Consider the following 69557-nt stretch of genomic DNA (forward strand, 5'->3'; position numbering starts at 1 on the left):
CCTCTCCTCTCCTCTCCTCTCCTCTCCTCTCCTCTCCTCTCCTCTCCTCTCCTCTCCTCTCCTCTCCTCTCCTCTCCTCTCCTCTCCTCTCCTCTCCTCTCCTCTCCTCTCCTCTCCTCTCCTTCTTCAATCTCTTCCTCTCATTCTATTCTATTCTATTCTATTCTATTCTATTCTATTCTATTCTATTCTATTCTATTCTATTCTATTCTATTCTATTCTATTCTATTCTATTCTATTCTATCCTATCCTATCCTATCCTATCCTATCCTATCCTATCCTATCCTATCCTATCCTATCCTATTCTATTCTTCCTTTATTCTTCTTCAGCCAGAAAATGTCAATGCACTTCTCCAAAGGCAGCTCTACCCTGTTATTAACTGCTCTGCAGAAGCAATCGCTGCAGTTGCTACAGTGATGCTCCGTGTGCATGGAGGTAGGAGTGGGCTGCCATGCACAGCTTTCCCATTCACATACGATGTCCACCACAAAGACATTCAAAAGCATATTTCAAAGAGGGAAACACATCCCCCATCCAAACTGGATTCCTTTCTACAGACCAGTTTTGTGATTTCCTTCCTCTTTAATAAACTTTGGTTGACCCTCACTCAGCAGTTAATTTTACTTAATGAAGGCAAACTCCTGCTTGATGGAGTAAAACATTCACGAGGAACACAGTTAACAAACTGCCAAGTTCTTAAACTCTATGGAATTGAGCATTGGTCCTCTCTATGCTCCTGATGGTCTTCATAAAGCAGGAGAGCAGACCAAAAGAAACACCCATGACTAACCTTTCTTATACTTCCCCAGGTGAAGCAGCAAGAATCTACAGGATCACAGTTATCATGTTCCTGGAGAAAAACATCTGATAGAATTAGGATTTTTACCTATGTGGCGAAACCATTTTATCACAACTAGTAGGCAAGATAGCTATCCCATCACTTCTCAGATCATCCACCTCATTCATACGCAAGCCATGGCTGGAGAACCAGAGGATGTGGAAACCTGGGGTTCATCAGATATCAGGAGATTGCCTGTGACATTATTATAAGGAAAAAAATGTGCCAACATTCCCAAAGACACACACAATAAAAATAAAATAAAGGTGGAGAGGATACAGAACTGCTCAACAGTTTGTCAGACTTCTTTTGTGGCTGCCCTGGCAAACTGTTTTGTACCAGCATCAACCACATTAACCATGAATATTTTCCAGAAGCCACGGTCTTGGGCTCAGAAGGATGGAGGAGAATGGCTTTGGGGGATGTAGCCTTGCAGAACACCTCAGAACATCAGCGGAGTTCAGCTTGGGGTTGCAATACCCTAAAACCAGACGGAGATGGGGCCTCATACTGGCCTTAGGTGTTGAAAAGAGACCTCTCATTAAGGAATCATCCACCCTCTCATTAAGGAACAAGAGAAGGAAGAGGAAACCTTCAACAAAATCCCAGCAAGAGCGTAAGATCTGCCCGAGCAATTGCCTGATCTGGGTCCCCCTGTCCTCCCATACCATTCCTGGCAGGCTCTTGCTCAGCCTCCCAAGCCCATCGACCCCAAGGGCACTGGGCCATCTGGTCTCTGCTCTTCATTATACCATAAGGATGCTTTTTATAGAATTTTCCATTATGTTTGTGTTTTTACTTTATTTTTATTTTGCTGCTTTTTTGCTCTCTGCATAGAGGCCCCGTGCGTCATTCCTTCTGGGTTTTATTTGATTGCCTTTTGGAGATGAGAAGATTAATATTTCATCAAATGTACAGGGAATAAATAACCAGATTTGAAAGACATCCAGAGTCTCTCCTGCCTTGACTGGCATTTACGGGGCTGAAGAATGGGGAGGTATTTTTACAATGAGACATTTCTGAGGAAGCCACAACCCTTGCTGTGATCTCTGCAGGACATTTCCATTGCTTGTGGCACATCCATACCCACGAAGCGGTCATGCCCAAAGTGTGCGTTAGCTGTAACATGCGGCACACTGTGGATGTGGCTTTTCACCCCACCTTTCCAGTGGCAGGTCCCCTGGGGACATAGGTATGTCCCCGTGTCAGCAGAGCTGCTCTGGCTACTGTCCATGCAACAGCATCATGTACACCTATGTAACACTGCCACGTACATCAGCGCAACAAAACTTTCCTAAGAGAGATGTAGACAAAAGCTGGCTGGCTGGATGCTGGCAGGTTCACGCATCTCTGTCACACAGCTCATGAAAGCAGAGCACTTTTGGCTGATGGCTCATTGGGATGAGCCTCCGGTGTAAATCTGGGGAGTTCTTCCCAATCACAAACTGTGGCATTTTGTCTGATAGGGAACACGAACATGGCAATTGGCAAATTTGGGTTGACTTAGCTAAAAGCTTTTTGATTGAGGAAAATAATAATTATGACTATTATTGTGATTAGTTTAGCATCCTGCCTTGAGGTTTAATTAGCTGTAAAACAAAAGCTTTTCTGTTCCCGTTCTTTTCAAAACTGACACTTCCCCCCGACAGAAATCTGAAAAATATGACAAGCTATTTTAAGAAGCTCAGAAATCAAATGAGATGTTCAGTGAGATCCCAGATCTTTGTGGGTTTCCCAGCTTCCTTGAGTTTGCTCGCTTTTATTTGCAGATGCTGCCTCAGCATTTTTGTTGACATGATGTACTGATGCACGCAATCTGGGAGAGGGAAAAGAAAGCATGGGAGGGAATTATCCGTGCACTGAAGGAATTGGTCTTTTGCTGCATGGAGCAGTGAGTCAGAGCAAAACTCAGCACAAAGTGTGTCCTGGCTGGCTTTTCCTTCTCCTGGGAGTACGCGGGTTTCTCTCCCTGCATGACTGCATCGACAACACCAGCCTCTCTGGTAGAGTTTGATGGGATGAACAGGGGTCTGAAGTGTCTGGAGGCCACCCAAGCCTTTCTCAGGGTCTTCAGGACCAACAAACCTTTCTGCCAGCACAGCTCTAAGTCATTAACCATTACAAGTGGTTGTGGGTTGAGCAAGGAGCCTTCAGCCTCCCTTCCCACAACGTATTCAGCAGGTCTTTGGATTAAGCTTTGCCCTGTAAGGCTCGCAGGGACAAAGCAGGCTATATGGAACAGTTAAATACAACAAGACTGGCCAAAATTTGGAGCACAGTTATACAATGTCTTGGTATATGGAACACCTGGGCCCACAACCACTTTTTTTTTTTTGCAGATAGAATTAGAGAACATCTTCTTCCCTTCTCCGCAGGTCCAGGAGGAGGAAAAATGGTCAAAGCTTGGAGAAAGAGCCTGAAACTGGATTTTAAAACAGCTCCACACTGTGACAGCACTTCCTACACCAAACACCACACTAAAAACCATCCTGTGCTTTCCTCATTGTCACAGGAAAGGAACAGCCCCAATCAACCAGAAGGGAAACTGAGGCCCGTTGCCAATCTTGGCTGTGTTTTCAGATGAAAAGCCAAATTCCACTCTTCTACCAGCTTGACCTCTATGTCCATGACTCTGGGGACTGCTTTTTGCCTGCGGACGTCCCAGTTAGAAGTATCAAGTACCCGTGGCCATCACTGCTACCAGTGCCCCAAGGGGGAAGTGGGGACACGTGTGCCAGGTTCCCCAAGGGCAGGGACCTGCTCTGGTCTTGTCCCTGTTGGCCATGCCATGCTGAACGGGTGCACAGAGCAGTCCCAAGTGTGCTGGGAGGATGGCTGCAGGGTGACAGGACACAACACAGGAATGCTGCGGTGGCGTAACTCACACAAGCAGCCCCAAAAAGCAGCCATCCTGGAGCTGCTTGGAAACAAAAACATGTGCAGTTACATAAAATAATAATATATCAAAGGCAGATAAAGTCAGGCTAAATCGCTCCTCTCCCTCCTTCCTGGAGATCCAATATTTCTCTTCATTTTCCCCATCCCTAATACCCATCTCCTACGTTTGTCTCTGCGCCGCACCAAGGAGTTTGAGATTAACCATGACGAATGGACTGATTTCCATGTCTCAGGGACTGTTTTATTTTCCCTTTGCCACATCTGACAAGTTGCATTTTGCTATAAATCCCCTCAATTAGGCCTTTAAAACAGCACTGCAGTTATTTCCCTGATATATGGGAAAGGAATTATCTTCAGGTCCCTGGCAACCAATTCCTTAACTAAAAATAGTTGGTGCTCACTTCGGCTTTCACCCCACACTCCGGGCACCTGAGATGACAGTGGCTATTATCACATGTGTCCTGGCCTGGACATCATGGGATGGCTACGGACTAGCCCCAGGAGAGTGAAAATGGTGTTTTCTCCTGGCATTTCTGACCAGCACACGCCACAAAGCCTCGCTTGTGGCATGGGAGTGAGGTGGGAATCAGCACTGCTGGGGACCGGGTCAGACCTGTGGCTATTGGCAAAGGGGTGAATGCTCACCCAAGCCTGATCCTGCAAGGATGTGGGAGCAACACCCACTTAGGCAGTGTCAATCCTACAGCTCATGAATTTCAAGACCAAAAAAAAAAAAAAAAAAAAAGCCATTACCAGAGAGCTGAGCTGAATTTGGGGCATGGTGTGGAAACAGGGTCCCCAGTGCTCCTGGCTGCAAGGTGCCTCCTGTGCCTCATAGACGTCCCCAAAACCAGAGCATAGAGCCATGCCCCAGCCCCATGACACTCTTAGGGAAGGGGCTAAATTTTCCTGCCCATGGGGAAATGCCAGCAAAAATTCTGCCTTGCCCCAGCAGACTCAAGCCCTGCCTCCTCACCACCAAAGAGGGATTTTTCCTTTAGAAAGTTTTGAAGTGAAAGGCAATGCAGAGGTAGCTCTGGAGCTTGTCTTGTCCTGTCACTTCTGGGGGGTAGGGGTGTTAGGAGACTTAAGAAACAAAGAGTTTCCTCAATTTATCAGAGCTTTACATATTTTCAAACTTATTTTCCAAAGCAGTGACACAGTTGGTTAAATCCAGCTAATGCCGGAAGATTTGTTTATTCCCTTTAATGACTGGGCTGGGAGCTTTTACCCTTTGAGCTCTGGGGTGGGCCATTGGTCGCAGCCCTGGCCAGCCACTCACACCTTGGTCCAGCAGATGCAGGATGTTCACCTTGTTCATGCTCTCTCCTGTGCTTCAGAGGCAGAAAGTGGCTCGGCGAAGATGGATGGAGGCTTCGGCTGGGAATCCATCAAAGGACGCTGCCCTCTTATTGATCTGTCTGCCACGTGCTGTGGTCAGAGGCTGTGACTGGGACAAAGAGGGATGCATAGTTCTACACCCCACAAGGAGCTGGCAGCAGAATCAGGAAGGGGAAATGTCTTTCATACCCTGCAGAATGGTGACCCCAAAGGTGACATCTCCCATTGTCCCCTTCCCAGCAGCACACCTCAACTCTCCTTATTTTCTCAAGGAAAATGGAACCATAACTTGCTGCCTGGATTTCTGCTGCCAGGTCATTGAGCCAGGCTGCCCAGGGCAGGTGCATCAACCATGGCTAGAACAAACACCCCAAGCCAGAGGTGGATGCAGAAGGGATGCCCAGAAACTGCTCTAGCTTCACCCAGAGATTCATCCAGCTCAGAGGCGGACCCAAGCCTGGCCATTGTGCCCCCAAGAGATGTGGGCTTCTAGGCAATGGCACAGAACAGAGACCCCTTAACATCCATGTTTTAGGCTAGAGGGCATTTATTAGCCCCAGAAGCATTGTCCAGGCTCCCCTGCATCACACCCCCCCGCTCTCCCCTTCCCCAGGACACATGTCCGCCAGACAAGTGCCCCCCGCTGTCAGTTCAAGCCCCATTGCTCCCGCCCCATTGCTTCTGCCCCTTCTGCCACCCGTCCTATGTGAAAAACAGCCCTCAAGCAGCACCCCCCTCCATGACTCAGTTTGTCCTGTTACGATCAAATATCCCCAGCACATCCCTGCTGCATGGAAGGACCCACGTCCCCCCCTTGTCCCTACAGCATCTCCATCACGAGGAGGGGCTGAAGCCCATTCTCCCCCATCCCTTTGGGAAGTGGAAAGGGGCTCCCACCTCCCTCTGATTCACCAGCCGGTTTGCAAGGAGCTGCCAACTGCAGCAGGGACGGGAGGGGAAGCTTCCCCTTCCCCTGACCCTGTGCCAGAACAAAATCTGTGAATGCATCAACCCCCCTGCAAACTGCAGCCCAAATCCCGCTGCATGCAGGCACAGGTGCCCGCAGCCTCCGCATGAGAGCCCGCAGCGCCAGCAGCAAAATGCCGGCTTTTGCGGGCAGAGAGAGGAGAGGTCCAGGTCGTGGGGGGGAGGAACAGGGGGGATGCGGGACCTTTCCGCTGCCGAAGATGCTGAGGGAGAGGAGAAAGGGGGAAAAAAAAAAAAAAAATAGTTGGAAGGCACCAGGGAGGTGGAGGAAGGAAAAGGGGAGGAGGAAGAGGAGGAGGTGGGAAGGGGGGAGTGGGAGGCTGATGGGGAGGGATGTAGCCCATCGGCAGGCGAGCTGCAGGGTGGGCAGCCGGAGGGGCGGCTTCCGGGGAGGTTATAAAGGCAGGAGAGGGTCTCTGAGCGAAGCGGGGGGGTGAAGGCACTTACCCACTTCCTTGCAGCCCCGGCGCGAAGCCCCGAGGATTTTGCAGCCCCGACGGCAGAAGGAGCCCAGCAGAAGCGGGGAGCGCTGCCGGCCATGCCCCGGGGAGCTGGGCACAGAGGGAGTTAAGGATGGTGCCCAGCCTGCGTCCTGCCCTCCTCCTCCTCCTCTTCCTCCTGCAGGTAAGGTGCTCGCCAGCCCTCTGCTCCCCCGGGGACCCTCCTGCCTCCCTCCCCTCGGCACCCTGCCCCGCTCCGTGTCTCCGCGACGACTTTGCCCTTTCTTTCCAGGAAGGGAAAAGTCAAAGGAGACACAAAGAGCCCCCGGGAAGGATCCTCCACCTGAGCATGGGGTCTTGGCAAGAGTGCCCAAAAACTAGCGGGGAGGGGGCTAGAGCCAGGGACTCACCACCAGGTCCCCCCGAGAGCAGCCCGGCTCTCCCAGCAACTCCCCACCTCATGCCTCCCAGTGAAACCAGCTGCCACCAGTAGCCCTTAGCCACCCCCTCCCAGCAGCCTACTCTGGGGGTGTGATGGATGGGGACAGCACAAATGCAAAGCTGAATTCTTCCCCCCGCCTTTGATTGATTTCCTAAAGAAACCTCTCCTTTTTTTTTCCCCCCACCCGCAAATCTCAAGACTTTCCTCTCTGAATTGCTCACGGTGGAACTGGAGCCACTGCTAATTTTGCAGCTCTGCACAAAATGCAAATGCTTTGTCAGAAGCGATATTTTTCCCTCCCTGAGGGCTCATCAAGAAAGCAAATGCTCCCAGCCCAAAGCATGTTCAGATCCCAGACCCCAGGGAATGAGGCGAGGAAAATGTTTCCAGTGAAATCCCGAGCATTATTTTAACAGACCTAGGTGGGCAGTTAAAAAAAATGACCAAGTTTTTGATTAAATCTCTGTGTTGAGAGTGTTAAAAAATAAATAAATTTGCCTGGCTCTCTGCAAAATGCTGTCTCAGTGGCCCAGTTGTGACTGCAGAATCAAAAGGACGGAAAACACGGAGGGTCAGCCCTCACTGTTAGCACCTTTGTGGTTCATACCTGCAGGCTGGTTTCTTACCACCCAAATTCAGCTGCACCTTTGGATAAAAAGTTCTCACCTGGGTGAGAAGAGCTGATGAGCACCCAGTGACTGCCCTCCCTGCCAAGTTGGTGCTGCTTTTTAAAGCTTCTTTTGCTTTTAACTGCACAGCCCCATCCTGTTTTATAAGAGTTGTTTTTTTTTTTTGGGGGGGGGGGGGGGGTATTCCCTAGCTCAGGTTTTGCTTGGCTCCAATATAAGCAATGAAGGTGAGATAGAGCAGGAGCTCTTTCCCCCACCCAGGTGCCATTTGGATGTTACATGGGGACACCGTGGGCAAAGCCACCACCCTGATGCAATAGGAGCAGGATCTGGGATAGGGACAGCCAAGCAAGAATGACAGATCCCTGTAGCTACTGTGGGAGCAAGAAGTGCTCAGAAAAACAGTGCAAAGGTACTGAGACACAGCTCCCATGCTCTGCTAGACCCCGCCAGGTTTGGGGGTTTCCTTAGCCTCTCCCACATGTTCCCCAAGGGTGGTCTTCCTGTGAGGATGGGGGCTGAGTCCTCAAAACCCTTCCAGAGTTTGAGATAGAAACCACCCAGCACTGGGGCTGGGGCCAGGAAGAGGGTCACAAAAAGCAGCCCAAGCAAAGAGGAGTTTCCCCCAGCCAGCCCTGAGCAGTGCACCCAAGCTGAAAAACACTCCTTCACAACCCATCCATCTATTTTGTCTTAAAAATATATGTATTGAGTATTTAGATCCTTTTCTAGCATGATCCTACACTCTCAAAGAACACAATGCCCTGGCTCCATGATTTTCCCAGTGGTGTCGGGACTGTCCCCAAGGTCTGGCAGTGCAGCCCAAGCTGTGGGCAAAGCCAAGCTTCTCTTGGGGACAGGGTTAGCTAAAAGAAACAGGAAAACTCCAGCCTCAACCAAGACCTGTCTCTGCAGCAGCTTGGCTCTAACAGAGCCAAGGGGCAAGTCTCTCCTGCTTGGGCAGGCTTTGCGTCCTGCAGATCCCTGGGCTGGCACAGCTAAGGTGTTCCCTGTGCATCAGCTCTAGTTTAGCATTGGTTTGTCCACCTTGCCATGCGGAGCAGACGTCCCTTGAGAGGGTCGGACAGACAGACATGGAGGCAGGCAGCTAACTTTGGGATCTTGCTCTCTGGCATCCTGCACATCATATAAACAAACTAAACACGTGGTTGAAAAGAACAAGTTCACGTGCAGTGATGTCAGGAACTGATGACATTTCGGGGGCTGATAATAGTGTAGAAATGTCTTACAGAGAACCAGGTCTGATGGTGGGGGGTGGTTTCCCCTATCCCTTGATCCGCTCCAGCAACAATAAGCTCCAGAACCAGCTCCCCACCCCTTTGCTGCTGTGTAGGACACGGAGACACAGACACTGGGGATCTCCTCCAGTCCTTGTATTCCTTAAAAGCTGGAGTAGATGCAGTGTGTATGAGCTCACCCCCGTGGTTTCACATTTTCAATGAAGAAGTGAATGGAAATGGCACAGCTTGTTCCCAGAATAGCTGCTCTCTCGCCATAGGATGAATATATAGAAATGCAATGAGAATAGCCTGCACAGAAGGCTCGATCCTGCCCTGAAATACAGCCCTGCTCTCCAGAAATCTCGCACAGGACTGGCTCAGAAGTTAGCTGGGAGCAACCAGCTTGAGCTGTGGTCCGAGGCTGCAGCATTTGGAGAGGTTACATCTGTGTTTTTAACACAGGAGAAGGGTATCCAGACCCAAAGCCAAGCACAAATCTTTAGTGGAAGTCCCTGAGCAAGCAGCCCAAAGAGCCTTTCTCCAGTGCTTGAGAGCTGTTGCTCAGGAGCGGATGGCTCTTTCCGAAGATGGGAGAACATGCCCAGAGGCCCATCTGTTATATTTTTTTTCCCCCAACTGTATTTTTCCTAGCAATACCCTGGTTTATCAATGAGTCGCCCACTGAGAAGCAATTGCCTCCATTCAGACAGCAATGGGCAAAGGGTGTTGGCCTTTCGCGGACAATAGCCCCCGTTCCACCCTGAAATCCTGCACGGCTCAGCCTGAAAACGCAATGGCAAAAGCAGCCGATGTTTTGCTGTGGTCAGGGTTTCCCCAGACGTGAACACAGGTAAACTGGAGGAAAATTATTGGTGAATTGAATGGCAGATACTCAGCCCAGGGCATAACCCTCAAAAGGTGATGGGTGAGGGAGAGTGATGAGACAGGTGAGGTCTGGGTTGTGGGAGGCAGCTGGGGACAACAAATCTTCAACCCCAAAAGTCAAAATATCTGAATGCACAAAGGTCCCATAATTAAAGTCTGCAGGAGAGTTTAATACAAACACTTCAGAAAAGCAGTCCTGTAGATGTGCCCATCACTCCACGTCTTCTCTAGCAGCCTTTCCTCTGGCCAACCCAGAAGCCATAGGAGCTGCTTTGATTTACAACGTCTCCTTCCCCAACTTGCTTGTGTCGTTAGCTTCCAGCACCCGAATGACATTATTCTTTTTCCACCTGTCCCCAAAAATTCACGTCCCTTTTGATAGATAAATGAAGTCAGAATTATTTATGTGCAGTGAGAGACTGGAGTGTAATCCAGGAAAACCTTTAATTGCCCATAAATCAGGTTTTACAGGCACTCATTTAGCCCTGATTGATATTCTTTTGTTAGGTTCTGCATCCAGCATGCTCAGAGAGAGACTCCAAACAGAATAAATGTTCACACCAAAGCCTCCGTCAGAGGCTGGCCCTCTAACATGGCTAAATTCATATGTTCCCAGATTTTAATGCCAGATGGAAGCATTATCGCAGTCTGCTCCCTGTCTCCTCCCCCCCCACACCCCGGGTAACGTTAGCCATAGAAAATCCTCCCCTGGTTCTTGCTTTGAGCCTTGATCTGCTGCTTTGCCTCGATGCTTGCAGGGCTCTCTGTGGATTTGCACAAAAGCAAGTGAAGGAACAACAGTTCAAAAAGCGGGGGCTCGAAGAAACCTTAACTCAGGGCATGGCAAAGCAGATGACTGTCAAGGCATGGAGTCGTACAGGGGGCTTTCATGGGCTGGGAGCTCCCTGGGGTTATCATTTTTGGCTTAGGACTTTTCCAAGGGATGAGAGCCCTCCAGGTGAGGTGGTAAGAAGCTGAGCAGCTGCAGTGGCTGGAAGTCAAGGAGCTGAGGACAAAGGGGTGAAAGCAGGGGACGGGGCGGGCTGGAGGCACCATGCCCACCTCCACGTGCAGCCGACGGGCAGCTCTTTGGGTGAAGCTTTGCAAAGGCCACTTCCACCTGCAGCTGTGGTGTCAGCAAGTTGTGCTGCCCTGTGCCCTCCCTGCACGCCTGCTGGTGTAGCTCTGCAACCCAAGCTTGGCATCCAGCTCTTGCCGTGCTCACTGCAGTCAGCACCCCCAGTCTGGTGCCTTTTCCTGCAGGATCGCGGCCAAGAGCAGGATCAGTCCTCAAGGTAGGTCTGGGACAGAGACTGCTCAGCCCTTCCCCAGCCTGTATGTCCTGACTGTCCCAGGCGGGACTTTCTTCTTCCACACTTACTTTTGAGCAAGTGTGAAGCGGTGTTACAGGGTGGCAGCAAGCCCAGCTGGGCTGGAAGGATGGACCAAGGGGAGTGGAAGGTCCCTACAGCAAGGACACAACAGGGTGGCTGGTGCTGCACCCATGCTGTGGTGAGCAACCATGGACACGTGTCCTTGGGTGAAGGAGCCAGCAGGGCAGAGCTGCTCAAAACCAGGTTTTAAGTGCATCTGATCAGGAGCAGAGGCCATAAAAAGTGTCTCCTAAGATAGATCCTTCCAGCCCAGGTCCTGTCCCCAGGTGCTACACGCAGGAGGATGTGACATCCCCTTCCAGATGCCTTCATCCTGAGGGATTTCCTGCAGTGACTGAGCCACTGGGGCTGCTTTCTGCTGCTCACAAAAGACCCCCCCACAACCCACCTGGGGGGGTCTCGGATGCTTTCACCATCCATCAGTCCCACTGACCTCCCTGACTCTGTGAAAAGCCACTTGCTCGCGTCTTGCTAATCACTCTGCTCTCCAGTTACAGCCCTGTTGGCCACGGAAAACCCAAGCCCCATCTTAGCTTGCTAATTAGGCCACGAGCCATCTATCTCGCAGCTTGGAGCTGTCAGCCCTTCCTGCCATGCAGATCCGATCTTGTTTGAGGCAATGAGATCTCAAGGGGGGGGGACAAGCCTGTCTCTGGGTAATATAGGATGGGGGGGTGATGTTTGACTCAGATGTTAGTTCATTAATTAATATCTGTGGATTGCTTTGGAGAGAGAAAGCACTGCAGGGGAACATTAATTCCTAATTATTGTTAATTGAATTTTGCTGCTAGGTCAGTGGCAGGTCAGAGAGATGGATGCTCCGTGCACACACATGTGCGTGTGTGTGCGTGCGAGTTTGCTGCTCACACCCAGATCAGCAGTGAGATCCTGAGCATCCTCGCGCTGATGAGCTGGAACAGCTTTAAAAAAAAAAAAAATCAAGCAGCTCAGGGCATGGCTGGCAGGATGGGCTGGGGACATCCCACCCTATGTGGTGCAGCAAAGCCTGAGCAAGATGCCCTGTGTGCCTCTTTTTCCCTTCTGGCCCAAGTTTGATGTGCTGGGGGTGGGACACTGACCACAGCTGTGCTTGCTGTGGACAAGATACAGCAAATGCTGGAGCAGCAGCATGTGGCAGTGTCCCAGTCGTGCTCTGCAAGGTCTAGGCTTAATCAGGTGTCCTCAGCATCTGCTGGAATGCCTCCACATGTGAACTGGAGACGTTAGCAGAGCCTGGGAGGGAGCTGGGTGGCTGCTGAGACAACAGCGGTGGAGCCATGGGTGGCTCCAGATGGAGGAGAAGCTGCTGCCAGCACGGGGCCATGCAGCTCCTGGCAGAGCACCATCCTCGTGGGAGAATGCCATGGCTGAGCAGGACCTCTGTGCAAAGTGGTTGCTTCTGCAAAAGCAGATTGCTTGTTTTAGCCTCCACAGCTGAACGCTCAGCAGAAGCTCTCTGGGATTTTGGCAGCCTGGGAGAGGTCGCAGAGGTTTTATTCACTGCAGAGCATGGTTTTCAGCAGCTTGTGTCAAAACAGGACCGGGAGGGCAGAGGGAAAGGGCCGCTGGGGCATGCATGGCTCCAGCTCAGCCAGGCTGGGACCTGCTGGCTGCCATGTGGCAGCTTACAGCAGGGATGCTTTGGCAGGCAGAGCTGTGCAAGGACAGAGCTTTGACCTATTCCTTCTGCAAAGCCTGCAGAGGAGTTAAAGTAACCTGCAGGGGACAAAACACGCAAGAGAGCCTGGCCATCAGGCTAAATGGGCAGAATGCTTTTGGTTCATGCAAATGCACCTGGAGTCACTACCTTATCCCCTCCAGCTGCAAAGCCGACAGGACCAGGTAAAAAGGCTGTGGTGTGAGCTTTGGCCACATTGCAGTGAGACAAAATTCAGAGTTTGGTTTAAAAGCAAGCAAAAACTGGTAGTTTGTTTTGTTCTATTTTGGGGATTTTTTTATTTTTTATTATTTTTTGGTTTTGCAGTTTTAGCTCACTTACAAAGCCTGCCCAGAGCCTGCACTCCCTCTCTCCATCCTCACCCCCTCCAGCAGTAGCTCAGTCCATGTTGCAGCCCAGTGCCAAGACCTCTCCCTGTGTCTGGAAGGAGAATGGGCACTGCCAGGCTGGAGCAGGCTGTGATTAGCACAAAAAAGTCCAGTTAACACTTGCAGGCCTGTTCAGGTAGGCAAACCATCCCAGGCCCTTTGGGGAAGAAACCTTTAACCCCAGCTGCCTGTGCAAAGAGCCACCGGATCCAGCAGGCACCGAGCAGAGGGGATCCAGCCCCACTGCACCCCCATTTTGGCATCTCTGGAGTTCGGGCACTCTCATCTCTGGGCTGTGCTTCATCCCCACCGATCCCAGAGCATCACTGAATGTGCCCAGATCCTGCGGGACCAGTGCAGTGGGAGCCCTTACAGAGCTTGGGGCAGGGATCTGCTGCCGGATCCCCTGTGCCATCTGGAGCAGTCATAACAAGGAAGCTATTCTCAGCTCCGCTTGTATGTCTGCCTGACATCTCTCTTGCTGTCAAAACCAGCTTCCTAAGGCAGTAAATAGTTGTTTGGAAAAGAGCAAGTGGGTGCTGAGCTTTTCTCCCCGTCTGAATAAATTCTGCTTATGCTTTGATAGGGTGCAGGAGATCTCTGGATGTGCCAGCAAGAGGAGCCAGTGTTTGTATGTCTAAAGGGTATGGGGAGGACACAGTCCTCCCTACGCAGGGTGGTTTTTAAGGTAAATGGCACTCAGAAAGGGAGATAAGGCATGGAGGAGGAAGTTTCTGGGTTCAGCCTCGTCCACTGTTGGTGTCCATCCCCTGAGCAGAGGGATCGGCCCCGGTCACCCCTCTCAGCTGGGGGAGGAAGCAGGCAGCTGTGCCTTGCCCTTGCAATCACTTTCCTCAACTTCAGTTTCCCCAAACTCCTGCAAAAGCCAAAGGAGCAGCCACCTGCAGTCCACGTGGCCTTCTCCAGGTCATCCACCGTGCCTGCCACTGATTCCAGCCCCTGCTGGCAGAGTCTCTAGGTTGTTCCTGCCGCACAGGACCAAAGGGCTCGTTGCAATCGCTGCTGGAAACCATCATTCAGGAGCAGCTTTTCCAAAATAGCTCCCCAGGTAGATGGAGTAAATGGTTTTCACTTCCAGAGGAGCTGCAGAGCTGCTTGGGAGCTGTTCTGGAGAAGCTCTTGCTGATGGGATAGTTTCTGGTCAATGCTTGCCAATACTGCAGGAATAGCAGTGCTCGTAGACAAGCCTTTCTCCTAAACGAAGGCTTCATCCAGACCTGATTGACTGGATCAGGTCTCCTTAAGGATGCATATTAGCATCTTCCCACTGACAGCTTACAAGGCTGTGATTTTAATAAGGTATTGCAAATCTGAGCGCAGTGTCAGGCTCGTCATGTTTCCCCTGCCTGCTCTCAGGATGCAAAGATGCTAAAACTAAAAATGTTGGTTAAAATGCTAAATAGCAGAAGCTCTGAGGCCTGGCGGGGGCTGTGCAGGGCTGCAGCATGAGTCGCTGGGGAAGATGTTTTGGGGCAGAAGATGAATAATGGGTGGGAAACAAAGCAGAGAACATCAGGCCCCCAGCCCCAGGCTGGGAAACCGGTCCCACAAACAGGTGCGCATCCACCATGCAGATTTGGGGGGTGACATCCATCAAGACATGGGCAAGCTCGGATCTGACCAACTTGCTGCCACATCCAAGAAGGCACGGGGGAGCTGTATATTGTGTGTATAACCCTGCTACCATCTGATTTCTCCCCACGCAGGCGTTTCTCCTGTGGGATAGCCCAGTGGCAGCCTCCATCCAAGAGCAGTACTGCGAGAGCCTGCCGCCCGCCACCAACCACACAGGTGAGTGTCCTGTGTCCCCAGCCTGCCCTTGCTTTGGTCAGAGCACCTGGGGCAGAGGTAGTCGGGGTGGGAGGGAGGTCTCTGGGCTGATCCAGCTCCTTTTCAGGGGGTGGGGATGTGCTGAGGCTGCATTGCAGCCCCGTGGTGAATGCCGCATCAGCACCTTTGCAGGGTGTCAGTTGAGGCAGGTGGAAGATGCAGAGCTCAGGAGAGCTAAAAATAGAGAAAATAAATTGTGCGTGGGGCTGAGCTGGAGGGGGAGGTGGGCAAAGAGACACCTGCCCTGTGCCTGCTCCAATGCTGCCCCTTCTCTGCATGTCCAAGGACACCAGGAGCCAAAGTGGTCCTTGGTACCAACTGGGGACCATTGTCCCCTACGTCCATGCCTCACTGGGTTACTGACAGATTTAGGGAGAGGAACAGTGGCTGAGGGAGAGGAGAGGAGCTCCCAGGGACCAGGAGAAAAGCCCTCCCTGGCTCAGAGTTGCTACAGAGTTCGTTTTCCCACAGTTGAAAGAAGACAAAGCGTGCACCGAGCAATTGCCCTGCTTGCCCCAGTCCCTGCTCAGCAGAGCATCCCTTGCTGTCAGGGTGACAAAAGGCTGACGGGTGGCTCCCTGCCACACCACTCCCATTAGCAGCAGATTAAAAAGTACTTTTTAAGCAATTTCTGCTTAACATCAGCTGATTCTGTGCCTGGCCCATTGGCAGAGCCCAAGGCATGGTGCTGCGGAGCATCCCAGCCTGAGACATGCGGGTAGAAAGCTGAGGGTAAAGCAAGGCTGGAGGTGGAAATGGAATGCCTGCGTGTCTCTGTCCTGGGTGCTGTGCAGGTGGGAAGCCCGGTCATAACTCAGGGGCTTTGCTCCCTGAAGGTTTCATTACTCTGCTCAGCAAGGAGTGTGTCCTTGGCCGCATTAAGCTGTGATAAATTTTGCTTTTGTCTTCTTCTTACGCTCCTACCTGGTGCAACCTGTGTCTGACTCTGATCCACGGCATGGTGGGGTGCACCAGCCAAGCACCTCCAAATCTTCCCACGACGCAGGAGCTGGCCCATGGCACAAGCCAGGGTGGCAGCAGCCCCTAGATCCTCCTCGTGCCCAGCTCATGGCCCTCGTCACCTGCTGCTGTCACCTCCTGAGCCTGGGGCAGAGAGCAGGGAGTGGGGAGCATTTTCAAGCAGCGCGTGCTGCTTTTTACAAGCACTGGGCTTCGTTCAGTTGGGATTTACTGGTGTAAAGCATGGCAGGAGTGAGTGCGCCTCAGCCCCCGTCACTCTGGGATGGAGAACACAACATGCCAGGCTGCAGATTTGCAAAATCTCCACTCTCTGACCTGTCATGCCTGGGTAACTCGATCGATTTGGGATGGGGATGGTGCACACGAGAGTTGCTCCCAGCTCGGGGAGGGGGCTTTGAGCAGGAGCTGAAATTAATTGGCTTACGTCTGTTGCTTGGTAAGCGGAGCTCAGCGTCAGCCCTCATCCTTGGGGCCCATTTAAGCCCTGCCTGATTTAGGCAGCAGTTCTGAGGGGGAGATATTTACAAAACTGGCAACTTTGTTTCGAGGCTATTTAACGTGGAGACTTGTTAGGATGATGCTAATGAGAATTGCAGCAAGGCCGTGAGACTTAATTTGTTAATGTCTGTGTAACCCTTGGGAAATAGCACGTGCTAACAACACGAGCCCACGGATCCTCAGGCACGTGAAGCAGTGGGCCTGCCACGGCGTTGCTCCTCCAAAAAAAAATAGCCCAGCCTGGTCTCTCCCCCCTTCTCACATTGCGAGTCCCTTCATTACTTAATTTCACACTTTTTAATGAGGATGCACAGCTGTGCAGTGCTATTGCTGGGCGCTGGCACTCTCCAAAGCAAGTGCACTGAGCTGAAAAGGTCTCTGCTCCCAGCAGGGTGATGCAGAGAGGTCCGGGTGATGCTCACCAGGTTCTCATCCATCATCCTCTAAACACCCTGTCCACAGCGCAGTGTGGTGTCCCTTGGCATTCAGCCTCATCCGGACCCCTGCAGAGATGTGGTGGCTCAACCTGACTGAAAATACCTCTTGGTGGGCCTGAATCTGGCTGGTTGGCACCCGTGCATGTAGGTTAGCTGCTGCATCGCTGAGGCTGCTTTTCTGTTTACTCCTCCAGGCAGAAATTATATCAGGCTGGACCTGAGATCAACAAGGTGCATTAGAAAAATCGGGTCGGCTCACACCTCCAAATGTCTGGAAGCCAAAAAATTCCCAGTATAGGCTTAATTAATCAAAAGAAATAACAAGGATCAACATCCCTTGTCCAGGGTGGAAAGGTGCTGATCCCAAGGGCTCCCTGCCTCCAGATTGCTGCAAACAACAAACTGTCTTCCTGAAGATTTTGGCTCCCCAGGGCCTGTGCGCAGCTGCTTCTCCCTTTGCCCTGCCACAAAATGGCTCGCAGAGGGACGAGGTCGTTTCCCCCCTTGGGGATGAAGCATCCCGCTGTGGCCGCAGGACAGTTTCCCACCATGGTCTTTTCCGGGGAAAGGAATTAAGAATCTGAGCAGATGGGAAAGCCTCTTCCTAATTAATAGATAAGACTTTTCCAAAGCAGCCCAGCAGAAAGCACTCGAGCAGAGCGGGTGCTCCCGGGGTTATTTTGCTTTTCATAACATTCAAGCTTGGATCAGCCCAAGGAGCTGGCACCCAATTGCTAATAGCCCTGGCTGCTCCCGGCTGCACGATTCACCACTTTAAGCCATTAAATTGTTATCACAATAAATTGTTATCCTCAATCTCGTGTGTGTGCCCAGGAGTGAGCATGGAGCACAGCTGATTTCTTCCCAGGAAAGAAGTGCTTTGGGCCACTGCATGTTCAACTAAAGCAAGGGAAAATGACACCAAAGCTAGGCAGAAATGAATAAAAATGTTTGTTTGTTTTTTAAAAATGAGCCTTTTTCAAGGGCAGAAGGGAGCATTTAAATAAAGCAAATTGAGCTGGTCCGGATGCAGCAAAAAGTGGTGGCTGAGAGGCACAGGAGAGCAGCAAGCAATGCGAGCATTTCCTTCGCATGTGCTTTGCTGGACAGGTCTGGAGACATGTTTTGCAGCAGGTGACATTTTGACCAGGAGCCTTCCCACCCGCTCCAGCCCCACACCACTGACACCACGACAGCCATCCCTGCCTGAGCCGCAGCTCTTTCATTCACTCTCTGACTCCTCCGGGGAAGAGACTGGAATTTAAATTCATAAAGGTCAAATTAACAACATCAGTGCCTCTCTTCCCTTCAGCCTCATTGGCATCTCTCCCACTGATGCAGAAATACTAATAAAAGGGCTAAAGAGGCAGCAGGGAGTCCTGGCAGGGACTTAGCACCGAGGGATTGCAGTGATAGGCTCGGGAGCTGAAAATTTTGAACTCACCTACATGAAAAAAAATCAGGGTGTTTAAAGTGTATGCTGGTATTGATAAAGCCATTCTGCTCCATCATCTGGGAAACAGGGATGTCAATAGAAACTTGCTTTTATTCATAGGTTTTGTTGTAGTGGAAGAGGGAAGATAGTGATGATTTGAGGTTTTCTGGTAGGAAGCAGCATGCTGGCACATCTCAGCGGCAGCTACACCAGTTAAACTGCACTTTGGACTGAATGCAGTAAAATCCTTGCCAGCTGCTCCATTCCGTTTTAGCCAAATCAGAGAGGAAACCTCTCTCAGCAAGGGATTGCAATTCTTTGCTCAGCCACCAGCAAAGCCCAGGCGAGACCAGGGAATAAACCACTGGCTGCTGCCCTTGGCAATGACACAACCCCGGTCACACCATGGGTCGGATCAAAACAAGATCTGCCCCAAACCAACCCACTACATTACATATTCTGTACAAATATACGATCCCTATCCACCACATTATATACTCAATACATATATAAGATTCACATAAGCTTGACGTGGATCAGTCTCAGGTGACAGCATCGCACAGATGCATCCCATTGATGGCAGAAGCTAGGCTTGGTGCCTCCTGTTTATCCTTCTCCAGAACAGCAGCGAAGACCTCAGGGGACAGCCAACAATGGTGAATAGCAACAAGCTGAAAATTCATTACGAAGACCCTTTGCTATCATAACGCTTAATTAGCCTGTGTAATTATTTTTCTTTGAGGATCATGAAACTTGAATGCTTGGGAAGATTGCTGGAGATTTTTCTAAGGTCTGGACTCTTACAGAAGTAAATAGAAACATCCAACACCAACTAAAGCAGCACTGGGTGTAGGGTGTGAGCAACAGCTGGGGTATTTTGAGACAACCACAGTGCTCCCAGACAGCCTGTGTATCCATCCTCAACTCAGAGGGAAAGCAAATAGCTCCACCACCCCACTTTCAGCCCCATATTAATGTAAATTGCCCCTCAGCGTTGTTTCCCTTGGTGCCTCCAGGTGTTCCTCATAAACATTCAGCACCTATCCCTCCTGAGCACATCAGAGCCTTTAAATAAGAGCATCCCCACCAAAGCTTTTATGTGGAGGTATTAAGATAGGGAGTGGCTCCTTTTGCTCTACCAGCATGGTAATACTGCCTGGGTGCAGATGACTTTTCACAGTGTGGGTCTGCCCTTCAGGTGCTGCCTGCAGTGAGTATGTTTTGGTTAGACATGGAAGTGAAGCCCTGATTATTAAATACAGGCCCCCAGAAGTGATGGCCAAAGCAGGGGATGTCAGCCTGCTTGAGAAGCAGTCACAGAGGCCGTCGGGGTGGACAGAGATGATTGTGGTTGAGTAAGATCTCCAGACGGGTAGAGATATGAGCTAACGCATCTCAGCTCTTACTCAGCCTCCTGGGACACCTGAGATAAATAACTGTACCACTCTCAGCATGGAGTGAGCCTATGATTCAGTTTTCTGTTGTGTCTCCTTGCCCCTTTTTCATTGTGCGGAGGGAGAGAGGCTTTGCCTCCAAGCAGCTGTAACTTGCTGGGAATTCAGCAACAAGCTGTGATGCTGCGCGGCTGCAAAGCTTTGCTGGGGTGTGAGCTGGGGCTGTGTTTATTGATGCTGCTGTATCAGCACAACTTTTGCTTTACCCCTCTTCATGCCATTCTAGTAAGGGTTTGATGGTGCAATCATGTTCCAGGCCTCCTGGCACCAGCTTGAGGGCACTGCAGCCATGCGTCTGGTGGTGCTGGCACAGGACAGGCTTGCTCTGTCCTCTTTAATTTTGTTCCAAATCTTCTGGTGGATCAGCTGGGACCAGGGCACTTTGCCCTGCCAGGCTTCGTACGTCTGCGTGGCTTTAGCCTGGAGCCATCTCAGGAGTTTCTGAGTTGTGGAGGCAGGCTGGGGAAGGCTCTTTTATAGAAACAGAAGGGAATCTGCTGTAGTTATCCTGATGCAGTTATGTTACAGCTGTCTCAGGGTAGGTCCCTGGACTGGCATTTTTCTTTTCAGGAGAAAGGAAAAGCTTTGCTTTGTTCCAAAGCTGCAAAAGCCTGAGGGAAATAGGGTGAGAAGGGATTTGAATGACTTCCCCTGTGCCACGTTCCCTGTCTCAAAGCAGGACCTGATACATATGCTGCGTTTCTGTGTAGGAGGGAGCAAAGTCTGGGGGATTTGGGTGCACATAGGAAAGTCCCTGACCTTTCTTGCTGCAAAGACCAAAACTGTGGCTGCACCGCCAACAGTGCTGAGAAAGCCGGAGCAGGTGTCTGCAGAACCTGGGAGAATAATCCCTCTGCAAATAGGATGGGCCACGAAGCAGATCTGAATGCATTTAGCACTGATACATATCATTTCCATGCTAAACAGAGCTCTAAATGCTGGGAGCTGCATGCCTCTGGGGAGCAGCTGGAGCAGACGGTCGTGATGGGCGAAGGGGACATCGCAGCCCTCCCTGCACTGTTCTCTTTCACTGGTTTACTTTAACCCTTCCCCAGCAAGAGACTTTCTTCCCTATATGCTGGACATCACAGCATTTCTATGATTCAGAAAGTGGGGGAAATATTATAGCTATATTATTTGTTGGTATATATTAATATATAATATATTATAAATAAATATATAATATAAACTAGATTCAAAACTGTCTGGATGGACCTCCAAATGCCATTTCCAGCAGCACTGGGGCAAAGCCTGCTGTGAATCGGGTGCAGTTCCAGGAGCTTTCTGCAGCCTCACACCACTGCAACCCCAAGCCCAAATCCCACTCCACCCAGTAACCTTGATCTGTGGGACACGGAGGGGCTGAGGTCCTGGTGATGCTGCTCCACCTTGTGCTGGCTCTGTCCACCCCGCATCCCCGCCGTGGTGGGATGTGACACCCATCTGCTGTCTTTGTCACCTGGCAGGTGGTTGCCGTGCTCTAATGGGAGTGCCAAGCAGTATTAAATCAAATGCTTTGGAGAAATACAGAGGTATTATATCCAACCTTGAGCAGAACTGTAACAGCACAGTGCCATTTTTGCCTGGTCACATCATTTCCATGAACTTATGGTTTTGGTTATTAATGGTATTGCAGTGGTTTTGCTTTACTAATTGGAAGAGTGCTGCTGCCCGCCTCTGGCTCTGCTGACTTTTAATTGCTGTGTCTTGCTGCTTGTCCCCTGTGAGCAGCCTGCATTTGTGCCTGAGCACAACCTCTGGGATGCAAGACGGGAAACTGAGGCATGGGAGACTGGAATAAAATGGGGGTTGTGCTCAGCCCCACTGGTCACAGAGAGACTTCTTGACATTATCATTGCGCAAGCCCTGTTTTCTCATGCTGGATTACTCCAAATGAGTATTTTCTACTGCAGGTATACGTGTGGCTTCCCAAGTGGCTAATGGGGGAGGGAGCGTTCACACCTTAACTTTGTCCTTAGTAGAAGCAATCACCAGTTCTTTATCTGAATGAGTATTATAAAATTTTAAATAGGGACTTCATTCCCTATGACCCCTCTATTTCTCTGTCAAGTTTGGGTCAAAACACCTAAGGAGCTCAACAGTTGCTAATAGATGCAGATGAGCACAGATGTGCACCCTACATGCGTGATTAAATGCAACTTTTTTCCTAAGAAGTACTGGCTTAGAACAGTTAACTTAAAGGTTGCTACAGCAACCATACACATTAGGAAAGCTAAAAGCAAAGGTCACTGTTAAAATTAATTTCTCCCTACAAGCTATGGAAGGCAGAAGATAGTGTTCTGCACACTCGGATGTTTCCCCAGCTCACACACTTGGAAGTTGCTTTCCCTTGCAAAGAGATTTAAACCAAACCTTCCTTTTCTTCACACTGAGAATTTGCTCTAAGAGTGTCCCAAGAAACAACAGTATCAATTTTTCAGATAAGCAATGAAAAAAATATTATGCTTCCCCACCCCAAGATCTTTCATCACAGTAATAAAGCAACTCTTTGCTTTTCTGTTCTGCTGTTTTTTTAGCCAGCTCTACCCATAGGATGTCTTGGGAAAGGCTTCCAAACAGCGACCTGCTCTGTGTCGAGTCCTGGTGGAGAGGAAACGCTTTGTTCTCACACCCAAAGAGCTGCAAACTGGGGGTAGTTTGCTTTTGGAAATGGCAATGTCTGGCTCTGTGCTGGCAGCACAAACATCTCCGTTACCCAGGAGCGGTTTGCACTGAACTCTGCCCCTTCCTGGGTCTGCTGCCTATCATCCATCTGCTGCCTGCTAGGGATCGCATTGTATTGATATCACAGCCGTTGTGCCTCCTACCTCACTTTGAGATGTAGCTAGGACATATTTAGCTACAGTACATGTTGTTCTAAATATACACAAATTATACATAAAAAAGCCTGCAATCTGGCCTACCTAATGTCTACATTAACACACTTGTGTAGCTGGGAAAAGCACACAAGTCCTGCTTGAAATCTGAAATAGCAGCAGCAGACTTGGAGCTTTCTTCTTGGGAAAGGCTGGAATAGACCAGCAGGGATGGCCAGGAAGATGTTGGAGCCAGGAGGTGTGAGAGGCTTGGAGGGGCTCTCCAGCACCAGGCTGCAGTCACCACTGGGACAGCAAAATTATGGCTGTAGCAGGGCCAGATGCCAAAGTCATGGCTGAAGAAAGGAGCAGGGCTGGAGGACCAGAGCAGGGGACCTCAGGTGGAAAGTTGGGTCAGAAAAGCAGCCTAGTACAGAACCAGGCTTAACTTGGGTGCTCAGGCAGAACCCAGGCAATAGATATGGAAAGGATGGATAAGTCAGCCCCTGGGGAGCCTAAGCACAGACAGCATTTGGCGTCTGCCTTGAAGCTTCCCTCAGAGCTGAGCTTGCAGCAACCCATCAGCTCAACTTGGACCACAGCCCCAGCTCCCTGGGCAAACCCTGAACCTTCAATGGCCTGGAGATGGTCCTCGGTGGCCTGGAGACCTCCACTAACCTTCAACCCTTCTCCCCACCAGGGCCCCAGTGCAACGCCTCTGTAGACCTGATCGGCACGTGCTGGCCCCGGAGTGCGGTGGGACAGCTGGTGGCTCGTCCTTGCCCCGAATATTTCTACGGTGTGCGGTACAACACCACAAGTAAGCTGGGCAGCGCCGGTGGGGACAGGATGGGTAAGGGGTGGGGGAGCAGAGACCCGGGGACACAAGTGACAAAACATCCCTGGGTGCAGAGCTTGTTGAGGTGCTCTGTGGTATGTGTCAACCAAAAAGGGAAGAATCCTTCATCTCAAATTTTGGAGAGGGTGGTTGTATAAGGAGATGCTCCTGGGTATGCACTCGTGAAGGGGAAGAGGGCTGACGTCCCCATCTTGGAGACAGGGAGTGAAGGGAGAGCCTGTCCTGCTGTTGGAGGTGCTACACAGGTCTACAGCCCCCAGCTGAGCAAGGACACGGGGACCTTGCAACTCATCTCCCAGCACGGGTGACTGAGCTGTCACTGCCAACGACGTGCTGGGAACAGGGGATGAAGTGAAGGCATTTGGAAAGCCCCCAGAGCCATTCCTAGCACGCAGATGAGTTTCTGTCCACCCAAACGCTACTTCTGATGAAAGAAACATCTTGCTTCATGCAGAAAACATCACATTTTCTGTCCCACACCCTTTCGCCACTGTGGAAGATCACATGCATACGGCTCCTGCTTGGCGGTGCCGTTCATGCAGCTGCAGGAGTCTCCTTGCATTAATCTGCACTTATGCCTGCCTAAGAGCCATCCCCATCCCTGTCCCATCATATCACCCTGATGAGGCTCACGGTCTCTCCTTTTAATAGCAGAAGCCCGACATCACCCTGGTGCTGATGTTAATCAGAGGCTGCTCCGGGGCTGTCAGAGCCGTGCCTTCCTAATTAGTCTTGCCTCCTCTTGCCATCTTTGCTGGGAGGGGAAGAAAGCTCCTAACATGGGGAGAGGAGAGCAAACTTCATGCTGCCTTTGCAGCAGCACTCACTGGATGGTTGGTGATTGCTGGAACAAATGGAGGAGTTGGTTTTGTGCTGCTCCTGCTGCATCTCGGTGCTGGGAGGCATCAGGGTATCCCAGCACTGAGGAACAGTGCTGGCGCAGACCCAAAGCCCTTGAGTGGGACTGAAATGTTCCCATTAAGATATAAGCTGAATTGCCTCTGATTTCCCGGTTGCATAGGGAGCAGAAAGAGGCTCTTCCAAAAGCAATTCTGCCCAGGTCTGGAAACACTAGGATGGGCTTTCAGACCTTCCCACACCACATTTTCAGACCATGAGTGCTTTGGAAGGCTTGGGGAATCATCCCAAGGGACAGATCATCTTGAAAGCACTTCCCCAGGCCTTGCTGTTTTCTGGGGAAAAAAAGCAAAAAGCCTCCTTGCTTTCCTTTCTGTAAAGCTTTATAGAACAGTGGTAGCACCTGGGGAGTTTCATCCTGTGGTCTCAACTGAGGCAGCATCTGAGCTGGCTTCAAAGGAAAAGACACCACCGGCTTGATATCAGAGACCCCACATTAGTGATGACAACCAGGTCACATCTGTCATGTTTTGGGGTTTGTGCCCATCTCCAGGTGCTGTTACTCCTTCTGTGCACCCTCTCTTTCAGACAATGGCTACAGGGAGTGCCTCGCTAATGGGAGCTGGGCTGCACGGGTTAACTACTCCCAGTGCCAGGAGATCCTCAGTGAGGAGGTAGGAGCTTGGTGGTAGCTTGTGCTCTGGACAGGAGGGTGAGGGATAGATGATGTAATATTAAAGGGCACCAGCACCCAGGTCAGGAATGGCCCAAGGGATTTGTGGGGCTGGGTGTACACCAGCAGCCAAGTGTACAAGTTTGCATGCAGCATATATGACCCTGTCCTTGGTGCGCATTTTCATTCCTTAGCAAAAATTTTACCATTCCTGGTTCCTTTCATGTTAAGCCAAGAGGATTTGCAGTGTGGGGTATCCTCGTCCTGGGATGCCCGGTACAGATTGGCATGTCCTCCAGCCCCATTACCCTCCTCTGCTTCTCCAACTCCTTCCCAGTACAAGAACACAGTGCAAACCTCATCCCTCCCTGCTGGCAATGTAATAAAGGAGATATTTAGGAAGCTGAGAGGGATGAAAAATGGGTACCACGAATTACAAGCCCCTGAGTAGGTCAAGGCACCCCTCAGAGCAGAGGAGAAGAGATACAGGCTGTTCATTTGCAGTTGATAAGCACCTCTGGTATTTGGGATGCTGATATCTCTTGCCAGGAATGGTTTTCTCACTCAGTTAATTGCTAATTCACAGGTTGGATGAGTGCCTAACAGCAGGAGCAATCAATTAATTTAATTATCACTCATGCCTTCCTGTGATCCCTTGCTCCCTTTGCCCACATTCAGCCCAGCCTCTCAGCTGCCCCTAGGGCTAAGGGGAATGAACTGAGACATCAGATGTCATGTTGCCAGTGAACTCAGATGAATTACAGCAGGATTTCCCCAGATGATGGCTCAGGGATGCCCCAGTGCTGAGCAGGGTTGATATAGGAGCAGCAATCCTGAGCTGCCCCGGTGTGGGTAGGATGTGAAATGCCTGAGTCCATTGCATGGCCAAGTTTGTGCATTTCTGGTCCAAATTAGCCCCATCTGACCAACCCTGGTGCCTTCCAGCCTCTTCTCCTGCATCCTGTACCAGGTGGGTTCCAGTGGGCTTCTGAAAGAGGTCCCCAAGTCTGCAGAGCAGCTCTGGGAGATGACATGGTGGAGGAAGGGGGTTTGTGGGGTGCTGGGGCTTCTGCTGACCCCTTCCCTGTCTCCTTTCCCCCTCCTCAGAAAAAGAGCAAGCTTCACTACCATGTTGCCGTCATCATCAACTACCTGGGGCACTGCGTCTCCCTTGGGGCCCTCCTCGTGGCCTTCGTCCTCTTCATGCGCCTGCGGTGAGAGACCCGACCTGCTGCCCCTCTCCTGGCAGGGGCACGAGCCCAGAGAGGTCACCCCACGGCCCTCGGGATGGGGATGGACCTGGAGCCCCTTTGTTTTGCCATGTCCACCCCATGGCCATTGCTCTCTCCTCTGGAGAGTTCGTGCCTCTTCAGCGCCACGTATGGCCCTGTTCTCCCCTGCAGCCCAAATGGGGTCAGTCCCCAGACCCCCACCATGCTCTGATGGTGCCTTCTCCCCCCGTCTGCAGGAGCATTCGGTGCCTGAGGAACATCATCCACTGGAACCTGATCACAGCCTTCATCCTACGCAATGCCACGTGGTTCGTGGTGCAGTTCACGATGAACCCGGAGGTGCACGAGAGCAATGTGGTAGGTGCAGCCCAGCCCTGGGGTATGTGGGGAGCTCAAGGATCCCAGAGACAAGGCCAAAAAAGCAGCTTGAGAGGTCAGATAGGGTTGCTTGGTGGCTGGAGGACAATGAAAGTCTATGGTAAAGCCAGGTTCAATTGCTGTGCTGGGGTCTGTGTTGCTGTGTGCCTCGGTTTCTCCACTGTAACACATCCATACTCTTGCCTTTTACTGTGGCAGCACGGAAGAAATATTCTTGGTATGTTTTGGGCATGGCCCGGGTGGGAGCAACAGTGCTCCATGGGGGGTGACCAGTTTGTCTCTGAAGTAGCTCTGCTCTTCACCCTGTGTCACCTCCTAACCCCCTTGGCAGGTCTGGTGCCGCCTGGTCACTGCCGCCTACAATTACTTCCACGTCACCAACTTCTTCTGGATGTTCGGCGAGGGCTGCTACCTGCACACAGCTATTGTGCTCACCTACTCCACCGACAAGCTCCGCAAGTGGATGTTCATCTGCATCGGCTGGTGTAAGTACCAGTGCTTCCCCTTCGCCCAGCGCGTGGTGCCCACCCCCATCCTCTGCTCCTGCTCTTCTTCCACCTAAATAGTTGCAAAAAGGCTTCCAGGAGCAGGAGGATGGGAGCTGTGGGCCCGTATCAGCTCGCCCTCTGCAAGAAAATCACCGTTATAGCATAGCCTGGTTGTGATATCACACCCCTGAGGCCCATCTGTCTGTTCATCCGCAGGTATTCCTTTTCCCATCATCGTCGCCTGGGCCATCGGGAAGCTGTACTACGACAACGAGAAGTGAGCCTCACTGCTCCCTGCCTCCCCTCTGCCCCAATTCCCTGCGTGTCGGTCATGCCAGGAGCTGTGCACAAAGTGGGCACGAATCCCGCCTGCAAGGGTTCATAGGAGGCAGGGTACATGGAAAGGGTGGGAGGAAAAATGATATTCTTCCATTCTTTCTTTTATCCCACCTCTAGGCTCTCTGTGACACGAGCCCTGCCTGCTGCTGCATTTTTCCCTTCAAACTGCAAATGAGATTTTTAAGGGGGCAAAAGGCTAGATTAAGACAGAGCTCCTACAAAGTGTTTGCTAAATGGAGCTGGGATTTAATCTACCAGTAGAGACATAAACTACCACCACCTGAGCCATTTTCACAGAGACTTGTTAATGGAGGACTTAACAGGAACCTGATGAGTTCATCACGGGGATGGTGGAGCTGAAAGGAGCCCGCTCAGATGAGTGGCAGCTCGCCTTGTTTTGCAGTACTGGTTTTGCCCCCTGGCTTCAGCAGCCCTGTTACACATAGGAAAAGCAGCAATTTAAAAGAACCCAACTCTCAGGACACCGATACCTGCATGAGCTCCTGCAGGGTCTGCTGGGGACAGAGCCACCCTAGTCCTGTGTGCGTGTCGTGTTGTCCTTCCGTGCCCCACAATAATGAGTTCCCATAAAGACCCCATACATGGGGGTCTCAGAGAAGCTATTCTGTAGCAGCTACTCGCTGCTACAGCAGCTTAAGTCTTTGTGCCTTCACCCTATGGACAGTGACCTACAGACATAGAGTAAGGGCAAGAGTAAATCCAGGTCACTCATGCTGCAGGCTTGTCCCTAACACCTCTTGTCCCCAACACTGCCTGTCCTTGCCTTGCAGGTGCTGGTTTGGGAAGCGAGCAGGAGTTTATACTGACTACATCTACCAAGGTCCCATGATCCTAGTGCTTCTGGTAAGAGCAAAGTGACCTTGCTTGTAAATATTGGGTCCCCCCACCCAAACTGCACCTTGAGCAAATTTGGGCACCTAGCCCAAGATGAGAATCAGTGTGCATGGATCCTGATGACTTGGGAAAGGCTAGGAGAGCAGTCTGGAGACCTTGCTCTAATAGGGGTGCTCCCATCAGTGAAATCCCACAGGCACCAGCAAGTCCCTGCCCGGGGCACTGTTTGAGTGCAAGTTGGTGCTTTGCCAAGCATCAGAAGCTGCCTGGGGACCTCATCCTCATTCCTTGATCTACATCAGTTTGCTGCTGGCTGAGCAGCAGTGCTTGAACCCAGGGATCTTACAACCCCCTGGTGCTTCTCCTTTCCTAGAGGGGATGAACAGGAGCAGGGCTGGCAGGTCACAAGCAAGAGTGCAAGGCGTTTGACTAGCGGGTCCAGAACCAAGCACAAAATCCTACAGCTTTTTTCCCCCTCCCTACCCAATGCTGAGAAAACCTGAGAGGCCATTAATCACTGGCACCAAGCAGCCTCCCCTCCACCTCCCTGAATAATCGAGCCTGCTTCTCATTTCCCAGCCTGTCAGGTGGCTGGGCTACCTCTAATCTGTGCCAACTGTGCTCAGCCCCCAGCTCTGCCCTCCCTGCTTTCATTAGTGGTTCAGCAGCCAGGAGAGTTGCTCCCTGCTGTGATGGCAGCCAGTCTCCCCAAATCATTTTGTCAGCCTTACAGTCCTCCTCCCCACTTATCTTTTTCTCCCACCCTTCCCTCACCCATCTTCTGGGGTGCCCTTCTGCCCCTGCTCCCCTGAGTAAATTCCTAAATCGTATTGGAAAGACGTTTTAAAAATGGTAAATGCAGATGTCCTGCCCCTGTGCAAGGAGGGCAGCGCAGATCGTAGTGAGAAGCAGGGTCCCTGTGTACCATACCAACTGCTTCTTGCTTTTGTGGCTGCCCAGGCTTGGTTCAGGTTCAAGAGATGTTCCCAGTTCCCCTGGCACAGCCTGTTTCCTCTGCTGTGGAAACAGAAGAGAACAGGGGGAGTAGACACTAACGAGCTGCCCTCTTCCTTCCAGATCAACTTCATCTTTCTGTTCAACATCGTCCGGATTCTCATGACAAAGCTCCGAGCCTCAACCACGTCAGAGACGATCCAGTACAGGTAAGAGCATGGGGGGAGAGAAGACAACTAAGCAGAAAGCAGAACTAGAAACAGAATTGGCAGGACTGAGGGGGGACAGGAACAGCCCCAGTAGCCATGCAGCAAGGGGATGGGAGTGTGGAGACATCTAAGAGCACCTCAGATGCTTTCTGAAGACAGATGGCCATTGCTTCTGTGGTCAGTTGAAAATCCTGGTGAAGGACAGCTGGATCTGCCTTTGGAGGGAGCAGCTGGGAGCTGACCCCTTTTGCAAAAGCATCTTCTGAGGGGACCCGATCAGCTTGTTGGGGTCAGGGCTGCAAATCCTGACGTGGAAGTGAGAATTACATTGTGGCTTGGCAGCGAAGCAAATGGTGATGAAGGAGCAATGAAATGATGCCACCTCAAAATCTGCTCATGAAGCTGCAAGGAGAAAGCAGCACACAGCAGGAAGATTTAACCATTCCCTGCTGCAGAACATGTCACAGGCAGCTTGGAGGCACGCGGTCAGAGCAGCTCTGAAGTACCTGGAAGGGGAGAAGAAACCTTGGACTTTGACCGTGCTTCTCCAGATTGTTTTCTGAGCAGAGATCAGTGAATCTCACTGAGTTCAGAGAAGTAGGTTTGGAGTCGAGGGTGGCTTTTTTCAGCTAAAAATGGAAAAAAATCACATGCTGTCACTGGAAGATGCCAGCTCTCCTTGTTGCAGAGTATTGAGCTCTGGGGTGAACAAAGTTGAAGACTATTGAAATAAGCTGGTTTGCCTCAGGAAGCAATTCTGAGAGAATTTTTTTTTCCAGCATTTTCCTGATTTTGGCAGGGAAGATTTTTCACCCTGGGGCAGAGGAACATCTCCATTTCCCAGAAACATTTTGTGGGACAGGAGAACTTGAAGAGTTTGAGTGGGTATAAACTGCGCAGTCCTGCTTAAACCAGAGCCTGGAGGGCTCCTGCTCACCTTAGATGATGCCTTTTGGTAAAAGCAGATAGATCATCCACTGCTGTGACTGTTGCCCTGGGAAAGCTACACCAGAGCAGGTCATGTCCTTTATTTTTAATCTTAAATTCCAGGGTTTTTGTTATGTTCCAGTTTGCCAGCTGAAGCCCCCTCTATCCTCAGTTATTGCCAGCTCTTCTAAGCCATCTCCCAGCTTACATTGGTGGCTGGGGCTCTGCTGTAGGTCCCAGCCCACCCAGACCCACCAGGGATGACATTTCCTGCATTAAGCTACTGTTGGAATCTGTCTGTTAACATGATTTTTAAGGGAAAAAAATGTCAGTTTGGCACTGTTCATTCCCTAATCAAAATGAATGAGATACTGAGCCCCTACCCTTCCTGTGCTCCCTTGCATCAGCACAATCACTTTTCACAAACAGCACTTGTAATCTCATCAAGAAAAGATATCAAATTAATTAGCTGAGATAAGTTTTTCATAAACCTGTCTTGATAGGTTTGAATTATCTTACCCTCCGTAATTCCCTTTTAACCGAGCCCTAGATCATCCAGGCAGTCGTGTCACAGCAGCTGAAGGTCAGGTCTCGTTTATCCACCTGCTATCCACCACCCATTCTGGATGGAGAAACCAAAGAAGGTGCCTGCTGCCAAAAGCAGCCCAATTATTTGGAGAATACATTGGGAAACAGCCCAACTCTGCTCTCTCCTCCCCTTGGCACTGGTTGGTCCAGACCCAGCCCCACCAGTCCCAGTGATGCTGGTGCTGGGAGCAAGATGGGGCCAGTCCCCGTGCCCAGGGCCATGTGCTGGTGGCTCAGCTCAATGATTTCTCCCCCAGAAAAGCTGTCAAAGCCACGCTGGTGCTGCTGCCCTTGCTGGGAATCACCTACATGCTGTTCTTTGTCAACCCGGGGGAGGATGAGATCTCCAGGATTGTCTTTATCTACTTCAACTCCTTCCTGGAGTCCTTCCAGGTAAGGTCCTCAGCTTTGGCCCCATCCCAGGCCCTCACCAAGGGCTGTGGAGGAGCACAACGTGCGACTTTTGTCTCACCCCACTCCTTCTCCATCAGAAACATTGACCTCCCCAAACCTTGGCGTTGCTCCAAAGCCACTCAGCCTTGGGGTAGCTCCGCTGTGACTCTAACGTTTGTCTCCTTCCAGGGCTTCTTCGTCTCCGTCTTCTACTGCTTCCTGAACAGCGAGGTGAGCACTGGGGGTGCTGAGGTGTTCGTGCCCATCCTTAGAGGGGATGTGGGCTCAGCCTGAGGCTCTGCCCCTGCACAGGCACCCAGGTCCCCAGCTGAAGGCATTTGCAGAGTTCGGCTGTTACCTGCAGCTACAGGCACAACCACAGGTTGTACCCAGACGGGAAACTGGTTGTTCCCTGGCTCTGTGCTTCATCCTGCCAGTGGGATCTGGCATAAAACGGGAGTTGTTTCTCATGGGAAATGGAATATGTGGTTCCAGCTCCTTCTAATTTCTTTTTTTTTTTTTTTTTTGTGAGAATAGCCCATGAGTGCCCCTTCCAAACCAAACACAGCTGGCAGCTTCCAGGGCTTGGCAGTGTGGACAACTGTCTCCAGCCTTTAAAAAATATTCCCCCCAGGCTTCATATTCGTTGTGGCTTGTTGGGTTTAGTAGGCATGCTCAGCCTCCAAAAATGCGAAAAACTGAGAAACTTTGTTGCTTCTTTCACATGCAGCAAGAAAGGCAAGGCTCTTGGGGAGAAATCTTAGCCCAAATGGACCATACCTCAGAAAAAAATATTAGTTTCCCACTTTTTCCTCCTATTTGGAGGAGGAAAATCCACCCCTGAGAATAAATGCTCTGGGGGTGCATCCATGCAATTCGATGCATCAGAAGGGTCCAGGGCCCCCATCCCTGTGTACACACCCATGACACCTCTCAGGCCCTGACCCAAAACACAGCAGCAAGCAAAGGAGGTAAGAGCAGGGGCTGATCCTGGGGCTGATCCTTTCCTCCTCCTCTTCCTAAATGCTCTCACACCTTTGCTGGCTGTGATACAGTAGCTGAGCGGGAAGGCAACCAGCAAAGCCCCAGGGACTGGCAACATAAAAAGCATTTTAAAGCTCCAGAGATAATGCAGACCCCTCTCTGGGTTCTTTTTCAAACTTCTTTTCAGGAATACAAGGCAGCTGGCAGCATCCTGACATAACAGGCTCAGCTGTGCTAAATAACTCACTGATGCAATACAATTACAATATTAATATACAATATACACGTATATACATATATATATATATATACACACAATAGTAATTGTTGATGCAGGAGGAAAACGAACTATACCAGAGCTTGCTGGTGGATCAGGAGCATCTCGTGCCACACAGCTCATGGTCCTTCAACGATCTCCACCCCTCAGTCCCAGCTGGGCTGGCTGGGGATTTTGGTGTTTGTCTCAGCCGCTGTCGATGAAAAGGCATTTCTTCAATATTCATCTGCCATGCAAAGCACTTGGGCTGCTGTCAGCCAGAATTAATGTTGAAGAAATGCCACCAGCATGGACCAGACAAGCCATAAACCTCCCCAGCTGTCACTCGCATCCCTCCTGGCTCGTCACACCAACCATGAGGATGGCTGGTACCTCCGAACAGCTTTGGACCCCAGTTTGATGCTGGACCTGAATAGTGAGACCAGAAAAGAGGAGGGGGAATGGGATGCCTGGGTGCCAGCAGGACCAGGCTCCGTGCTCTCCTTTGCCATGGGGGGAAGACCACTTTGCTCTTTTATGGTTTAACAGAGGAAGCGGCTGAACTGCTCTTGGGATTTGACCTCCAACATAGCCCAATGTAGCTGCAGGACTCACTTCCTGCACCTAACACTTGTTAGGATGAGACATTTCTGTGCCTCAGTTTCCCCATGGGGAAAAATAGTGCAACACCCTTGATTTCCATTGCCTTTTGCAAGTGGGGGCCCAGATAACCCCTTCACAGTGCCCATAGCTAAATGCTTGCAGGTCATATGGTTCCTAAATGTCCCCTCTGTGTCACCTCCAGGTGCGATCGGCAGTGCGGAAGCGGTGGCACCGATGGCAGGACAAGCACTCCATCCGCGCCCGCGTGGCTCGTGCCATGTCCATCCCCACCTCCCCGACCCGTGTCAGCTTCCACAGCATCAAGCAGTCCACGGCCGTCTGATGAGCCGGGAGCCAGCTGCCCAACGCGACGGCGTCCCCGTGTCCCCCCTGCGTGGGTCCCCCGGCACGGCGTGGGAGCAGGGTCCTGCCCGCAGAGGGTTCACGAACTCACTGCAGCTGTGGGAAACCCTACAGAAGCTCCTGTCCTGCTTGCCAGGATGGAGCTGTAGGATGGGACAGCCAAGATGCTGCTTTGCCATCGCCACGGCTGCGGTGTGACCTGCCGGGGTGGCAGGAGGAGTCCGGAGAGGTTGCACGGCCGTCCTGCCCGCATCCATCCCAGGCACGATGCTGCCTGTCCCATCTCTGCCTCGTGTTTGTCACTGAGGTGTCAGGACACAGGGACCCCCTAGGGACAGCTGGTGGGGTTAACCCCTTGGCTTGGGATGCTGCTCAGGGGAGGCAAAAGCCTCTGGGTCATTGGAGAGGATGGAGAGCCCAGGGCTGATTGCAGACTTTGCTATATGCAGCTGTGTTTTTAAACCACTGGGGTTATTTGAGTCCCCCGAGTCCCTCACCGAGTCCCCAGCCAGGTTGTTGCTCGTCTTGATGCTGAGGATGCAAGGCAGAACCTCGGTGGGAGAGGGCAGGGAGGCAGGAGATGGAGTTAATCCTGTGCTCCACCTTGGTGGGTCTCCAGGGCTTTGCAGAGCTCCTGGACCTCAGCCCGGTCACCGAGCAGCGGCTCAGCTCCCCTCTGGCAGCCCCCACGGGGATGTGCATGTCTCTGCCCTGCTCTCCTCCTCCCTGCCTCGCTTCCACCCTCACCGTGAGCTCTGTGCCAAAGCTGCTCCCTGCCCTCGTGCAGGGCCCGGGGCCAAATCCTTCCCGTGCTGGGGTTAAGTGCCTTGGAGGAGCGGCTGCCTCCATCCCCATGCCGGTTCCTGGGCCCTGTCACGTCCTCGATCCATCCCCAGTGCCCCATGTGGTGTGGTCACACCAACCAGCTCCGTGTGCAGTGGGAGGGTTTGGCCCTGACCTCCTCAGAGCTGTTTTTCCTCTCTGTGCAGAGCCAGGGATGCTCAGACAGAGGGATGCTGCTGGGGGGGGCTGAGGCCGCTCTCTGCATCCTAGGGATTTTGCCTCTAAGGCCCTGCAGGGTCTGCCAGAAGTCACTTCACATTTCTGTGCCTCAGTTTCCCCAAGTGTTTTCCTTCCTGGGAAGGTTTAAGTAATTTTGGAATTGCAGTATTCTGGTTTCCTCAGGGTGCACCATCAGAAAGGAATAAAAAGCTCTCTTTTTTTTTTCTCTAAAGTGAGGCACAGGCTAAAACCTCCAGGTTCTTTCTTTAAACATTTGCAAAATTCAACCTTTTGAAGCAAATCCCTCCCATTTCCATCTCTCTCTCTGAGATTTCCCACCTGCATGTCTACTGTGCAGCCAAAACCAGAAATGCCTCCGCTACCGTGCCGGGAGCAGCAGCAGCTCCCAGTACTGCCCAGTGACCACATCACGGACCATTCACTGCACGTGGGGCAGGTTCTGGTCCTTGCACAAGTTCCTCCATCACCAGCAGCCCCAGAAACTGCCCCTTATCCCGTGTATGGACGAGACAAAGACCCCTGAAGCTACACAACGGGAAAACCAGCAGGTCCCAGCTTTATTCCCGTATGGGGAGATTTGCAGAATGGTGCAAACCCTGAGGAAAGAGCGGAGGTAAGCCCTCCTCGAGGCACACCTAGAGCCAACCCCAGGCTTCTGTCCGGTGGCAGAGGCACAGAGGATGACATCCTGCAAGGAAGGGACTCGCTCTGGCCCCCACAGGTTGCTTTGAGCTGTGTTGGGTGCTCTGGGGGGCACTGATAGAGATCTGCTGGCCGTGGAGAAGGGGGAACCCCCCCCAGGGAGTTTTTTCATTGTACATACAAGAGGTGTCACCAGAAAGTGATGTGCTACTGGTGCGGTTTGGATGTTTCTAAAGCAGAGTCACTTTTGGTGGGAAAGAAGCTGTAAATTGAAAAAAAGAGGGGAAAAAAAGAAAAAAAAAAAAAAGGAAAAAAAAAAAAAAAGCAAGGAAAGAAACCCAAACAAAAACATCTGTGTTTGTATCGCTGTTTTTTTCCCTTCTCTTGGTGGTCGGCTCTGACTGATGTGACTTTACTTTCCGTAGCTGGAGAGGTGTGTGTGCGCTCAGCCTTGTCCGATTAAAATGACTTTGATTCCTCTCTCAAGGGCTTTCAGGGCATCTTTATTTTGGGGGGACGACACCCCCAGCATGGCCCCTCCTCACTTCCTAGCTGCTTCTTGTGGCCTCCCTGCCTCAGGGCCACCTGCCCATGGGGTGGAGGGGGGATATAGGTTCTCCATGAAGGTACCAGCCCCAACACACTGAGGAAGGTGAGGAGCACCCCTGCGGGTCTCCCACCACACAAATACCACCAAGGCTAGAAAAAACAGTTGCCCCTCCAGTTTTTCCACATGGCATCTGGTGCTCCCTCTCACAGCAGAGCTAAGACAGAATTAAAAAAAAAAAATCCTGTGCAATTAAACCTGAATTTCATTTCATACATCAATGTTTACTAGGGAAATTCAGACACAAGCAGCTCTTTCTGGTCAAGCTCTTCCACTGCAGAATTAATTCCCTCATCACACTGAGCCTTGGAGAGCGCTGTAATTTGGTAAGCACCATGCACATAAATAATAATTACAGGTTCCTGCTGATTACATGATTGTATTTGAAAGTATCGAGTAATTCTGAGATTAATGACCTGCCAATCGCTGTCTCCTGTGCTCTTGACAAGGTTGTAGCCTCTAGAGGTAATCCTGCATTAACCCTCGATGTCAGCCAGGCATCTATTGGAGAAAATTGAGGCAGAGCCTGTCTGGAGCCCAAACAGAGGGAGGGAGAGGAAAGCTCAGCGTCGTGGCCCTCCTGGGAGGAACTCAGCTTTCAGCCCACATTCATTCAGGCCACCCTGGGCAAAAATCCCAATTCCTCCAGCGCCAGAGGCACCACGCACTGCCCATCAGTCAGAGGGTTTATGGCTTGAATTTAAAGCCAGGCTGGGAGCATCATTTCCATCCCTCCATCCTCGCTCAGACACTGCATTTCTGTCTGGTTGTCCACAGCTTTGGGCCAGGGCTGGAGCTTCAACCTTCTCCGATGATCCTGGAAGGGGTGGGAGGCAGGGAGGGAGAGGAAATCACATTTCATTTTATAGCCCAATAGGTGAATTTGTGGCCATCCACCCAAGATGCCGCTCATATGTGATGTGTCATCCTTCCAGCGCTGCCAAACCCCCAATAAATAATTCATCCTTTAATTCCAACGCCTTCTTGCTCACTGCCCTCCCCCAGCATGCATCTTCTGCTGATGTTTTTCACCACAGCCACAGTTAAATAGTTTTCAAAAGCATGTGGCAGTGCGAGACAGGCAGCCCTCCACCACCTTCATGAAATTTTCAGAGGGTTGTATTTTTCCAGTCTGGAGGAGACCTAAAGCTCAGAGATGCAAGCAGAGCACCCTCAGATCCCATTGGACAGCCTGTCTGCTCAGCAATCGAGATAAGTGGTGTTTGGGGGCATTTTTGCCATTGGAAACTATTGCTTTCAAGCTGCTGATCCTCCTGCCAGTAGGGGAAACTGAGGCATGGATTTGCATCGTGTTGCAGAACCAGATGCTGGGCTCTCTCTTCAGAGTACCCTCCTGCAGACACTGCTGCAGAGCATCCTCCATCCCCAGCCATCCAGACCTGGACCAGCCTCAGGATCTGGAAGGCGAGACCCTAATTTTGGATGCAGCAGGGGAAGGGTCACAGCTCCCTGAGCTCAGCACCATGCCCATGGGGACCAATGTCCATTCAGGTTGCCCCAGCAGCAGCTTGTGATCCGGAGCCCCCTCTTCTCTCGTGGTCTCTGGCTGCTTCATTCGCTGCCATGGGAGCTGGATGGGGTCCTTCTTGCAGGAGAACCACTTGAGCAGGGCAGCTGGAAAGTCCCAGTGAGCTGGTGGCTCCTCCAGAGCTGCACATGAAATATGGGACAGAAAACCTGGATCAAGCATTCCTGGCGTTCCTACTGGCAAAGGTGTCAGCACAGCAAGAGCTGGAGACCTTGGAGGAATACAAGCAAGGAAAACCTCAGCCTGAGAAGCACACGTGAATGAAAAACGCTGCAAGAGCAGTGTCAGAAGCTCAGTACAGGCCAGGAGAAAGCAACGTGACTTTGTCCACTGGGTAGAAAGGAAAATAAGATGAGATATTCAGAAGTGTTGGATTATAGGCTAGAATGATTACATCTCTATTGAAGTTTGACCAGTGCTGCATCACTAACCCAAAGCCATGACAATAGAAATGCTTATGATTCTGATGGAAATGATTTGGGTGGTTAACGGGAGCTATATTTTAATGCATTAATGTGGTTAAGATGTGCTCAGAGACCACAGATTGGCTAAGCAGATAAAAGAGCCCTTCTTTGTGCAGGGGGGACAGGGTGTTCTGCAGAGCTGTGCACGCAGGGATGTTTCTGGCTCCCTCCGTTGTGCCAGGCAATGCTGAGGGAAGCTCAGCAATAAAAAACGGCAAGGCAAAACCAAGCAAGATCACAGACGGTGGCAAGGAGACGAGCTAGGCTACCGTGGCTTGTCATCAGCATGCCCCAACAGCACAGTGTCGGGAACTTCTCCATGTCACGGCAGGATTTCAGCATTTCATTCTCATGTTTTCCTATTTCTTTTTCCCAAAAGCAGTCCCCCAACACACTGTATGATAGCATGGAGCAAAACAAAAAAAAAACAAAAAAAAAAAAAAAAACACAACAACCCATCTCCAGAGGTTTTCTCCTACAGAAACTCTGTCTTGGGCATGTTCTGCCTAAATTGCACAGAGAGATTTCAAAGCCCCAAAGCATCACAAATCCCAGCCTGGCAAAACAACAGGCAAGTCAAGAACCGCAGCCTCGCTGGAGAGGATGAAGTGCAGAGACAGTGCCATGGCAATTGTGGGAAATCTATGCAAAACGGGCAGCAATTAAACGAGAATCAACTGGGTTGCAAGAGGAGAAAATTGCTTCTTTCAAACTCTCTTGATTATAGAGCTGAAGCAGCCCAGAGCTCCTGTGGCTTATCGCCGGCATGAACAGATGAAGAGGCTGTTAATCAAGATTGTCAGAAGCTTTCCCCGAGCCAAACGCCCTCGCTGGAGCTCCGGAGGGTCCCTTCACTCTGCTCCGCCGTTAACCACCGATGCGCTGGCTGGAGCAGGCGAGTAGCTCATCCGTGCTTCCAGAAATTAGGATTTACGGCAGTGGCCAGGAAGCCAAAGCCTCCAGCAGGTGGGATACACACGGAGCCTTCACCTTCCCTTATCCTGCGCGGCCCTTCTCCGTCTTTGACATCCCGAAAGGCCAACTGTGTCCGCCGTCTGTGCCGCCACGCAGCAGAGGACGTGTCAGCCCTTCTCATGGCAAGAAGTGTGGTCTGATAGCCTGCCAAGGGGGCTGGCTGCCAGGACTGGCTAAGGGAGGAGGAAAGTGTTGTTTCTCCCCCCTCATCCGCCCTCACTCCCCGGCAGGGCAGCCAGATGGGCTGTCGCCTCTGACATCCACACAGCCCCAGGGAGGACCAGCGGGAGTGACACCGGTTTCAGGGCAGGACCTGCCTCCAGACAAGGTCAGACCAGGCTCTCTGACAGCCTTTCAGGCCAGACACCAGCTCTCCCAGTCCTGCAGCACTGGGAAGGGGCTGGGGTGCACCTCATCAGCTCCCCTAAGTCTTCCTGGAGGTTTATAGCAAGGTGGGAGGGTGGAAAATCACATCACTTTGCAGCTGAAGCAAGCAAGGAGCACACGTGGTTGCACGACATGGCTCACACACTGCAGGGGGGCTGCACAAAAACCAACCTGCCTTTGGCTTAGCGAGGTGCCCACCACCCATCCCTTCTCACTATCCTTGGAAAAAAAAAAAAATAGGTGCCATGTGGTGCTCAGCAGCTGAGCTGCAGCTGCCTTCTGTGCCAATTACATACTTAAACTAACGCCGCGACGCTAATTGTGTTAATAGGAGACTAATGGCACACCTAACGGATACAAACGGGAGCTAATTACCCAGCAGATCACTGGGCTCGGTGCAGAGCCGCCCGTCTCAGTGAAGCACATCGCAGCTGGGAGCACCCCCGGGGTACATCACAGCACGGAGGGGACACATCTGCTCCCGGTCCCAGCAGGAATTGCTCCCTGGCTCTTCCTGGGGTAAATTAAGCCTTTTAGCATTGGCTAGGAGACACATTTAGCTGTTACCTCCCTCCTGGGAACACCTATTTGGGACCTCTCTGACCATGTGCGCAAGAGCACCCATGATGATGAGTGCTGCCAGTATCCACCACCATCAGCTCCTAAGACACCAGCACCCTGGGTATGGCCAGAGGCAGTGGTACCGCTCCAGGGACACCCAAAAAAAATGTCAAGGAACAGGTTATACCTGCCTGGAAGGAGTAAAGAGGACTAGGTGAAGGCACTAACCCTGCACAGGGGATGCTGAGGATCCACGGGGCCACCCCAACATCAAGTTTTGCACCGTGTTCCCCCTCCTGACGTCTGGCCCCATGCTTCACGGCACCTCGCTAATACCCTTTCCTCAGCTCCTCCAGCTCCAGTGTATGAAAACTGAGCTGGAAATGTCACACAACCCCAGCCACACATCCTCTTCCCAGGAGCATCACAGCCCAGTGCTAAGCAGGCAGCGAGCAGGGCAGTCACGCAGGCTCCTTCCCAAGGGCTCTGTGCCCTTCTCCCTCTCACTGGAGGGTAATTAGTGCCTCTCTGCTTGATGATGCTGATGAACCAGCAGCAGTGGTGGGAAATAAAAGGGGAGCAGGGAGCAGCTGGGTGATGGGATGCCAGACATCAAATCTAGCCTTGAGCAAATGAGTAGACCTTTCAGGGTCTGACTGAGTTTAAGCCTGTCCAGCCTCCATTAGCAGTCTGCTAATGAAGGGCAGGATGCTCAGGGAGTGTTTGTGGCATGGTTGAACACTGTCATCAGCCAGCCAAAACAGCACCGTCTGCCAAATACCCTTAGCTCTGCCCCTGTGATGCTGTGCAGGAAGCAAAGTGTCCGAGAAAGTGAAATATGCTTGGGATGGAGGGAAAAGTAGGACGTAGATGAAGTGATTTCAGATAACTGGAGAACCTGAAATCCATTGATGCTGTTGGGTCAAGGCAAAGATGCTTTGAGGAAGGGATTGAATGAGGCTAAAGGAGGACCTGAGCCAGTCACAGGGTCCATGGGAGCATTTCACCTCCAGCCCTAAATCCCACTTCTAAGCGCAATGTGGGCATTGAGGCACCCTGGGTGCAACGGCAAGGCTGGGGTGTACCCTAGCAAGCCCCAGGCCAGAGAAGCATCGTCACCAACCCCATTACACACACAGGGGGTGGCTTCTCCATAAAACAGACATCGGTCTTTGCAGCTTTCCCAGCACTGGCTTTTGGGGGGATTAGGAATTCCTCAGTGGAAGAGAGTGGTTGTCAAGGGAAAAAAAAAAAAAAAAAAGAGCTAAACAAAATGTTTTGGAAGCAAATTTCCTCCCAAATCTGTATCCTGGGAGAGATCCTCAACATATATTTCTGAAATATCACAGCAAAACATTTTAAGCTTGAACGAGAAAAAAGTCACTCTGGATTTGAGGGGAGTTTGACAAATTCTACCAGAAGCCCTACGCGCCCTGCTCTGTGGCAGCACTGCTCATAACACAAAATGCTTTTCTCTGAATTCTTATTTCCAGCCCCAGACATTTCCTAGCAGGTACAGGCTGGGCCGAGCGGCTGTGGTTCCCTCTCGGCAGAACATTTTTCATTTTCCCTCCCAATTGCAACCTTTGCGGCTATGCCGTGCTGCCGACCTCGCTCTGAAGAGGGGGCTGCATTTCATTAGGCAGGGCAAAGTATGCAGCTTGCAAAGGAAAATCGATACCTGACATCTGTATTTATGTATGAGCTTTTATTAAAGGAGATTTTGGAGCTGGGCTGACGTTCTCTGTGGATGTCCCTAACGCTCACAGCTCCCTGTGCTCTTCCCTCTACAGTCAATAGCCATTCCTGTTTCCAAAGAGATGCACTTTAAAAAGCCTCTGCACTGCTTACTTTACCCAGAGGAGTGGGGTTTTTTTGTTTGGTTTTTGTATTTTTTCAGCAGGTCAATAATATTCATGTACAATATAAATTAATACAATATCCTTTGATGCCCTGGCCAGGTCGATGGTATTTTTCTCTTCCCCACCTCTTCCCTACAGCAAAAGGACAAGAATTCCCAGGGCTGATGGTTCTCAGTCAAAAATACTGTTTTCTTGAGAAACATTTTGGGATTGATTACTGTTTTCTTCTTTAATAAAGTACCTATTTCTTTCTTGTTTTTCTTTCCCACTGGAAGATCAAAACCCCAAATGTTATTTTATTGGCAAAGCTTTCAGCTTTCAGTTGCCGAAAACCTAAGATGCTTTGGCCTGGAACCAAAATCACAGAATCTTTTCCAAGGAACATTTTAAAACCTCAGAACTGCTTGTAGTTATGTAGGTTTTCAGTTAAAATTTACGAAGCGGTGAAGCCCTATTTTTAACAAGCCCTGGGACAGATGTGGTCTGGGCGGGATGCTGCGCATCCATCACCTCTGTCTGCAGGTCGCATCGTCCATGGTGCTCACAGCCACGGCAGGGAAAAGGATGAAGATGCTCCAGCAGCTCCCTCCCCATTGCAGTTCCTCCTGCACAGTCATTTCTGGGGTAATTCAGTGTCTGAGCTGCTTTCACCTCCACTGAGACCAAGCAGGGAGCTCAGGATGGGACCTATTGGCAAGGCATCTGCTTTGGGTAGCAGCAAAGTGCTGGTGGAGGCGGCTTTGTGACTGGGCTTCTCTCTGCAATATCAGCGAAAAATAATCCCAAAAAATGGAAAAGGAAGAAAGAAATGCAGACTTGAGGACCTTCTGCCTGCACATGCCTTTTGCCTGGCTCCTCAGGATGTTTTGAAGTCCTGGCCCCTGCCAGGCTGTGGTCACATCTGGATCCTCTTTCTTTCTTCACCTCATTCACTGTCTGAGAATGAGTTTGACCTGTGGAGCTGCTGCTTTCCCTTTGAAGAGAGATGCGACTTAAATGCCTTCTCCCCCTGATCACCATCCCTCCAGTTCTCCCGCAAAAAGAAAATGAGGGCTGGAAATCACATTTGTGGCGATGCTGGCACCAGCCTCGGCATGCACAGCACTGTGCCAAGGCAGCGCTATGAAGCTTGATTGCGCTCAAATTGAAAACTAATGACCACACATCAGCGTCTATGTGCTGGAGCAGTTTTCTCCTCATTTAGTGAAAATGAAAAGGAGAGGCAAGGTGAGCTTCGCTTGCACAGGTTCTTGATGAACCTGGGTTCAACAATCTTCCAATAGTGCTGCTCTCCATTACAGATGTTTCTCCAGAAAATACCGAATGCTGTAGGGTGGTGTCGGTGTGACCCCATTCCCTTTTTTCTTCCTATTAAATTCCACCAACTATTTTCTCCTTATTCCACCTCCCACTGCACTTCCTACACAAATTAATTTCTAACTCACCTGGAAATCTCCTTTCTGCTCCTTTTCAGGGAAGACAAAGAGCCGGCACCCTCTGTGTGTCAAAACCCCGCGGAGCAGGCGGGGGGCTCAGGGCGACAACCAGGAGACCGAGCAGCTGGACACGAGCCGCTGGGCTCCTGCCAACCCAGAGCAGCCCATTTCTTTAATCTCAGTGAGATCAGACAGCTCCCGGATCCTCTCCCTATGATCCAGGGAGGGAAGAGCAGTGGGGAAGCAGGCTGCTGACTTTCCCCACGTGGTGATTTCATCCATGGATGGGATGAGCGTTGATCGGGGGGCAGTGAACACCCAGCGTATTTATTGCTGCCTGAGCCAGATGTGTTCAGTGGAGTATCTCCTGCACAGCGCTCTGAAATGCCTGGCTGGTTCGTGGAGTAAACAGAGAGAGGGAGGCCAGGAGATGGGATCCAGACTTGGGAGGGGTGTCAGTGGAGCCGTCAGATAGCAGCGGTTGACAGGAGCTGCGTAGGAAAAGGAGCCAAAAAGGAGACCTGCGGAGAGCTGGAGGTGGCATCGGATGGAAATTCCCCTTGGGATTGCAACCAGCCGTAGTTTTATCCTACTAACTCATTAACTCCATGTGGAATAATCAGGTTTTCTAGTTTCATTAACATGCAAAGATGATCTCCATGAACTCTCTCCTGCTCTGCAGCATGCTCCTGGGGGAGCTGTGCTTGCACACCTGCAAAATTAAAGGCATGGTGTTAATTCAGCATCCCAAGTGCTGGGGGGGATGTGGATGCTTGCATCCATGAGCAGCCTAATGCAGTGTAAAATCCTCCACATAGCACAGCAGCATCAGTGCAGGCAGCAGAGCTAGCTCTTACTCATGGCCCTTGGAGGACACCGATGGCTCTGAAGACCCTGGCGTTGTCCCAGGCAGGTTGGGGTGGGGGACACAGTGGGGGTGTCACCACCCCAGGCACAGCTGTAACCAGCAGGAGTGTCAAGGTTATATCAGACCACCCCCCTCAGGAAAACCAGGGCTTTGGCAGGCAGGGTTCTTCACCCTCCCAGGCTGAAGCTGCTGCATCACATCTCCAAGCCATGGGAAGAGCCCTGCAACGTTCCCACCTGGATGGGATCGACCACAGGTGCCGGATCCAAACCACTGAGCATGAACTTGCCCCTCTCTGTCAAGCCAGGGGGCTGCTAAATGTTGCTGTGTCAAAAATACGAGTACTTGTAGTGCCATCTGTACCCCCCCTGCTTTGCCAGGCTGCTAGGGATGCTCTGGGATGCAGGGCTGTGAGCAAGGAGATGGAGAGAGAAATTACCTCGTCGCTCTGCCAGTGATGGGTTCAGCAGGGGAAACGGCGACAACTTTGCTTACAGCTGGGAGAAATCACTGCTGCAGTCAGCCGTCCTGTTGTTTACAGAGGGATAGCTCAGTGTTTATTGCTGGGCTGGTTCTTGTTGGTTTCTTCCCTTCCTAACAGCAGCTAATGTAACAAAACACGGGGATCTTCAAATCCAGCCATGTCACGGCTCGATACCAGTGAAAATTCGCTTAGAAATTTGTGATATATGGGTGGAGGATTTCTTGGACGGCATGGATACATGGGTGAGTGTGACAGAGCACTAAAACACCTCTTGGACAGGTGATAAATAAGAGCTGGGGTGGAAAGCCAGACTCAGCACATGTAGCATCAACCTAAAGACATTTTACTGCTACCTCTAGCTTCCTCTTGTAATTACTGAATGTATTAACTTATGGCCCCTGCCCATTTTTGATTCCCCATTCTCCACCTCTTACAGATGAAATTTTTCTTTAAAATGTCCTACACTGGATTGCACAGGCAGCCTTTAACACAGAAAGGAGAAGGAACAGCAGCCACCGCAGTGTGGCTCCCCCTTTTCTCCCTGGGAAACAGATGATTTAGACCCAAACGTTACTTTTTTTTTGTGTGTGTGTGTGTGTGAAATGATCTTCCATGTGTATTTTGTTACCCTGGGGTTCTTTGTCACAGTTTTAAACCTAGAAAAAAATCTGCTGCAACACCCCAAAATGTGCTGAATGTGGTGCATTTTTCCACAGGTGATCAACAGCAGCACGTTGCAGAGATTTAATTTAACTTTACTCTGCTATCAGTGTGTTTCACTGGATATACTTTATATGTTAATTACTCTATAGCAATAATGGCTCATACCTAATTTTTGCCCTATTATCCATTTTTCACTGGAGCTAGAAAGAGCCCACCAGCTGCTAACAAATTGGATTAAATTGGAATCGATTCCACAAGTGTAATCAGAGCTATGAGGAACTCCCAAAGGTTCAGCAAGGGATCCTTCAGCAGTAAATACCCACTAGCTCCCAGCATGCGGTTACACATCTGTGCTAACACTCTGCAAGGCCTGTGATGCTTCCTAGGTTAAGCTGTCCGATGCTGTCCCACTTTAATCACTATTTTTGCATGGTTAGAGGAAGATGCTGCTTGACGACATCTGCTCCCCATTGCACCTCACTCAGAATAGGTCTAATATTAGGGAAAAAAGCCCATGGGGGCTATTTTGAAATGATTGCTCCACAATGCCTTCCTGCTCACCAGCTAGCTTGAAAGAGTCCCACAATCAAGTGCTAGACTCCAAACAGCTGCCTTGCTTATTTACCAGTATTCGGGGAATTTCAGTGGCAACTGACTGCAAAGCCGTGGGATTTGACTGTGACGTGGGCTCCAGCTCCCAGTGCTCAGCTCCAAAACCTCCTGTCTTCCCCTACTCAGTATGGATTTGCACCAAGACCTCTCTTTGCTCAAAAGCCTCTGGCAGCTGCCAGAAGGGTCCAAAACCCAGCTAAATCTCTGCCCAGCCCAGTTCCTACCTGTTTTTATTGTATTTCAGGCTAATTGACAGCACTTTCTATTTCAGAAAGAGGATCCTGCTCAGCCACTGTTATGGGATGCAGAGCAGCCAGGAGGGACCAAGGCTGGGCTCGCTGCCTCCAGAAAGCAGAGTTTTCCCAAATATCAACACAGGTGGCCCCCAGGCCACAACCAAGGCTTGCATAGAGGTTAAACCCAGTCTTATCCTATAACAGCTGTGTCCCAGTCTCAGCGGTCTCTTGGTGCTGGGAAGGTCAGGAAGGAGCTGGTGTCCCAGAGGGCTTGCAGCAAGGAGCTTCACCTCCTGCAGGAGGGGGGACCTGATAACCACGTGGAAGGGAAATGCGGAGAGGTGTTACATAGAGGAGCTACCTCCGTCTCATAAACTCCCATAGCACAAAGAGCTGCAAGCCCCAAACACACCTCTGTGTGCTTGTCCTGCTCCTTCCCTAGCACTGGCTCTTGGCCACCACCGATGTGCTATGTGGTGAGAGGACCTCAAGCGTGACCCATGGGGGTGCTCTTACACCAGGCAGGGGCGCGACTGCGACGTGGGGACCTGAGCTTGTGGCTCAGCCATCTGCTCCCTCCCAGGGCCAAACGCAGCAGCATGAGCTTGCTGGAGGAATGCCATCCAGGAGCATCTCCAGTGGCCGTGTATAGACTTGCAGATGACAGCAGCATCCTTCTCCTGGCCTTAACAGGCCTTCAGGCATCAGGGTGATAACTCAGACAGACAGGATCAATCTTCTCCGGCTGGAAATGGTAGAGAGCAGGAACAGGAACATCCTGAGCCTGCGTTCAACATCAATCAACTATGCGGGGAAATAGTCCGGTGGTGGTAACAAAGCCACGGGGAGGAGGAGAGCCAGGGAGATGCTTCTGAATCACAAACCAGGCAATTCAGCTGCGTGATTGAAAGAAGCAGCCTGAAACCCGCTGCCCACTCGTCCCTGGAGGTGAGGGATATTGGAGACCCACGAAGCCCAAGCATCCCACCCAGCACTGCTGCACCAGCCCAAACCTGCGAGCTGCCCAAGCAGAGGGAGCTGCCTGGAGGGAGGAACCATGCTAATGAGCAGTAACGAGCTTCTCCTCCTGGCTGCCTAATGGGCTGTCTGAGCCATGCCGGACACCCTGAGGGAGTGAGCAGAGCCGTGGATGAAGTGAGCAAATGCACCTGGTTTAATCCTGAAAGTCTCTGGGGACGCTCTGAACAGAGAGAGCTTGGCAGCAGCAGCCTCACCTCCAGCTCTGCAGAGCCACATGGCTGACTTTGGGAGCTGCCTGCGGTGACACCAGCAACCAAGGCAGAAAAATGTATTTTCTTTATGAAAAGACAGGAGGAAATTGAAATGCTCCAAATCCTCCTGAAATTGCCTTCTGGGCATGTTACACTCAAAGTGATGGTCTCTAAAAATGGCTTGTCTGGTAAATACGTTTTCACAGCCAGGAGATGAACAGCTTGGCTAAAGCAGAGGTTTCCTGAGAGTAGTCAGCAAATCCTGGCAGATGTTTGTCCTAAGCTTTCCCTGGTTGGTGTGTTGTGTGTCCTGGGGTGAGAGAGGCACTAGAGGAGCCCACTGGTGACTCAGGAGGGATTGCAGCTGGTTTTGCCTTGTGTTTTATCTTTCCCCTGCAGGGAGCCACGAGGAGAATAGGTCTTAAAACAGAGCCATCAAACTCATAGCAGGAGAAGTGATGGGGCTTTCCATGCAGCATGGGATCAGCCACTTCTTTGCACCTCCAAAACCTCCCCCTGTGCTGCACCAGATTCCCCAGGTGATGCGTGTGTTTAAGGATACCTCTAAGCATCCTCCCCTTGCTGCTGTCCCATTGCAGGCCCCTCTCTGGCCCCATCAGCATCCAGGAAATGCACATTCAAGCATCGCTTGCAAGTGGAGATGGCCCTGCAGAGGAAGCATGGGAAGGTACTTCCCAGAAGTGCCCTGAAAATAGCTCAGTGTAGTCAGGAGGCGCGGAAAGCAGGGTTGAGGTTGTTGCCAGGATTTTAAAAGAAACACACCTAAACTGCCTTAACTCACCCGAATGCAGCCTGTGATGCTACGGGGCAGATCTCTGACCTCTTTGAAGTCTCCCCCTATGCTTGTTCTCGATTTCAGTCCACTGCAGCAGTAGCTGGGTGCTGGTAGCACCACAGCAGGGATAGGAACAAGAGCTGGTGGGAGGCGATGCTGGGTCCCTCCATCAGGTTGTTCCCCTGCTAATGCTGGCACCCACAGCTCCGCTGCAGTTCAGCTGCAATCCCACTGCTTAAAACGAAGGCTTTCCTTAACAGGAGAAAAAGCTGCAAGGGTTCACTGAGATCCTGCAGTTTCAGAATCTTCAATCTCCATCTAACAGTCATTTAGATGTAAACACCCTCCTGTGGACCCAGAGCTGCTTACAGCAGACAGATGATCGGGATTGAGCTCTTTATGCCATAAGGCTGTGTTTTATTTACCTGCCCTGGCAATTAAGTCTGGAGGTTGTTCAGCAGCAACAGTTCAGCAGCAGTTTCTCATTAAAACTGCAGCATTCGCCTTTCTTTCTTTTTTTTTTTGTTTTTTTTTTCTTTTTTTCTTTTTTTCTTTTTGTGTGTTTGTGTGTGTGTGTGTGCGCTTTCTTCCCTGCAATCCTGTAAATTCACCAGGTCAGGGGCAATAAATCAGTGTTTTCCAGGTGATGTCAATGAAATGGTGCAAGGCTGATTCACATCAGCTATGGATCTGTTCTGCCCCATGCATTTGGCTTCACAGCAGAAAAAAAATAATAAATGCACACCTACTTAAGAAAGCAATTATCCAACCAGGGCAGAATTTTCTATGAAAGAAGCTGATTTTTGCGGTGCACATCGAGACTGCCTTCTGCTACTTCTTATCCAAAGGATATTGTCAAGATGACCAAATGAAACCCACATCAGGGAGCTCTCCTCTGTATGTTTGATTGCAGAGGTCTCAGCAGCCTCATGCAGCCAGGGAGCTTACATCTCTCAGGAATATTTCAGTTCATCACTTCCCATTAAAAAACACACACACACACACAGGGAGACGAAGTACCTCTTCACTAACAAATGCGCTGAGGCAATCAACTCCTAAGTAATGCTGCGATCATAAACCTTCATCTAGATTTCGCCGCTCCTGCACTGCCAGAAAATAACCAAGATGAGTGGCCAAACACCCCCGGGCACAAAGAGCCACTGCTCTCAGCTCGGTGCTCCCCACGCTCCGACAGTATCTGCAAAACAGCGTTTGTTAGGAACGCTGCAGCACAAAGGAAGAGTTTGAGGTGACCCTGTGCAGCCAGAGAGGGCGAAAAGGGGAGAGAGATGGGGAACTACCTCCAGCCACTCATGTTCAGGGATCCTGAGTCCAAAAAACATTGAGACTGGGGAATCTCCATGTATCTATAGGCACAAGGATGGATCACTTGTATGTATGATGATGGTTTTATGCTCTGTGTCATCCAGCTTTCATTTTTTTTTCCTTTGTTTTTTTTTTTTTTTTTAATCTTTTTCTCTCACTGATGATTTGTTGAAGCATTTCCAGCTGTTGCGGAGCAGATCTGAGCCTTCAGACCCATTCCCCACCCTACAGCTTGGACTCAAGGGCAGAAATTGCCACCAATGAGAAGGACAAGGATCCCATGCCTGCATTCAAGGTGCCTCAGAGGCTTGCAACAAGTAGACACTGGTCCCAACCATGCACCCCTGCCATTCGCCATGTCCTCGGCTCCAAGCCAGTTTTAAGGCAGACCTCACTCCTGCCACCACATTGCAAAACTGGTGTTTTTGTGGATTTAGTGCCTCACGGGACAGCGGACCACGAATGCACATCTCTCCTCCTCGCTGCCACTGATATCACCCAAGATGCAGTCATGTTTTCAACAGTACAAGCAGGTTGTCTGGGGATAGCCTTTCCCTGCCTCCTGAGCTGAAAATGATTCAATTACTGCAGGAAGAGGTTACAGATATGTACTGAAAATGAGCTGATATTAGGTGAGGCTTTCTTCAATAACAGGGGCTCTCTTTCTACGCCTCTATTGATTCCACAGTTGAAAAACATAAACACAAAGTTTAAGACAAGTTTTCAGCTCTTTTATTTCTTGAGCTTCTGAAAATCTCAGCTACGTGGAGGCAAGAGAAGTGAACCACAGGTTGAAAAACCAGCAGTGTGAGTAGGGCTGAGCATGGGTCCCAGCCAAGCTGCACAACGATGCCCTATGGTCCCCGAGGAGACCTCCCACCAGCCCCCCAACCACAGCCTCCCAAGCAGCTTTGCTGGGCTATACTGGGACAGTGACCTGGTCCAGCCCTTACGGAGAGGGTTGTGGTGCTCTGTAGCTCATCTTCTCATCAACAGCAGGATTTTAGAGGATTTTGTTTTCTATATAGCCTGCTGGCATTGGGGATGAGCTAGTCATCAGACTACTTGCTGAGCAGAGCACCCAGAAGCCCTGCTCCTCCACCAGCAACAAGTGCAGCTTGCGGATGTGATTTTCAGAGTACATTTTCAGCTGAAGATTATTTAACCTCTTTTTTTTTTTTTTTTTTTTTTTTTTTTTGAACAACCTACTCTGAAAATCCTCCAAGGAGGGGATTTTTTTTTCTGCCACTGTTCTCCAGGGCAAAAATATCCCCAGGGGGAATTTGCCTCCCCATCCCATTGGAATTGGTTCAGCTGCCAGTCTTGCCATCCGCAGTGTGTCTGCAAGCTAAAAATACCTGGTGCACATCCAACCTGACACCCATTAGCCCCCGGCAATGGGACTGACAGGTGCCCACGAGCTGCCGCCAATTAATTGAGAACTCCACAAAAAAAAAATAATGTGATTTCAGATGTCTCACTGTGCGGCACTTGAAACTCCCCATGGCGGGCAGGGAAGCGCTTTCAAAGTACCTGGGAAGTCAATGCCAAGAGAACAAATGTCCCGCAGGGTGGGGTGTGCTGCTGGATGGATGGTGCTGGGCTGTCCTCCAATGCAGGGCTTTGATTTATTGGTGTTTCCTAACCCTGACAGCTGGCTCCGTTCTCTGCACAGGAGTCTTTTGACCATCACAGTGAGCAAAAAGCATTGCACGAAAATCTCCTGGTAGCAAAATGAGGGTGATTTGGGGAAATGTCATGTCCCCAGTCCTCAAAGTTATCACTGCAGTGTCCTCACACCCCAAGAAACCTGTTATAGCAGGTCCATTGCACTTCTGTGCTGGAAGAGACTCCTCTGACACTGCTTAGGTGGCTGCTGGGGGAGGTAAAATCCTGGGGAATAAGTGTGCTCCATTAATTGAACCTGCTCCATCTGCAGAGGGCTTGGGGACACCAGGCTGCCTGTAGTGGCTGGTGTGGGTGAGACGAATCCATCCCACCCAGAGCACTGGCAGCCACCCACCAGAATTTTTCCTGAAAAATAGGAGTCTCTTAAACCCATGCTGCCAGACAGAGGAGCAGGCTGCAGAAGGCAGCGAGTGCAGTATAGCTCACTGTGAAATGATGTTTCCACCAGTTTCCTTCTCATGGTCATTCCTGTTGTCACGCACTTAATGCAGTAACAACTGCTGACAACGAGAGAATGCTCCAAGTTCACAAAATACTGTATTTTGCTTGGCTTTTACCTTATTAGCAGATAGATGTCTTACAAATTGCCCAGAGTACCTGTATTTGCCCAGAGTGTTCATTTGCCCCAATTCTGGTGAGCTCTGCCTGGGCCGATGGACCTCCCAGACCCCAGCCGAGGTAGACCACGAGCCCAGGACTGGGGAATAAGCTACGGATGAGACCCAGCAAATCGTGAATCTGTTGTCATGCACTTGTCCCTGCGAGAGCTCCACAGGACCGGGAGAGTGATGGATCCATAAGTGGTGTTGTGAACAGAGGTGCTTTGGTTCCAGGCATTGTCATTTAGACAATTCAGTTGTCACCAAAGATAAAGAGGAGGATGGCGTACAGAGGATGAGCATCTGCTAAGGTGAAATTACCAGATTCTGAAAAGCTTTTTCATCCTGCAGAGAAAAGGCATAGCAAGACATCAAATGTTTTGAAGGCAGGCCTTTTAGTAGAGTTTGAAGGTCTTACCAGTTACCACCAGTGGCTTTGCCAGGTCTCACAGCAACCTGTAAAGAGACCTGCTGACCCCAAAGAGCCCTAGGAGTTTTGCTGGGCTCTTGCAGGGGCTTGAGTGAGGACTCACTGACTGCAGCTGTGCTGGTCTCATCCCCTTTTGCTGTTGCCCAGCAGAAGCTAGTGGTGGTCCTGGCAGTGAGGGTGTTGTGCCATGCATGATGGGTTTGTACTGGAGACAAGCTTCCACTCCCCGCTCAGTGGTCGTCACAAAGTCAATTAAAAGAACCAATAATCCCTTGTAAGGTGTAGCACCTAGGAGTACCTCTGTGGGATGAACATTTAGTCAGACTCAAGGTTAGTGATCTGAAAACTCTTGCCAAAAAAATTTTTGTCAACCTCAGCCAGAGAGAAGTTGCTGCACACTCTGCATCAGAAGCAACATGTGTTACCTGGTCCCAAATGTCACCGCAGAGCGCGGTAAGAAAAGCCCCAAGGTCCAGACTGCCGCTGCCACCTGGATGCCCAGCTGTCAGTCCATCCCTTGAGACAGACGCCGTAGTCACCAAGATGGGCAGAGATGCCTTGAAGTTTGAGTAGGGAGAGGCTGGAAACTGGAACAGGTGGGACCAGGTATCTTGGCTTGTTTTTCTTCTCTGCTTTGCTTTGACTCACCAAGCAACCCCATCTGGCTTTTCCGAACTGCAGTGTTACTCACCGTATGCTTTATGCTTTCCTGGGAATCAGTAATAAACATCTCTTCAGTCGATAATGAAACAGCAAGGAAAATTAGCAGCACTTCTACAACAGGCTTAAAGCCAGTAAATCTCAGGGAAATGCCATGGCACTCACATAGGGTTCAGATACCTGCTGGGACTGATGCCCACCTCTCCTTTCTTCACCCTTATTTCAACCTGTTTTCCCTGTGAGTGATGTTTCTCCCTCTAAATTCAAGGTTTTCACAGGAGTGGATGGCTCCTCCATCTATTTCTCACCCTAAGGAGACATTTGGCAAAGTTTTAAAATCACCCAAGTATTTGGTTTCAGCTGCTTTGAGGTGAAAATGTGGTTTTCTGTTTCAACAGATATTTCAGTGCCAATAGATAATGAAGGTAAAATAAAACAATTATTTAGATGTAAAAATGGTCCAAGGCAAAACAACAAAAGGGGTGGAGCTTAAAGCTTAAACTGAGAGCAGGGGAAATCTCTGGGAGGTGGAGGGAGCCACAGCAAGGCAGACCCAGCTGGCTTTGGGATGACTCAGCTTCGGGGAGATAATTGCACTCCCCAAATATCGAAGGATGTTGGTGCCAAGCAAAGAAATATTTATGGTGGAAGAGAGTTCACAGGAAGCAGGGCTGAGCTGAGTGGGTGAAGACAGAGGTGGGATGATCCGGGCTGATCACTAAGGGAAAAGATCAGCCTGTGAAATTAGCCCGCTGCGTGCAGAAGAGATAGAAACTCCATCACTTGGGATGCTCAGAATTACACCGAACAAGGTCTGAATGAATTTCCTCCAGGGAGCAATCATGCACCAGAGACAGATCTCTCCTGCCTCCCCACCTCTGCCTTTCACTATGTTTTCTCATATAACTGCAGGTGTCAGTACAGAAATTATTAGACCCATTTCCCCGGTGGCTGCATGCTGCCTTCCCTCCATCGGAGCTGAAATGGCCCTGCCAGATGGGGGGGATTTGTTTTCCCAGGGCTGTTTGACCTCCGGCAGAAGGGAAACGTAATGCTCAGCCCCTGCATTGCAGCAGGGCCCAGGGGCACCACTGCCACCACGCTGTCACTGACCGCAACCAACCCCAACCCCAAGTGCTTGAGGACAATTAAACACCTTTCTCCCAGCACCATGGGTGTTTTCAGGGGAATGGAGAACAAAAGAGAAGGAGAGTAAAGGAAGAGCCAGAGCTCCCAGATGCCTCTCAGGAGCCAGAAAGAGAATCCAAAGGCTTTCCCCAGAACAGCTCCAGGATTAAATCATCCATCCTGGGGTGGGCAGCATGAAGGCTGGCAGCAGCTGGGCACCACCAGGTGTGAAAGATCTTTGTAGAGGGAAAGCCTCGGCATCCAAAGAGAGCCTGAGCTCTTGACTGATGTGTCCGCAGCAGAGGAGAAGGTGCCCTTCGCGTTCGCTGCCAGCTTTCCTCCAGGAAGGGCAGCAGAAGGGAGAAAATCTTCACCACAACGCTGCTGAGATGGACAGAGGTCGGACTGCTCCCACATCGACCTGGGGCCACAGTCTCTCTCCCCACTCTGGCTCGGGATTGCTACTGGTATGTGTCCTGGGGAGAAGACACTGTCCTCATCCCCGTCGTATAGAGGAGGAACGGAGATGTAGGAGAAGGGACTTGGCTGCATTCATCCAGCTCTTCTCGAGCAGAGATGTAAAACCAGGCTTTCCAGCTCTGAGCAAATAACTACAGACCCAACATCCCACTCTGTTTGCCAACTACTATGGTTTTGTTTGCTTTCGCTCTCAGAGAAAGGCTAAATTACCCCTAATTACAATTCACATTAGAGGAACTATGGGTTCTTCAGCCATCAGCATGGGGAAAATCAGCTGGAAAGGAAAAGGTGTTATCAGCTATGTCCAGGGCTTTGGATAGATTTTCTCACCGTGTTCCAGAATACTCTGACTTCAGGGTGAGACCAAGTGAGGAGAATTCCTCATCCCAGAAGAGTAATTGTTTTCTTTAAAAAGGTATAAAGCTGCTGGAAAAGAGACTTAAATTTAAAGTGACCATTTAGCCATAACTGCAACTTTGCTAGCAATTTGCTGTGATGTGGAATGACTCAGAAACACAAAACTAAGGGGAAAATCTCTTCCTTTGTTCAAGGGGAAAAAGAGATGTATCCTTCTCTAAAATAGAACTGAAAGCTCTGCAGTACTGGGTCGTATTCAGAACAAAAGCTGCAGAGAAAATAATCCTTAGTACTTGGTCCCAATCCTATCATTGCCTCCCTGTAACTGGTAACACTTGGTCCCGTTATTCAGAACAGAGGAGTGTAAAATGCAATGTGTAAATCAATAAAATAGACAAATTTTCAGACAAATCAAGACTGAAAGTCACCTGCATACTGTTATTTTCCTGCGTTTACTGACATTTCAAGCCGCCGCTTTCACAGCCAGGTACAAGGCGCTGCACCCCATAGCAAGGGGAGCACGTGGGGTCTGTGGGGTCCCGTGTGAGGAGGGCAGAGAGGTAAATCTCGAGCCTAAATGGGGCCTCTGGAGACAGTGGGGCCCTGTAAGGCCAGAAGTGCATCTCCCAGCTGCTTTCCTGTCTGTTCCTTCTCTCCTGGTCCCTGAGCCCCACACGCCAGACCCTGTAGCCATGGGCTGAAATTTCAACAGGACCTTGTAGTCATGCATAAGATAAAAGGTTTCCTCCTAAATGCTCCTCTGCTGTCTGTAACCCACTTACTGTGTTAAAGACTCATCAGAGCAATAAGCAGTGAAGATCTCATTAAGTACCACCTCTGAACACTGGGGAGACTGCTCCTGCACCTCCACAAGAACCTCTTTTGGCAGCTGGCACGCGTCTGAAACCTGATTTCGCCAACTAAATATGCTCAAAGGAGAACTTTCCACTCATTTGTACTTGGCAGACAGCGGCATCCACGGTCATCATAAAAAATAAAAATAAAAAATAAATCACTGAGGAGTTAAAAGATTTTCTCTGAAGAGCAGGAATGAGATTTTACTCTGCCCTGGGATACCCAGGGGCTACCAAAGCAGGACCGGCTGCTGTGGCTGTCCCACCCCAGCATCCAGGGCACCACGTCCTTCTCCTCCACCCCAAAATCATAACCCACCTCCTCCCAGCTGCTTGAAGGGCAAAGCAAAGCATCGAGTCTGATGTGAATAAGACTCATATCTTATAAGAAGTGATCTTATAGGGGATCTTATATGAGCTCACATCTGCAGGCAAGGAGGGAGGCAGATCACCCAGCTAATTAGCCGTGGGGTGCTAATGACACTTTGAGCATTTACAAGCAGCCCCCCTCAGCATGCAGGGGCAGCAGGAGACCCTGACATATCTCTGGTATCTCTGGGCTGGTTTGCACTGGTAGGAGCGAGAGCAGGATTCAGGCACCGGGAATTGCTTTTGGTCTTCCAATATGAGGTCTGTGCTTTTCATTCATACTTGGCTGGCTGTGTCCATGAAGGAAACCCTGCTGTCTTTCTCAACCAGTGAGAGCAGATGTGGCCTTTGGAGGACACCCAGGGGTGGGAACTGGGGATCTCCATCCTTGCAACCCCCTGGCACAATACCAGGGCAAAGCTGGGCAAAGATCAGAGCTGAAAACTCAGGAAGAATGTGCCCCAAAAGTGACTGAAATGCAAAGTTGCTGCTGCTCCTGGGACGTGAGATCCCCACACAGATAAATTTCTTTTCTTTTGGTCAAAACCTTCCACTCTGACTATTATCAAAGCATCTCATTCTGCCTCGCCTTCTCCCTAGCGGTGATGGGTCACCCTGCATATCTCAGCAGGAAATTTCTAAAGGAAATGGCTTTCAGAACAAGCCTTTGTGATAGGAACATATCCACCTTATCAAAACGCCTCGTTCCCTGTTATGCTCTTAAACAAAATCTGCCCAGATGCGCACTGTGGATCTGTGCCGAGCTCCACCGCCTCACCGTGCGTATGGCTCACGCCAGCCCTGCGAGGCCGGGAGGGGAAGCCAGGTATTTGCTACCCTCTGCTGTCCTCCTCCTGCTATTTCACCTCCCTCTGGCAGAGGCCAATGCAACTTTCCTTTATGTCCCTGTGGAGGGATATAAAGCCAGGGAGAAATCGCCCTCCTTCCCGTCAGAAGTCACTGAGCCTTTTCAGGTGCCTTTGGGCTGAACCTGCTGCCCACCCCAACCACCTGCTCCCCAGCCTACTCAGACCGCTTTTCCCAGATGCTGTCAGCTCTACGCACACAGGAGCTGCGTTTCCCTCCATCTCCCAGCATTTCCGCCCTGCCCTCTCTGCTTTCCTGATGGTCCCTCTGCCCCTAACCCTGTGCATTGCTCACCAATTGTAAGCAGCTCACAGGAGAGCTGGACTCTGCCCTGCCAAGCACCGAAAACCCTCCTGCAGGTCTCAGAGAACAGCCTGGCACCACCAGGGTTAATTCCGAGGTGGTGTCAGCACAGCTCCTGCCTTTAATAACAACCCTTGACCCTTCACAGAAGAAAGCAAGCTAAGAGAGGAATGCCAGCCTTGTTGCTTTGGTGCCCACATTGAATATTTATCACCACAAACATCACTTATCACAGGCAGAGAGACAGGGGCATAATTCCTGCCTAACGAGCCGTGTTCAGCTGACTCCAGCTAGGATCTGAGGTGTGGGGTTCCTTTCTCTGGACCGGGCTGTCCACCACGGCTGCCAGGCTGTGCTGGTCTCCTCTGAGAAGCTGAGCACCACTGCCTGTCCCAAGGGCTTGGGGCTTCACGGGGAGGTAAATGCGGCCCTGTGATGGGGACACAACTTGTTGCCTACGATCATCAGTGTCACTGCCTTTAGCAGAGAACGTTCCTGGAGCAGAAGTCTCACAAAGGCATCAGGTCTGGTCTGAAACCAAGGCATGGAGCAGCTGTGGTGGTGTCTAGGTTGTTCTCCAGGACACTGGGACCCCAAAGCATCTTGTTAGGATGCATCCCAAAAGTTCCACCTCTGGCTTCCATAGACCCTCAAGGGCTGCAGAAAGCACCCTTTGTGCTACATAATATAGTGGGATCAGGGTCTAATGGACTGGAACCAGCCAGGGTCCTAAAACTCTTGTTCCTGTCATAGTAGTAGTTCCCTGGATGCCCCTGGGGAGTCCCCAGGGAAACAGGGCACTGTCTCATTAAGCCGCAGCTGGTGACTATTCTGGAGTACAGTCTCCACCCAAGTAAAATTGGGCACCTCTTGTAGTGGGTCTGGACTTAGACGTAGACAGCCTCAGTCAGTTTTAACTTAATTTCTGGCAGTCCATGTCTCCCAAGTCAAGCAAAGCTAATTTTAGGAGACCAGTGTGAGGACAGAGAGACCGCGAGGTCCTGTGAGATCTGCCGGCAGGGGTCAGAGAGTGACAGCAGGAAGAGTGCCAGAGGCAGAAGGTGGGTCTGTGCTTGTATGGCACAACAGGGTGCTCCTCCACCCCTCGGCACTGCCTCTGTTTATATAAACCAAGGGCAAATTAAACTTCCTTGAGACAAAACACCCACAAATCCCAGATCCTTTCCTTCCTGCCATGTAGGAGTGGAGGAACTACTGAGACTCTCCTGTATCTATTCTTATTTATAAGTGGAGTTTTTATGTGACGCCACCACTCTTTTGGAGGGAGGAGAGGTTAATTCTGAGTCAGAACAACGCTGGGAATGACCTTCTATGAGCCCATGCAAGCAGCTGCTGTGCTCTCTCTCTCCAAGATAAGCAAATGAGTAACAAATGCTACAAGATGATGAGAAAGAGAATCTGTATTCATGGCATTTTGCTATGGATGACCCACGCTCAGCTTCATCCACAAGTCTGAATTTTGTATTTCAATCAGGTAGCCAAGCTCTTTGCTATGTAAAAAGGGTGCCCCATCTCCTGACGCTGCAGCACATGCTCAGTGACTGTTAACCACATTTTCTGAGAGCTCACAAACAAATGCCTTAGTGAGCCGATGGATTAAAAAAAAATAAAAAAGGAAATTTCAGAAGGTTCACACCTGCCTCAGATCGTACATATTATTAGCCTGGTTTCCTCAGGAAATGAGATCCATGGAATAATTCAGAGCCTAGCCTGGCCGCTTGCCCTCTTCATAATAACTCCTGAACACAAGTTTCACTGCAGTTAGGCAGAGTGGAGATCTCAGAGATACTGTCAAGCTCCTACATGTTTGGTAAGGAGAGGTGATGGGCGAGAGAAGCTGCAGCTGTGCCGTGCCTCAGCTCTCCCCAGGCAGGAGGGAATGTGCGGCCCCGCACCATAAATCGAGAGGGAGCTTGGTTTGTTCTGCTGCTTGCGCAAGTACGCGTTTCTATCCCAAGGGATTTCAGGACAGACTTTGTTTATTTATGCTAAAACTGTCAGAAAAACTTGAGATCTGGTACATAGGGGGATTTTTTTTTTCTTTTAAAATAAACACTAGAGTCATTCATCCTATTATTCACCAGGGTGAAAAATTCTCCATCGGCACAGCCTGGAAATGAGCAGCTTCCAGAGATGCTTGCTCGGCCCTGCCCTTCCTTTCAGCTCTGGGTCTGACCCCACCCCTCCCAGCCACAGGGCTGGGAAGGATAAGGATTTTCTCATGATTTTCTCATGATTTCATCATTTCAGGAGGACGGGGAGGGAGAGCCACCTTCACTTCTGATGATTTTCCCCAAGAATAATTATCAGTGCTTTCTACTTTAAGTTGTTGCTGCCTTTAAATTTTGAGTGCTCCATATTTCTGCTGTACTTTAGCTGAAGCAGTAGGTGTTTTCTGATTTATCTTATTTTTTTAACTCTTGCCATTTTCTCAAGTATACATTTTTTTTCACAAGTCAGTAGGATGTGCTCCCTCCCTCACCCCCCCCGCCTACAGAAACCCTGGTACAAGTGAGAAGGAGATTTTAGCTTTACTCTTTCTGTCTGTCCTTATCTTTTAACTGCACACTTTTAGTTCTCAGGGGACAATCATAGGAAACAACCTCCTTTCCAGGACAAAGAGGAACATTAAGAAAACACACCCTTTTTAAGAGATACAGATACAAACCAGGAGATTGCCTTGAGTTATGGCACAAACTCCAGTCTAGGCTTTCTGGGTTTTCCTTGCCTCTTGCTTTTCTAGGATTTCCACCAAAAAGACGCTTTGCATAGCACTCTTATCTTCTACCTCCTCTTCCTCTTCATCATGTCCCTGCAAGTCCACGTCCCTTCTACTAGGATATCCCCAGCTGTATTTCCTCCAGTGCGCCCTGCCCCGTGATGGTCCCCGTGTTTCCCACAAAGCCCCCCAAAAAATGAATGTGACCAAGGTGGGCAGCAGCCACAACGCTGCCCTCCCTGTGAACCATCACTAAGGTGACGGGGGAAGAAGCAGCAGATTCCTCATTACCATGGTAACTGGATGCTCCACCCTGTGCAGTGGGGCAGGATGCTCTGCGCTCCACGCTTCTGGGTGGACCTTGGAGAGCCTGGGGTGCTGGGGGCCGTGGGGATGCTGACCTTGGTGCTTTGTAGCTGCTCAGGTAAACGACCAGCGTGGAGGTGGATATATTCTCCTTGGAGGGCTGATGGAAACCCTGGAGAGCAGAATAGAGGTGAGAGCCCACCGAGCTGAGCCTGAGCCCCTCTGCTTCCCTTCTAGGGCAAACAGCGTCCGTCCCTGGGCACCTGCCCGACAGCCCCAGCCAGGAGCACAAAGCAGGTGAGATCCACAGAGCTCTCCTTTGGGACCTCCCTGACCCTTTGGGGGGTCTCCTTTCTGCTTGAAGCAGTCACATCACACAGCCCATGTCCAGGCAGAGATAAGAGGAGCCTCTCCTCATCGCCCACTCTGCCAACAACCTGGGCAGGAGATGTGGCTTCCCAGCTGCAGCCAACACAAGTGGAGATGGCCCAGCCTGGCTCTGTCATCTCCACCAGCTCCGCTCACTGTGGCCTCACTTCTTGCCTCTTAGTCCTCCATCTCCTGGCATTTTCTCTGCTCTAAGCCCCTAAACATCCTCAGGTCTCCCTCCAGGATGGTCCCCAGTGGGGTTGGGTCCATTCAGATCCCACACAAGTCCCCAGTGACTTCCAAACCCTCCTCTCTCCTTAGCCTCAGGTCTGCTTCTTCCCAATGCCCTGAAATTCCTGAAATGTCCCCCAGCTCTCATCTCTCTTTCTCTGGCCTAGGCCTTGTCTTCATCCACGTGGACAGCAGCCTATACTCGCTGCCCTGCAGCCCAAAGGAGATGGAGGTGGCTGATCCCACCTACCGCTGGGTGCGGGAAAGGGCAGGTAAGGTCCTGGAGTGAGCAGCTGCGACGGGCTCTGCTACCACGAGGCAAGAGCTGGGTAGGAGTGGAAATGGCCATGTAAGGAAGGAGCAGGGCTGCGGAGCAGGTGAGGGACAAGTCAGGACTGGGACCTCATGAGATCGCATGTGTTGGGGTCCTGAACTGCAAACAGGACACAAGGTTATGGGATAACGCTCTATGGGGTAATACCTACCCCTTTTTTGTCCTGATAAGGGCTGAGAGGTTTTGTTAAGAAAGTTTTTGGGCATTTGGATGGTTCTTTTGTAGAGAGAGACCTCTCTAGCAGAGGAGAGGGTACTGGGGAGTGTTAATTTCTTCTTCCCTGCCCCTCAATACCTTGTCAGAGAATGAAAGGGAAGATCAGCTTTGGGAGTCCTTGTAGTGTCTCGGCAGTGGTTTGAGGAGACCAAGTCTGGGACAGTCCAGGAGAACATGGCACAGTCACCTGGGGACTGGGGCAGCTCAGCACAGACCCTGGAGATCACTCTCAACCCTTCCATCTCCTGCACTAGACCCCAAGTCGCTCTCGGTCACTGAAGAGGGACATCTCCTGTTCCAGCACTTCCAAGCCAGTGACAGTGGGAACTACTCCTGCACCATCTCCTACATGGACCACGGGCTCCCCGTGTCCCAAACTTTTCACTACAATGTTTTTGGTGAGTCCAAAGCCATGCTGACAAGCAGGGGATGGCAACCGAATGAAGGCAGGAAGGGTGGAGGGGCCATGGCAGGAGAGGAGGGGTTGTCCATCCTTGCTCCCTCTTGGCAAGGAGGAAGAACCAGGTGCCTTTCAGGGTTTTCTCCCACAGGCTACCACATGCCTGGAGGCCTGGAGACTTTGCTGCTCTTCCAGAGCAAGCTCTGTGAGGATGAATGGACCAAAAGGTTCCTGTGGGATCTACAGGAGAGGCTGCAGCAGCTGGAGACTGAGCAGCGCTGCAAGCTCCAGTTCACCACCACTTCCTGCTTGCCCTCACTCAACAACCCTTCGGACGAGTTCATCATCCAAGTACAGCTAGAAGGTAGACGAGCACCACGGCTTCTCTTGGAAGGCAGTGGTGGCTAATGGTTAGGTTTTTTGGGGGCTTTGCCAGTCTCCAGCTGGAGCTGCAGCCGCCTGAGCTGTGCTGGTGGCTCTCCATACTCTAGTGTCCTTCTTTGGGCCCAACTGGGACGAGCACTGCAAATCCCAGCACGTGGAGATGGTCATAGACTGCTACCGTGAAACAATCCAGCACAACCTCGAACAGGTGAGCCCTGGGCCAACATAGCTGAGCTCTCAGAGGACATTTTCCCTACAACTAGGGCTCAGCTCCCCTCTCGGGCCCTGGCATTGCCCTCCCCAGGTCCGGCTCGCCCTCACCAGGTTCTTTAAGGAGCACAAGTCCTTCCACGTCACCGGGGCTGGTATCTCTGGCATCATCTTCACCAACGAGTTTATCAGTTTCCTGGAGATCAAGCAGTGCAACATGGGCTACGGGCAGACCAAGCAGCTGCAGAGATGTCTCGACTGTTGCAGTGAGCCAAGCGTCCACCACCCTTTGGTTCCCCCTCCACTTTCCACTTCTGCTTGCCTCTTCCCCTTCCCACGCGAGGCTCTGTGTCTCTGGGTCCTTGCTGCTCTCCCCCTGCACACTGGGTTCAGGGAGCATGTTGGATGGCGTCATTCTGAGCCCTTAAGCCTCAGGGCTCGGTTTCCCTGACCCTTGGTTGAATACAACTTTACCAAGCAGCTGGTGCTGCTGTTCAGAAGGGCCTTTCTGTGTCTCCTCCCCTCAGTTGTGTGCCCACCAGGGACCTTCAGCCCTCCGAAGAGCCTGCAGTGTTCCTCGTGCCCTATTGGGACCTACAGCATGATCTATGGGGTGACGTTTTGCACTCTCTGCAAGGACGACATGATCACCCAGGTGCCAGGCGCCAGCTCCGTGACAGAGTGTGTCACAGAAAGAACTGAGCAAGGTACAGCATCACCGGCCACTGGAGCAGGGCAGGGAGGGGACCGGGTGGCTCCTAAGAGGGGACAGGCACTGCAGTGGGCCCCGAAGCAGCTGCCCCACATATGCTGGCCATGGCAACTTCCACACACCTCAGGGGTCCCTTTGGAGACAGATGGCTCTTGTCTCTTCCATCATTATCCTCCCTGAAGAGATCAAAGCTCCCTCGCTGCTCCACTCACCAGCCACTGAGCAATCTGATCACTCTCTCTCCACCTTGGTGTCCCCAGCTTGCCTTGAGCTCTGGCAGCTTCACTGCTAGGTCCCACCTACATTACAGGATTTTCTCCAGGGCCTGTAGCCGTGGGAGTTGTCCCTTTGAGGCAATGCCACCCGTTTCTCTCTCCTCAGCTGTCTCCATCATACACAGGATCCCGCTCCTGCTCCTTATCATCCTGCCACTGCTACTAGCCATCAACTTTCTCTTCATCCTGTAAGTCTGAGCTCTTTCTCTCGACATGGGACATTTTGGGGTCGCTCTGCAGGTGTTGGCTCCCCCAGCTCTACATTCCTCCATGGAACAAGAGATGAAGACCCTGGGCTCATCACTGTCACACCAGCAGGAGGCAGCATGCCAGAATAGGGGTGCAGGACACCGATATAGGGGATAAACCTTGGCAACAGCTTACACAGTCCTATAGGGAGCAGCTGGATACGGTCCTGGGGAATCCTGGCCCTGAGGGCTGGCGCTGGGTGGCTGCAGGGTTCTGATGCTGCTTGCTGGCACTGAGTTCCCACTTTTCACTATGGGAAAATAGCTCCCACTTTTCACTCTTTTTCACTTTTTCTGTCTTTTTGTAGCAGCTCCTGCTACTGGTTCCAACAAGAGTACTGGATGTCATCTCCAACGGCTTCCAAGAAGGCAGGAATCTCCAGGGTGACAGAGATGGTGACCAAGTTCTTTAGGATCCCCAGGGAGGGCCCCAAGCCTGGCTCTCCTGCTGCAGATGACAATGACACCAGCCTTCTGGACACCAGCCACCCGGACACCAGCACATCTCAGGGGAGTGACGAGGAGCACACGCATGGAGCACCCTCCCCTCCCGCGACCCCGAACTTTGCTGCTCTGACCGACGAGGGCCCTGCTGTGCTGGAACTGGAGGACAGGAGGGACACTCCCTGAGATTCCCTCCACGTGCACAAGACAACAGCATCGAGGGAGAGAGTTCCTACAGCCACCTCTGTCCATTTTGTGTGTATCCCCAGCCACCCCACAAGGGCCGAAGTATCCAGCAATGGAGAAGAGGGACACATTTCCCCTCTCTGAATTTGTCTTCCCAAATAGCTCTGACTACAACTATTCCTTTTGCTATAAAGTTCAGCTTCTGTTAACATCTCTCTGCAACACTGGATACACCAGACACGTAGGTTATGGGGGGGAGGGGGGGAAGGGGAAACCTATCATACAAATTGATCAATTGCTTGTCTTTACTCATGGAAAACATCATTCCCAGGCAGGGAGTCAGTCTTGCACTAAGGACTGACTCGGTTTCCCTTCTTTAACTTTTTATACCCTTGAAAAAGCCAGGCCATTTGCTGGGATCAAGGTTATATAGGATAGGGCAGGAGAAAGCTCAGCCTCATATCTCTTCATTTTCAAAACCAACCTTGCCATGCAAGCGACATGAGGTGTTCGGGAGGATTCCCACCTTTGTGGCCTCAAAGAAGAGATTTTCACCCATAGCTGAAACTTCTCTAAACTCAGCGGCTATTGGAGGCTCCAGGAGAGGGCAGCAATGCAGTGCGAGAGGCACCGCTCCAGCACAGAGCAGCCTGGGCAGTCAGGGGGTGATTTTTTAGCAAAAACGAGCCCTGGGTCCAAAATCCAAGTAAGTGAATGGGCTGGCTCTGCTGCCTGGAGTAGAAGAAGCAAGCTCAGAGCAGGTCACGGGTTCAGCTCCAGGTCTCGTGTTTAGTACAGCAGTTTCAGGGGCACTAGGCTGTCCCAAGAAACTTCTTTTGCAGAAAGCGTGGGCTGGAAGCTGTTTGCTGAGGCCCATTGCCAGCAGCCCAGCTGGCCCAGCAGTGGCCAGCACATGGATTGGGGGGGGGGGGGGTGCCAGAAACTGCCTTAGAGCTGAGAACAGGGAGAAAAACACCGTGGAGGAGAGGCAGAGTAGGGCACAGGTGTATGTGATGCCTGAGGGGCGGAGGCTGGCAGAGTTCAGGTGGGAGGTGCAGGCAGGAGATGCCACTGGCTGGGTATAAAGCTCCATGGTGCTACTCCCAGCCTTTTCCCAGCATCAGGAATCTTCTATGGGACTGCAGCAGGTGACTGAATGCAGCTTTGGCATCAGCAAGCTGAAGGTAGGGAAAAGCAAGTGATGAGAGTGCTGGGTTTTAGGCTCTGAAACAGGGAGTGTGATAACCTGGAGTAAAGCTAGAGGAGATGGTGGGAACAGGCAGGACCGTCACCTTTGAGCTACTCCGCTAGCTGGAGGAGTTGGGAGCAGGTTGTGTAAGGCCTCCTGAGACCTGGGGAATGGGGACACTGGAGCTCTCTCCTGCTGCTGCATAGTCTGGGCATGTTCAGCCACTACAGCTTTTCTCTGCTTCTCCCCTCTGCAAAACCCTAAAAGAATTTGCAACCCCCCTTTTGAATGAACCTACAAGGCTGCAGTCCAAACCACAATCGAGCTAACGAGGCAAAACTAATGCCCACCCACAGAGACATCCAGCAACATGTAAAGAGGTTGCTGACTTGGCAAGGTCTGGGATGAGGAGGCAGCAGCAGCTGCTGCCCAACTTAGCTCCGCAGCCCAGCTTGGAGCGAATAAATTCCCTCTGACTAATCTTGAGAGGAGTGTAATTAGCGGGGCTGGGGGTGGGAGTCATGGTTGTGCCCTGTCCTGGGCTGCGTGGGCTGTGCTGTGAGCTGATGGGGGCTGGCTCAGTATGCGCTGACTCTGTAATTGAGAGCAGAAAGCATCGGAGGAAAATTCCCCATGCCCTGGTCAGGCTCCTCCAGTGAGGCTCAATGAATTCCCTGTGGAGGGGATGCTCTGTCCTGGAGCTTATCAAACGTCCCTTCAGTTCATTGCCTCTTGTGAATTCCTGCAACATATCAGGATTTTATGTCCCACTGCCTTCCTGGTGCTGCTGCTTCATAGGAGCATAGAAAACAGGCTGCTCCTGCTCTGGGTGTAAGACAGAAGTCTGTTGGCACCCACGGTGTTTTCAGCATCTGGGGATGTTTGTGTCTGCACACGTTCAGGTGCTTCCTTGGACTTGGATCTAAGACCAAGGTCTTTGTTTCTGGAAAACCAAAGGGATTGTTGGCGTGGGGTGGTAAGGCAGTAAGTGGCAGCAGTGCAATCATTTGTAATCATCTGCCCACACTGCTATTTAACCAGACTGAGATAACTAATTGATGCTTATGTTTGCAAGCAATATCTTGAAAATATTCCTGTTTGTGTTAGATCTCAGTTTTCCTGGATCCAAAAAGGTCTTGTGTTAAATCAGGGCAACTCTGTGTGTGTACGAGAAGCTTTTCAGAAGTATGTTGGGAACTGAAATTTCATCTTCCAAAGGTCCTTCAGTATTTCCCAAATTTAAATAAATAAATCTGGTCCAGAATGTATTTTCTGGCAAAAAGTCCCAAAATTCAAGAATGCTGATCAACTCCATGGGGTTTTTGGCCAGAATGAAAGCTTTAAAAAAAAAAAAAAAACTGCAGGATAAATGGAAAGACCAACTTCAAATGGGAAATCTAAAACATCTCAGCATGAAATAACCAGGCCTGTTTTACATCTGGGGAGGTGTTTTTCTCTGAAAATGAGAACTTGGTGAAACCTGCCTGTGTTTGTAAAAAAAAAAAAAAAAACTTCTGGAGGTCCCAGTGTGCCCTACCCAGCCTGGGGGAAATCCTGAGCAAAGCTGCTGCCTGGTTCTGGGGGCTGAATCCAGCCCAGGAGAGGTTGAATCTCCCCAGGAAATTCAGAATTAGTGCTCTCCCTGAGCTGCCAAGCACCCTTGCTTGTGCATCCCTCTTCCCTCATCCTCCTCACCACTGTCAGCAGCTGGGAAGACCAAAATGCCTGTGGGCCTTGTGTATTTTGGGATGACGCTGCAAGGCCAGGGGATCTGCTCTCAGACCATTGCCTCCCCCCCCCCTTTTGCCCTCATGCAGACCTGCTGGAATCCAGGCTCAAACCAGCAAAATGGGCACTTGGGAGTAAAGCTGGGTCAATAGGACTGAAACCCAAAGCGGTGTTCACAGCAGGTTTTATTTTTTTTCAGTTTTTACTTCCCCTGATCCCACACAACTGGGCAAGGGGAGCCAGGGGGAGCAGAGCAGTGCAGGATCGGGCCCTCGGCTGCATGTCAGTATCCATGACAACCTCTCGTTCCTCCTTGCTCGCAGTGATTGCTGAAGTTCCCCTGCACCAGAGCACCCCTTGCCAGGATGCAGCCCCTTGCCGGGGGCCAAGGGAGCAAGGTGCCCATGGTGAAGCCATGGGTGCAAAGGGAAAATCTCCATAGCTGCCCTGCAAGCACAGCACAGCCCCGCAGTGTAGAAGGAGCATCCCTGGTTCTGAGCAGCATCAGCCCCACCATGAAACCCCCCAGGGAAGGCTGCCCTACCATGCTGGCTCTGTTGTTCCCCAGCACCCAGCCCTGCAGGCTTATGGGCTGGTTGGTTTTAATGACATGGGGTAATTTCCTTGGCACAAAGGGAGCAAGTGGCATCCTTTGAAGCCCGGCTCCCTTCCCCAGTCAGCGCCAGCAGGACCACCCGTGCGATGGCTCATTAGGCAGCTCTGCCGGGCACAGGATGTATCCTGGGGGTGCTGCGCATCAGCTCCCGTAATGAGGCAAATCACAACCCTTTGAGGCAGCCACTCATGCCAGTGGGGCTGAGCCTGCTGAGCAGAGTTAGAGCCCCCCAGCTGGCTCACAGCTCCCCTCCCCTGGGATGGGATGTGTTTAAAGGCAGAAAAACTGAGGTCTGGCTTTTGGCTGGCATGGGGTGCTGCTTGGAGAAGCAAAGGCGGGTGGGAGGAAGGAAGGGCAGTCAGGCTTTGGTGTCTGCAGCCAGTGGTGATGAGCTCACTGTGCACCCAAGAGGAAGGGATTTTTGCTGTCCTTGCTGCTGGGGTGGAGGAGATTGCAGTATTGGGATGCTCCCACCACCTGCATCCATGCCCCAGTGTTTCTGGCAGCAATTGGCTGAGATACAGCAAGGCTGGGGCACCAACACTTCTGAATGGGTCACCTCCACCCACAGGTGCTCCTCCTGCTGCCTGGTGCTGGAGGACAGCCTCCTGCTTGGCCTGGGGCAGCGATCCAGGAGAGCAGCCTCCAGAGGTGCCCTCCAGTGCCTTCAGAACTCACTGAGGCCACCTGCAGCTGAGCAAGGTCCCGAAACAGGTCTCCAGTGGGTCGTACTCCACCTGCCCTCCTCCAGACACCTGTAGAGGAGATGGGAGCTGCTCCTGGGGTGGCAGGGTTGTTCCATGGGATTTTCCTCCTCTCCCGAGAGGTTTCTATGCTGCAGGCACCCATCTGCCTTATCATGCCAGGATGGCTCTGGTGGGGGTGGAAGCAAGAGGAGGAATTTCTTCTAAGGAAGAGCTCTGCCTCCTTTGTGCTCATTTTCTCTCCTTCTCTTCCACAGGCTTTGCTGCTGCTTTGCTCCTGATGGCCCCAAAATGCAGCCCCCCCCAGCAGCGTGGTACACCAGGTGAACATGGCCAGGTTGGTCTGCCAGGTGCTGGCACACCTCCTCCCTGTGCTTCATCCAGGTCTCCTCTCCTTTTTTTCTCCTGTCTCTTCTCCCCGTGGCTCCTCAAGACCTAGGTGCTCTTGCCTGTTCCTTCATTTCAGACATTAAAAAACATTTCAGACATAAACATTAAAACATTTAAAAAAAAAAAACTTGAAGTTGAAATAATGCTGCTGTGGTCTAACTTTTGTGATCTCATTTATACCTGAGATCTGTTGGCTCTTTATTTTTTTTATAGCCGCTCACTTGTTTTAAATTAAATCATCAGTTAATAAAAATATCAAATTCTGATACTGCAGGCCCAGTTTTCTGTAATTAACACACATCGCTTCCAACCATGCATCACAGTTAACTTTTGGCTTCCAAAGTTGCCTACCTCAATTCAATGTTAAGACTATTCATCATCCTTCTTTCCAGTTTTCAAACACAAGTGCTTAAACCACAACTCTTCAAGCTTTTAACTGCTTAAGTACTGCTAGCACATAGCTGGTCCCTGTGTGTAAAGCTATTTTTCCTGTTTTATTCTCTCCTTGTGTATTTGTTTTATGTCTGCCCACACTCTTGAGATGACAGCACATTCCTGAATTGAACAGGACTGTTAAGAGGCCCTGAACTGTTTATTTCACAATTGGTATGCTGTAAAATAAGCTATACAGATTGACTTGACCATTATGTTGCCATATTCTGGACTTGCATTTCCATTTCAATAACTTCATCTGGGATTGCTGAGTAAAACCTATCCCAAAACTTATCCCTAAATGCTTGATGCATGATTGCACGAGAGGTTTTTATGAAAAACAAAATGATGAGCAAATACCTGCTGCTACTTGTGACAGTTCATGGCATACTTCCTATCTTGAGTTCAGTT

At 50.9% G+C, this 69557-nt stretch overlaps 2 protein-coding genes across 3 annotated transcripts; both read left to right on the forward strand.

Annotated features, from left to right (window-relative positions):
- The first annotated feature begins 6384 nt into the window (after positions 1–6384).
- Positions 6385–33692, forward strand: CRHR1 (corticotropin releasing hormone receptor 1). Of its 2 annotated transcripts, XM_013196814.3 has the most exons (13): positions 6385–6689; positions 14870–14954; positions 23315–23434; positions 24920–25005; positions 26112–26218; positions 26473–26593; positions 26946–27099; positions 27319–27379; positions 28233–28305; positions 29374–29459; positions 31232–31367; positions 31557–31598; positions 33413–33692. In XM_013196814.3, exons 1-13 carry the CDS (start codon positions 6639–6641, stop codon positions 33551–33553), a joined length of 1263 nt encoding a protein of 420 aa, XP_013052268.1. In that variant the 5' UTR covers positions 6385–6638; the 3' UTR covers positions 33554–33692. The 2 variants fall into 2 exon arrangements, with proteins under 2 accessions (XP_013052268.1, XP_066837757.1); XM_066981656.1 differs by lacking the exons at positions 6385–6689; positions 14870–14954; positions 23315–23434; positions 24920–25005 and adding an exon at positions 25048–25974.
- Positions 33693–60041: 26349 nt separating this feature from the next.
- On the forward strand, positions 60042–64087 carry LOC136786740 (zona pellucida-binding protein 2-like). Its single transcript, XM_066981417.1, has 10 exons — positions 60042–60196; positions 60316–60375; positions 60846–60950; positions 61483–61626; positions 61780–61992; positions 62120–62220; positions 62317–62488; positions 62750–62929; positions 63316–63397; positions 63766–64087. The coding sequence occupies exons 1-10, from the start codon at positions 60076–60078 to the stop codon at positions 64085–64087; spliced, it is 1500 nt and encodes a 499-aa protein (XP_066837518.1). The 5' UTR covers positions 60042–60075.
- The last annotated feature ends 5470 nt before the right edge of the window (positions 64088–69557 follow it).

Source organism: Anser cygnoides, chromosome 22 (assembly GCF_040182565.1).
Source record: "Anser cygnoides isolate HZ-2024a breed goose chromosome 22, Taihu_goose_T2T_genome, whole genome shotgun sequence".
Lineage (NCBI taxonomy): Eukaryota > Metazoa > Chordata > Aves > Anseriformes > Anatidae > Anser > Anser cygnoides.

What these genes read in the sequence shown, in the direction of transcription:
- CRHR1 (XM_013196814.3), top strand. Translation starts at nt 6,639, where the DNA reads ATGGTGCCCAGCCTGCGTCCTGCCCTCCTCCTCCTCCTCTTCCTCCTG. An exon ending in TCCTCCTCTTCCTCCTGCAG is followed by an intron (nt 6,690 to 14,869) that starts GTAAGGTGCTCG and finishes CTCCCCACGCAG; the next exon opens with GCGTTTCTCCTGTGGGATAG. An exon ending in GTCCTCTTCATGCGCCTGCG is followed by an intron (nt 26,219 to 26,472) that starts GTGAGAGACCCG and finishes CCCCGTCTGCAG; the next exon opens with GAGCATTCGGTGCCTGAGGA.
- LOC136786740 (XM_066981417.1), top strand. Translation starts at nt 60,076, where the DNA reads ATGCTCCACCCTGTGCAGTGGGGCAGGATGCTCTGCGCTCCACGCTTC. An exon ending in GAGATGTCTCGACTGTTGCA is followed by an intron (nt 62,489 to 62,749) that starts GTGAGCCAAGCG and finishes TCCTCCCCTCAG; the next exon opens with TTGTGTGCCCACCAGGGACC. An exon ending in ATCAACTTTCTCTTCATCCT is followed by an intron (nt 63,398 to 63,765) that starts GTAAGTCTGAGC and finishes GTCTTTTTGTAG; the next exon opens with CAGCTCCTGCTACTGGTTCC.